This window comes from Pelodiscus sinensis, chromosome 28 (genome assembly GCF_049634645.1).
Source record: "Pelodiscus sinensis isolate JC-2024 chromosome 28, ASM4963464v1, whole genome shotgun sequence".
Classification (NCBI taxonomy): Eukaryota; Metazoa; Chordata; order Testudines; family Trionychidae; genus Pelodiscus; species Pelodiscus sinensis.
Window position 1 is genome coordinate 5469980 of NC_134738.1, and position 60948 is coordinate 5530927.

General features: G+C 66.0%; 5 protein-coding genes across 17 annotated transcripts in view; 2 read left to right on the forward strand and 3 right to left on the reverse strand.

The window, feature by feature from the left end:
- MAT2A (methionine adenosyltransferase 2A) overlaps positions 1-3232 on the reverse strand; it is an 8592-nt gene extending 5360 nt beyond the window's left edge. The window contains exon 1 of the mRNA XM_075910981.1: positions 3075-3232. Coding sequence (XP_075767096.1) covers positions 3075-3165 — 91 coding nt within the window. The 5' untranslated portion in view covers positions 3166-3232. The remainder of the gene's footprint in view (positions 1-3074) is intronic.
- A 17163-nt stretch (positions 3233-20395) lies between these two features.
- SH2D6 (SH2 domain containing 6) lies at positions 20396-36346 on the reverse strand. 8 transcript variants are annotated; one of them, XM_075910620.1, is made up of 17 exons: positions 36226-36243; positions 35067-35092; positions 33214-33248; positions 27870-27886; positions 27213-27333; positions 27030-27082; positions 26259-26340; positions 25826-25939; positions 25400-25425; positions 24620-24671; positions 24436-24511; positions 23663-23693; positions 23552-23576; positions 22289-22338; positions 21992-22066; positions 21288-21446; positions 20402-21039 (listed from the first exon to the last, which is right to left on the reverse strand). In XM_075910620.1, the coding sequence occupies exons 1-17, from the start codon at positions 36226-36228 to the stop codon at positions 20923-20925; spliced, it is 1062 nt and encodes a 353-aa protein (XP_075766735.1). In that variant the 5' UTR covers positions 36229-36243; the 3' UTR covers positions 20402-20922. The 8 variants fall into 8 exon arrangements, with proteins under 8 accessions (XP_075766734.1, XP_075766730.1, XP_075766731.1 ...); XM_075910618.1 differs by lacking the exon at positions 25400-25425 and having other exon boundaries at positions 20399-21039; positions 27213-27373; positions 36226-36346; XM_075910613.1 differs by lacking the exons at positions 35067-35092; positions 36226-36243 and adding an exon at positions 33874-34256 and having other exon boundaries at positions 20400-21039.
- Positions 28687-30008, forward strand: LOC142820920 (uncharacterized). The gene is made up of 2 exons (XM_075910621.1): positions 28687-29269; positions 29465-30008. Exons 1-2 carry the CDS (start codon positions 28720-28722, stop codon positions 29953-29955), a joined length of 1041 nt encoding a protein of 346 aa, XP_075766736.1. The 5' UTR covers positions 28687-28719; the 3' UTR covers positions 29956-30008.
- Positions 36347-36497: 151 nt separating the features above from the next.
- On the reverse strand, positions 36498-53142 carry LOC142820918 (N-acetylglucosamine-6-sulfatase-like). 4 transcript variants are annotated; one of them, XM_075910606.1, is made up of 13 exons: positions 52861-53140; positions 47574-47633; positions 47092-47295; positions 46285-46350; positions 44219-44317; positions 41351-41515; positions 40985-41067; positions 39276-39394; positions 38869-38972; positions 38456-38557; positions 37741-37851; positions 37239-37346; positions 36498-37032 (listed from the first exon to the last, which is right to left on the reverse strand). In XM_075910606.1, the coding sequence occupies exons 1-13, from the start codon at positions 53008-53010 to the stop codon at positions 36889-36891; spliced, it is 1515 nt and encodes a 504-aa protein (XP_075766721.1). In that variant the 5' UTR covers positions 53011-53140; the 3' UTR covers positions 36498-36888. The 4 variants fall into 4 exon arrangements, with proteins under 4 accessions (XP_075766721.1, XP_075766723.1, XP_075766722.1 ...); XM_075910608.1 differs by lacking the exon at positions 52861-53140 and adding an exon at positions 50931-52780; XM_075910607.1 differs by lacking the exon at positions 52861-53140 and adding an exon at positions 49262-49395.
- On the forward strand, positions 49537-60496 carry POLM (DNA polymerase mu). 3 transcript variants are annotated; one of them, XM_075910610.1, is made up of 12 exons: positions 49537-49644; positions 54156-54345; positions 55129-55309; positions 55496-55588; positions 55869-56039; positions 56422-56493; positions 57366-57486; positions 57767-57899; positions 58097-58199; positions 58424-58666; positions 59099-59182; positions 60258-60496. In XM_075910610.1, exons 2-12 carry the CDS (start codon positions 54161-54163, stop codon positions 60342-60344), a joined length of 1473 nt encoding a protein of 490 aa, XP_075766725.1. In that variant the 5' UTR covers positions 49537-49644; positions 54156-54160; the 3' UTR covers positions 60345-60496. The 3 variants fall into 3 exon arrangements, with proteins under 3 accessions (XP_075766725.1, XP_075766727.1, XP_075766726.1); XM_075910612.1 differs by lacking the exon at positions 49537-49644 and having other exon boundaries at positions 54030-54345; positions 58447-58666; positions 60258-60392; XM_075910611.1 differs by lacking the exons at positions 49537-49644; positions 56422-56493 and having other exon boundaries at positions 54033-54345.
- Positions 60497-60948: the final 452 nt, after the last annotated feature.

The following is a 60948-nucleotide window of genomic DNA, read 5'->3' on the forward strand; positions in this document are numbered from 1 at the left end:
CCATCTTACACTGTAATTTACTTCCCTCAGATGCAGCATGTGCAAGTGGCACTCCTAGGATCAAGTTACATTTATGTCAGGACTTAAATGGAGTCACTTATTCCACCTTTGTGATGCACACAGCTTCTCCCACAGCCCTGAGCACAACAACCTGCTGCCAAGCGATTTACTCTGGCACCCAAATCACAGCAGCACCCGATCTGCAAGTGGCTCTGCCCTCTAGCACATACTGAAGGTAGCAGCCTCAATTTGGTTTGTAGATATTTTAGAAAAATCAGCCTGCCAAAATGGCCACTTGCAGCAAAATCACTCTAGATTCGCATCCACACAAGCAAGAGTCTGCATGCACCCATCATAACCCCACTGATGGCATTTTAAGATGGATGTTGGATAGCATTTATTTTAGTAATTGTGTAGCCACAACAATTTTTCGTGGTTACAGTTACTAAAATGCTTCCATGGGGGCAGGGCCAACAGCCAGCGTGCTCCTGGATCCACTCCCAGATTGTCCCCTGCCAACCCACGATGCTGCCTCTATCAGGGATAAGCAAGTAAGAGTGGAATACTCCCCCACTTGAGGCAGCAAGGAGGGGACAGGAGCAGGTGCTGGCAGAAGTCAGCTTAAAAGCCAGTCCCCCTCCTCCCTCCCAGCACTGCCTTTATCAGAGGCAGCAGGGGATAGGGGAGGCTGCAGCAAACGGGCTGCTGAACAGCAGCACAAGCTGATACCATGCCATCTGGCACCTCTGTGTTTTAAAAGCAGTAAGAGCCCATGGGAGCTACCCACCACTGCAGCTCTGCAGAACAGCCCCTCTTATCGACTAACCTGTAAGTGATACAATTTGTATCAACTACACGATTAGCCAAACTGCTCTAACATCCCTTACTCTGTATCCAACATGCTGCTAACACCCCAGCTGCTACCAGGAACGGAGGCTGCTCCAGCATCCCCATAGAGTGGCTTGTCCATAGCACTGCCATCAGAGGCTGCTCGAGAATCCCATTTGCCCCCCCCCCCCCCACACACACTGCTGCCTCTGAAAGAGGCAGCTGTGTGGCAGTAGGGGCAGTGCACCCCAAGGCACTGGCTCCCACCTGCCCCCCCCCAGTAGCTCCACAGGAGGGGCATGTAGCTCCATGGGAACTAGCATGCATGAGGCACCGGCTTAAAATTCAGCACTGATAGAGGCAGCAAGGGGTGTGTGCGTGCGTGCAACTCATCTGGATTAATCAATAAACCCAGGTTTATCAGTTAATTGTTTAAATGACTACACACTAACATGCAATACTGTAGGCTACATTCACACTGCCATTGGGCATGGCTGCCAAGAAGCAACTAAGTTACCAGCAGCACTGCCCACCTGACTGCAGAACTGGTTTCAGCTGGTCAGCGTCACTCCAGCATGACTGCTGCAGACAATTCTAGAGCAATCTGAAACCCCTAACGCACTATGGGCTTTGCAAGAACTGTTCACATTCTGTGATGAATAAGCTACTCAGGGCTAGATGTCCTTGACAATGACCTTTCAGATCAGACATGTAGCAAGTGACCTAATTCTGTGCGCTGCAGGGGGATGAAATGGAATAAAGGGAAGCCTGACACTGAGCTACCCCCTTCCTGTCATCTCTAATCCATTCATTCCTCAGAACTTCAGGGTGACTGGTGAAAGAGCAGTGCTGGAAAGGATGCAACAAGAAGCATCATTTTGTAGAGTACCCAGGGAGATAAAAAATTCCCCTGGATGTAGTTTACAGGCGAACTATTAATCTCTTACACGGTGAAGAAAAAACAACAAAATAGACTAAAGAGAATTTAAAATCCCATACCCAGGATACCAGAGGACTGCTGGTTAGAATTACGCAGCAACAATCAATGTGAGCACTGCTGCAGCCTGGCTTCACCTGCAAGACTATTAGCAGCAGGTTTTGAAGCCTGGTCACCTGTTTAGCCAGTCTATGCTTGACCATCACTGGCCATTGGCTTGACCCATCTGAGGCAGCCTCTGCAGCAGGGGCAGAGGATTGAGTCTGTCATGCAGTGTGAGCTGAGAATGGGAATCTGAACAGAACAAGGCCCCAAAATGGAGGCTGCAGACAAAACCACGTTAGTAGCCAACACAAAGCCAGGGTCCAGGGCTATGACGCAGGTCAATCCCGCCTTGCCACGGATGTGGGGAAATCACAGGAAGCCCCCATGAGCACCAGTCACCAGGCCCACAGCCCCTGGCTGGAGCAAGGGTGAATCACGAGGAGAGACCGGATGTAAGTGTGCTCAGCCCTCAGGTGCTGCGTTAAGGGGGGGGCGCTAAGGGGGGGGCGCGCGCGGGAAAGCCAGGAATTGGGGGGGAGGGAGGCCGGAACCCCCCCCACGACTCGCCCCCGCCCACAATTGGGGAGGCCGGGACACCCCCCCCCCCACGACGACTCGCCCCCGCCCACAATTGGGGAGGCCGGGACCCCCCCCCCCCACGACGACTCGCCCCCGCCCACAATTGGGGGGGCCGGGACCCCCCCCCCCACGACGACTCGCCCCCGCCCACAATTGGGGGGGCCGGGCCCCCCCCCCCCCACGACGACTCGCCCCCGCCCACAATTGGGGGGGCCGGGCCCCCCCCCCACGACTCGCCCCCGCCCACAATTGGGGGGGAGGGAGGCCGGGACCCCCCCCACGACTCGCCCCCGCCCACAATTGGGGGGGGAGGGAGGCCGGGACCCCCCCCACGACTCGCCCCCGCCCACAATTGGGGGGGAGGGAGGCCGGGACCCCCCCGTGGACGCGCTCGCTCACGGGGCCGGCGCGCGGCTCGTGCCCTGCCCTTTGCGCGGGACTAGCGCAGGAAGCGGCCACGCGCGGGGACGGAAGAGGCGGGAGGGGGGCAACCGCCCCACCCCCCACGCGGGCGCTGCAGGGGCGCGCGGCGCCGCTCACGTGCCGCCCGGCCGAGCCCGCAATGCGGCGCGCGCGTGCGGCTGAGGGCGCAGGGCGCGCGCTCGGAGGGGCCCATCCCCCGCCCCCGCGCGGCGCGCGCATCCTGCGGAGCCCGCCGCTTTCCCGCCTTCGCCCCCGGCCTCACCTGGGTGCCCCTCCCCCACGGACTCGGAGGTGAAGAGGAAGCTGCCCTCGTCGATGAAGGCCTCGCGGAAGCCGTTGATCTGCCCGTTCATGGCGGCGGCAAAACAGGAACAAAGCTCGATGGGCAGCGGGCTCGGCAGAACGAGAAGGGCGCTTCAGCAGCGCCCCTATTTATACCCTCCTCGGCCCCGCCCCCTCCGGCAGGCCCCGCCCCGCCGCAACGCGCCAATCTCGGGGAGGGCGGAGAGAGCGGGCCTGGACTCAACCACTCCCCGGGGGAGGGGGCCTCGTTATATAATAAATCCCCTTCCCTGCCACATGGCCTAGCTCGCTCGGAGACGGAGGAAGGGAAATGTCTCTTCACAACTCGCCACAGGGCAAGGCAATAAATCCCGTCCTTAAGTCGGCCCCGCAAGGCGTACAGGGAAGAACTGTGCCCCCCCCCGGGTTTGCCACTTGGATTGACCCAGACGCTTGGTTCCAGCCCGAGGAACAGGCGTGATGGGATGTCGCGCAGGCGCAATGAGAGCCGCTCCCGACGGGAAGGGGGGTGGGGAGAAATGTGGCTGGCGCGCAGGCGCAGTGTGACGCACGCGCTTAGGAAGGAGGCGGGCGAGTAAAGTGCCTCATGGGCTGACCCGCTCTGGCGGCCATTTTGGTTTCTTTTAGTTCCCCCTCCCCTGGCCAGTGTGACCCCCCCCTCCCGATCCTCCCTTAGGGCCACCTCGCCATGCGCCACATAGCCCTGTGCCCATGGGCCTCATGCCTCTGGCAGCGCCAGCCCTCAGGGCAGCCCCCCCCCCCGGCACCTCCCGCCCCCATCTCCCGCCCACCCCACCCCCATCTCCCGCCCCATCTCCCGCCCACCCCACCCCCATCTCCCGCCCACCCCGCCTCACTATCTCCCACCCCATCTCCCGCTCACCCCACCCCCATCTCCTGCCCCCATCTCCCGCCCACCCCACCCCCATCTCCCTCCCTCCATCTCCCGCCCACCCCGCCTCACCATCTCCCTCCCCCTATCTCCCGCCCACCCTGCCCCCCATCTCCCTCCCCCCATCTCCCACCCACCCCGCCTCACCATCGCCCGCCCCATCTCCCGCCCACCCCGCCTCACCATCGCCCACCCCATCTCCCGCCCACCCCACCTCATCTCCCGCCCCCATCTCCCGCCCACCCCGCCTCATCATCTCCCTCCCCCCATCTCCCGCCCACCCCGCCTCATCTCCCGCCCCATCTCCCGCCCACCCTGTCTCATCTCCCGCCCCCCATCTCCCGCCCACCCCGCCTCATCATCTCCCTCCCCCCATCTCCCGCCCACCCCGCCTCACCATCTCCCACCCACCCTGCCTCACCATCTCCCACCCACCTCATTTCCCGCCCACCCTGCCCCCCATCTCCCACCCCTCTGTCCCCCATCTCACCATTTCCCGCCCCTGCTGCCCACCCCGCCTCACCAGCTCCTGCTGCCTACCCTGCCTCATCATCTCCCACCCTCCACTGCCCCCCTGCCTCACAATCTCCCGCCCCCTGCTACCTCCCCACCTCATCATCTCCCACCCACCCTGCCTCACCATCTCCTGCCCCCATCTCCCATTCACCTGTCCCCATCTCCTGCCCACCCTGCCCCATCTCCCGCCCCTGTCCCCCACCTCACCATCTCCTGCCCCTGCTGCCCCCCTGCCTCACCATCTCCTGGCCTCCGCCACCCACACTGCCTCATCTCCCACTCTTCCCACCTCATTGTCTCCCACCCTCTTGCCATTCACCCTGCTTCATCATTTCCCACCCTCCACCACTCACCCTGCCTCCTCATCTCCTGCCCACCTCACCTCATCGTCTCTCATCCTACTCTGCCCACCCCTGCCTCATCATCCCTTCACCCAAGCCACCTTCTGTGAGTGATGGGATCCAGGGGATTAGCAGGGGGCCTGGCACTGGTAGCAGGAGTTGGGCCCTCCCACACTCACCAGCGGCAGTGGGGAGCAGACCAGTCCTGCCACAGCCTACTCCACTCTCCCAGCTATGTTGTTTCACTTCCTGCCACCTATGAGTACAGTGGTAGACCTGATCTCTGCTGTCTCCCTACCCTTCTGCCCCCACAGCCACGGAGTGCAGCCCTGTGCAGAGGGACCGGACTCCCCTTCAGACGGCCGGGCAGGTGCTCAGGTTACTTAGGGCACCAGAACTGCTAGGGATGGCCCTGGCTCCAGGGGTGCTCAGTGGGGGCAAGGCCCCAATTAGGGATGTTCAAATTAGATTAATCATCTGCTCGAATAGTTGATGGAATTTCCATAAACTATTTGATTTGTGGATAACAGCGCGTCCGCTTTGTAATGCAGCAAGAGCCCACGGGCGGCATTCTACCTCTGAAATGTACCAGGGCTTTCGTGCATTTCAAAGACTGAAATGCCTCATGGAGCCTGGGGCCAGTCGGGGACTTTCTGAGCCCCCCACTGGCGCCAGGCCCCATGCAGCACTTCTGCTTTGAAATGTACAGGAGCCCCAGCGGGGACTCTTGTACATTTCAACGGTGGAATGCCACCGCTGCGCCCCTGGCTCCTCCCCATGGAGCTGGAGCTGAGGGGAACCAGCTTTTAAGCTGGCTCCCGCCCAGCATCCCTTCCTCTCCCCCCGCCTGCTGCCTCTTTCTGATCCAGGCAGCAAGGAGCGGGAAGCTGCCTCTTTCTGATCCAGGCAGCAAGGAGTGGGAGCACCACCTGGGCAGGGGCAGTACGTGGCCGAAAGCCGCCTGTGGGGCTCCCTCCACTTAGGAGAGGGTCCTTGGGACAGACCCCAGTGCAGGAGCAATGTGGGATTCCATCCCCACACCTGGTGATAGAAGAAGGAGAGGGCCCAGGGCTTCAGCAGCTGTGGAAGATCTGGCCCTGTGGTCTGTATTTAGAATTAAGCGCTGCAGGAATCTGGGCTGCCTGGGTAGGACTCAGTGGCGTGCGTGGTCTGAGGACTGTGTTTTGGTTTCATCATGTGACAGACGAGGCCAGCCAAGGGACTCCGGGTGAAATGCACATGGCAGGGCTGTGATCTGCATTTGTCCCCCGCTGACTTTGCCCCCGTGCTTACACACGCGCAACCCCATGGGCCTGTCCTTGTTTATAAACTGCCAGGCCAGCTGAGCAAATCATGAGCCTGAGCAAAGATAAGGCTGGTTTCCCGCGACACCCTGAGGCTTCCACCCCAACAGACACACACACAGTCATTTCCAGTGCCACACGAGTGAGTACACAGAAAACAACTGGAATCCGAATGCTTATATGTACACCCCCGGCAAAAGCCCATGTTGTGATGTCCTGGTGGTTCTCAAAATCCATCCAGAGATGAGGGTGAGGGCCGAGAGAGCACGAGGCTCCTTGTCCTGGCCTATCCTTTCTGTATTTTACCTGCATCCCTTGCTCCCAGGGACATGGTCAATGGGGCTGCAATGGCGCATCCCCCCTGCCCTGGTGTAAACACGTTCAGCCTGGTCCGGCTGCTGACGGGGGAGGATTCCCGCGGGCCTGTGTGGTCAGTGCTTCCCCTTTGTCTGAGCTGCAGCTCCGGGTTCCGCCACTGGCTCCGTTTCTGCTTCCTTGTTCAGTGTCAGTGACAGCTGTGCCACCGGAACACAGAGCATGCTGAGGCCTTCCCAGGCCGCCCGAAGGGCTCATGGACAGGGAAGGTCTGGGGGGATCTACCATAATAGTAATAAAAGGGGGCAGACTGCATCCTGCTCTCTCTATCTCCACATCAGGCCAGCTCCACCAGCAGCTGCTGAACTTCCCAGCTGTCATGCTGCCAATATCATGCAGCCAGGGCCTGGCAGAAGGAACTGCAGCGATTCAGCCTCCTGGCTGAGACTGCCAGGCCGCAGTCCTGCTGTGATGGTCGAGACTGAGATGGGGGCAGAGAGCCACCAATTCAAGGGCTACCAGAGACCTGCCGGCCATTCGCACGGGGGCTGGGTTGGAACTGGTGCCCTGCGGGTGAATTTCTCCCGAGGCTCAGGGCTGATCTGCACAGAGTGTTGGTAGCTCAGTTCTGCGAGTGACACCTTCACTTTCCAGAGGAACCGGCATCCCTCCTGGATAAGTGTAAATTCCATCCAGCTGGTGTTGCTGAGCCCTGGGCCTGGCGGGTGATTCCCACTTTTCCCCTAACCACTCCCTGCACCCTGAGCAAATGGGACCTGTCTAGCTGCAGCAGCTGCCGGCTTTGTCCGGAGAGTGCCATGGGGAGAGGGAAGTTCTGGGTCCCCAGCCCTCCTGGGAGTGACTCAGCATTGTGGATGCAGGCACTTTCCAAGGCTCAGAGTGGGCTGGACAGCCTATGAGGACAGACAGGAGCAGCTTGCAGGATGCAGAGAGGGAAAGCATCCGGCATCGCTCCTCAGCCTTAAAGGGATGAATTAAAAGGGCATTTGCAAAACACGTCTAATTGCTCAGAGGCTGAGTGACTGCCCACGACTCTGTCACATGAGGGGATAATCTCAGTGAAATGGCCACCGGTGTGTCCCCGTCTGGATGGACTCAGACCTGCCTGGCTGTGTGTCACCCTCCTCCTGCCGGCAGCTTCTGGCGAGGCCCAGGAGCACAGCCTGGGCTGTTGGAGCAAGAGTGAGTCCTCTGCCGGCTGTCGCTGTGACACTCGGGGCAGCTAGGCTGTGCATCCAGCAGTGAGTGGGCCAGGAGGCACAGGGCCAGCATGGGGTCTCAGTAACAGCAGGCACAGAGCAAGCGCCCCCGTCGGTTGATGGCCCTGGGTGAGGGCTCGCTGTCTCCCTGCTCCAGCTGGGTGTAATGGAAATGTCCAAAACAGGAGCTGAGTGTGAACACTGCAGAAATGGCTCCAGGAATCCTTTACTGGGGGCATCTCACATCCTCTGCTGTATTTCTCCTTGCACACCCCTGCTGGGCAGCTAGCCCCAGTGTACCAAGGGGGTCCAAGGCACAGCAAGGAGTCCAGGGTCACACAGGAAGCCTAAAGTAGAGACAGGGACTGACCCTAAGTCTGCCAGCTGCTAGGCTACCACTGTAACCACTAGGCCATCCTTCCTGCTGCAGAAGGCTGGTGCAGTCAACATTTTCCAGGCAATGGATTCTCCATGTAGGATTACCAGATTTGGCTGGACATATTCCTGGACAGGAAATCAATTTTAACTAAAGATTCATCTTTCACTGCTGGAAACCCCAGACAGTTCTGGAGGTCTGGCCTCCCTCTCCCCGTCTCACCAGTGCCTCCCAAAGTCACCCCTGGGCTGAAGGGGGTTGAAGGGAGGCAGGGTTAAGGAGATGAGCCAAACTATTCCTTGGCAACGTTCACGGGCCAGGCTCATCTGCTGTTCTGGAGCGGGCAGGCGTCCCCCCCGAGCAGGAGCTGCAGGCCTGGCTGGGCAGCACGGAAGGGCTGGTCTCAGGCCAAGCGCCCTTTTGTGCACGTTACAGTGACCTGCATGATGCAAGGAAGCCGAAGTCTTAGCAGTGCTGGAACTAGCCCAACCCAGCCCAGCAGGTCGCAGCGTCCTTCCCCCACACCCAGGAACACGCACGCCCTTTGCCTGCCCCAGGCACTGCCAGGCCTGCCCCTGGAAAGCAGTAGACCCTCCTCTCGCCAGAGGTCAGCACAGCCAGGTGAGGCACTCGGCCGCTCCTCTGCCAGGCTGATGTAAGAGTCGGCAGGGGTGAACCAGAGCCTCCTTACCACGGAGTCCAGGAACAACTCAGGGCTTTGCAGATCGAGGGGCGACCCTGCAGTCCTGTGGGGCAGCCCCTCCCTAGGTCCCGTTGCTGGTCTGTGCAGTGCTGCCTCCTTGTGAGGACCCTCCCCCAATGCCCTCTTCTCCTCCAGACCCTGCTGAGCCCCATTCCCAACGGGCTAGGGCAGTGCCGAGGGTTTGGGGTGGCTCTCAGCACCAGGGTACCGGCCCCCTCTGTGCTCCATATGCCCAGCACTCTCCCTGTGCGCCTCTGCACTTGCCTTCCTCCCTGGTGCTCAAGGCGGACTGAGCAGCCATGGCATAAGCAGCTGCCAGGGAGCACAGACAATGCAGCAGGGTCTCTGGCTCCGGCAGCTGGGGAGAGCCAGGGCTGTCCCCGGAAGAAGGGCACCAGTCTGCGCTAATCGGGTAGCGATTCCTGGGGGCTTCTGTGCACAGCATGGAGAGCAAGCCCTGTGCGGGGCCTAGAGCCGAGCTCCCGAGCTCTGACAGGAGCCGGCAGTTTCTGAGGCTCAGCCAGGGGCTTGGCCCAGGAGGCGGTGGACCCGCAGTCGCTTGGAGACAGGTGTCTTTCCAGAAGCGCTGCGTGAGCGCAGGCAGAAGCCGGGCTGGGCCAAACAGGCTCTTCAGGCCTTACTGGTTAGGAGCCAGGAAGGAGCGCGTTGTGATACCGTCTCTTGTGAGAGGCATGGCGTGGCCTGTCCAGGCCTCAGTTTCCCCATTTTAAAGCCAGCTGAAGGGTCAGTCTCTGAGCATAGCTCCCACACTTTGAATGGTGGCAGACAGCTGATGAGCCCTTGGCACGATCCCTGGAGCGTTGTACCCTGGGGGAGCAGGCCCGGAGGTGACGTGCGCAGCGGGCGCGGTACTTAGCACTCTGCACGCTGGCTACTACTGCTCTGGGCTAGCAGCTTTGCCGCTCTGCATCCTTGGGTTGGCTGGGGGCTCCCAGCCCCTTGCAATTCACAGCTGCCCCGGCCTCCCCTTCGCCCATGGCCAGAGCCCCCCAGCCCCTCCCCCGGCGCCCGCCTTGGGCCTCAGAGCATCACGCTCCTCTGGCTGGGCCCGCGTGTTGCCAAGGCAACCAGTGACTGCAAATGCCACCTGGGCAGCCTGTGGAGCAGCGCGGGGGGTGAGCGGGGGCCGGCCCTGCCCCTCGTGTGCGCCCCCCGGTGCGTGAGTCCGGGGCTGCAGCCTATCCCCACGGCACTGCCTTCCCTCTCGGCCTGCACCTTGCGTCTCCGGCCAGGCCGGGGAGCCGCCCCCAGGAGCCGCGGAGCACTGGGGGGAACAGGCCCGGGGGGGACGGCTGGCACAGAGACAGGGTCCAGCTGCAAACTGAACCTCCCGCAGGGCAGCCGGGACTCCCCTGGCCCCGAGACCTCCACCAAGGCTAAAGCGCAGGCCCAAGAGGCAGCATCCCCGCCCCCAGGCAGCTGGCTTTGTTCCCAGGCCCAGGCTGGGCTGGCCAGCAGCAGCCTCCAGGCCCTCACACACAGGCACACACAGACACACTCACTCATAGGCACACACACAGAGACACACACAGACACACTCATACACACACAGACACACACACACACAGACACACTCACTCATAGGCACACACACACAGGCACACACAGACACACTCACACACAGGCACACTCACTCATATACACACACAGGCACGCGCACACACACACTCATACACACACACTCACACACAGGCACACACACAGACATACACACACAGACACACTCATTCACACACAGACACACTCACTCATACACACACTCACACACAGGCACACTCACGCACACACACCAACACAAAGACACACACTCATATACACTCACCCACACACACAGGCACACAGAGACACATACAGACACTCACTCATATACACTTGCACACACAGAGACACACAAACACACACACAGACACACTCATGCACACACACAAACACAGAGACACACAGAGACACACACACACACACAAACATTCACAAATAGACATTCCCAGTCACACTCTCTCTCTCTCTCTCTCTCATACACACACACAGATACACACTCACACGACACCCAACCCGTAGCCACAAGGCTGAACCCCGCCACCACAGTTGTGCTAGAAGCAGGCCCCGTCGGTAGACACTGTTGTCGGGCCAACCCTTCCATGGGGCAGGAAGGACGGATCCATCAATGCCGTTAGCCCCCTGCTCTGAGAGGCGGGACCTGGGCCGCAGATTTCCACAGCCCAGAGGGACATAGTTGGTCTAAATGTCAGTGTAGACGAGACTCTGGGGGTACCTAAATCTAGTCCCCCAGGCCAGGCTAGGCAGCGCCCCTGCAGGTCTCCCTGTGCACCAGGCCCCAGGACAGGGAACTGGCCCCTTTGCAGAGCGTTGCTAACCCCACTGGGTTCCCGCTGGGGCTTTGCCCGCGGGGCGCTTGTGCGAGGGCTCTGCTGCTCTCTGGTTAAAGTCCACGGCCGCCCAGGTGCAGGGAGCAGCTCACGGCCCAGCGATCAAGGTGTGTTTGTTGTTCAACATTCCCTGCTCTCTGCCAGCTGCGTCTCACCAGCCTGCGCGGCCCTGCTGGGCCTTGTCCCGTGCGGCCTGCGTGGCCTGCTGTTCCGGCCAGGCCGGGGAGCGGGAAGGGGTGTGGAAGAACGGCTGCAGTTTGCATCAGCCTGCCTCCCAGCCAGGTGGGCGGGTGGAGACGCACAGGAAGCTCAGTGGAGCCTTAAGCCTCATATCGCAAACCTAGGCCGGTAAGCACAAGTGCCAGAAGAGGCTTTTCTGTCCCTACGTGGCCACTCCTGGCCTCCATCCCGACTAGAACACGCACCCCAGTGAAGTCACTTTCCTGTTCTATGCCTCAGTTTCCCCCACAAGGGGAACAATGACCCTGACCCACCTTGTGGTGGGAGATTGTAAGACTCGATGCACCAGTGTGTGCAAAGTGCCTTGAGCTCTCCAGGCCACAGCCTGGGCAGAGGGAGACAACGGTGTGATCTGCACCCCAGAACAGCCTGGCTCCTGGCGCCCCTGAGGTGGGGGGGCCGCCCGCCCTCTGGGCCGCAGTGTGGGGAACCCAGCCACACAGTGGAGCTCAAGGCCAGCTCCCCAGATGGAAAGCCTGAGCGACACACAACCTTTCAAGCAACCCAGCTCTGGGCTCCGGGGTGTGGATTCTGCAGCGCTGCAGAGCTGTAATGTAGACACAGCCTAAGTCCCCAACTGGTCCCAGACCTGATTCAGTTTAATCCCCAAACTTGGGGGGCTGCAGGGGTGGGTGTGGGGCTGGGAACATCACAGATCCTGGCCCCCTTGCCCCAAACTCCCACAGCTATGGCAAAGGGGCCTCGTTCTGATCTCGCTCAATCTGGAGTCAATCCAGAGCGACTCTCTTGAAGCCAGCAGGGAAGTGAAGCAGGATCGGGCCGGAGCAGCTCAGGGACACCCCAGATGCATTTCAGCACCCTGCCCCGCTAAGGCCTCGGGGAACAGGTGCAGCCGGCGCTGCCCTTGGGAAGCTGCCGGCAGAATGTGATAGCTCAGCCGTGCAGAGCAGACGCCTGCCATGCAGAGGGGGACACACCCCCTCACATGCCGTGCCTGGCGGGGAGGCCAGCGGCTGGCTGCACCCTGGCTGGGTTTGGGAGTGAATGTGCCTCTGGGGCTTTGTGGGGCAGGGGATCCCTCTGATAGCTGAGACCCTTCCAGGGAAGGTTCTGCTGGGCGGATGCCTGCCCAGTCTGACCCGTGCCTGGGAGCGAGACGAGGGGTCAAGGCTGTAGCTGGAGAGTGGAGCAGCCTCTCGCTATAGGACTCTGGCACTGTGTGTTTCCTGCCTTTGCGCATCAAAGAGAAGGATGTGAGTGAGGCCCGGGCACCAGGACGCACCAGGCACCGGCCGAGACCCGGGCACCAGGACGCACCAGGCACCGGCCGAGGCCCGGGTACCAGGACGCACCAGGCACCGGCCGAGACCCGGGCACCAGGACGCACCAGGCACCGGCCGAGGCCCGGGTACCAGGACGCACCAGGCACCGGCCGAGGCCCGGGCACCAGGACGCAACAGGCACCGGCCGAGACCCGGGCACCAGGACGCACCAGGCACCGGCCGAGGCCCGGGTACCAGGACGCACCAGGCACCGGCCGAGGCCTGGGCACCAGGACGCAACAGGCACCGGCCGAGACCCGGGCACCAGGACGCACCAGGCACCGGCCGAGGCCTGGGCACCAGGACGCAACAGGCACCGGCCGAGACCCGGGCACCAGGACGCACCAGGCACCGGCCGAGACCCGGGCACCAGGACGCACCAGGCACCGGCCGAGACCCGGGCACCAGGACGCACCAGGCACCGGCCGAGGCCCGGGCACCAGGACGCACCAGGCACCGGCCGAGGCCCGGGCACCAGGACGCACCAGGCACCGGCCGAGACCCGGGCACCAGGACGCACCAGGCACCGGCCGAGACCCGGGCACCAGGACGCACCAGGCACCGGCCGAGACCCGGGCACCAGGACGCACCAGGCACCGGCCGAGGCCCGGGCACCAGGACGCACCAGGCACCGGCCGAGGCCCGGGCACGAGGACGCACCAGGCACCGGCCGAGGCCCGGGCACCAGGACGCACCAGGCACCGGCCGAGGCCCGGGCACGAGGACGCACCAGGCACCGGCCGAGACCCGGGCACCAGGACGCACAAGGCACCGGCCGAGACCCGGGCACCAGGACGCACCAGGCACCGGCCGAGACCCGGGCACCAGGACGCACCAGGCACCGGCCGAGGCCTGGGCACCAGGACGCACCAGGCACCGGCCGAGGCCCGGGCACCAGGACGCACCAGGCACCGGCCGAGGCCCGGGCACCAGGACGCACCAGGCACCAGCTGAGGCCTGGGCACGACATAAGACACACCCAGGCCAAGCCTCTAGGACTCAAGTAGGACACAGGCCTTGTGATTTCCACACCGCCTGCTTAGCATGGCCATAACAGATGATCTGTCCAGGGTTATTGACCAGTTCATGGGCATCTTTGGTGGGATCCCACATCCTTCCTCCACCCACGGCCCCTTCCAGCAGCAGGAATAGAACCCAGAACGCCCTTCCTTCCAGGAGAGGGAAGGAGAATCACCACCAGCTGTCTGCAGTACAGGGCCTTGGACGCATGTTGCTGTGCCTGCTGCCATTTGTGGTATCAGAGCAAAGCCCTGGCTCTTTGCGGGTGGGGGGTGGGTTGCTGGCTGCTGACTGACCAGAGGGAGAAGGTCACTTGTTAAGTGGAGGAGTGGGAAGCAGGTGGGAGGGTCAGCCCAGCCCATAGCCACCCCTCCCCTTTCCAGGCGGGTCAGCGGAAGAGGAGCCGGGAGGCCTTGCCTTTCAAGGCTGCTGAACCGGGGCTATTTCGGGCTGGCAGCCCTGCCCGGCACCTGACCCCAGCAGCTCAGCTGGTGGGAAAGAGCTTCCTAGTCAGTCCTGCACGAAGGGGCTAAAAATAGGCAACCGTGGGGCACGGGGCCCGGGGGCTGCAGCCAGAGCCAATCACCTCCTCGATGGTCCTGTGGGGGCACCCGGGGGCTGTCGGGATGTCCGCTCAGTGCCCATCGCTCTCATACGCCGGCAGGCGCAGCCTGGCCCAGGGGCCCCCTCTCCTCCAAGGGCCGGGGCTGCCCCCTCAGAGCCGACGCCCCCAGGCGCGGGGCTCGGCGGCCCAGCAGGCTCTGCGCAGGAGGCATGCGGCGGGCGGGGGAAGAATCCGGCCTGGCCCCGAGCCCGGCATAACAATGGGGCTCAGCGGTGCCTGTGCCAGAGGCCTCGAAATAGCCCCGGCAGGCAGCTGGGGAGCTCGCCAAGCAGCTGCTGGGGCCTCCCACCTGCGGGATCCCGCCGGAGTGGGGCCAGCGGGGGACGGTGCCAGACGGTAGCTTGTCCCGCCCTCGCGCCGTGGCAGGGCCCCAGCTGCAGGGATCTGTTATCGGGGCTCTGAGCGACCCGGGGTCGCAGCCGGCCCTGCCTGGTGTTGCCACAGGGGGGCCAGGCCACAGGACGGAGCTGGCCGTGGGGCGTGGGCAGGGCTGTGACGGGGCCATGCACAGACTCGTAACCGCCAGGGGAGGGCACCTGGGAACTTGCTGCCTTTGCCCCCCATCCGGCCTGGGCACAGCTGGGTTTGTGATGCCGAGGGTGGTTGGGGGACGGCCGGAGTGGGGGCTGCCGGCTGAGCATGGGCCCTGGCACGCCCCGAGCCTCTCAGGGCCAAGGGGCGCCGCACTCGTCCACTCAGAGCCACCAGGGGGGCACTTCTGGCTGGGAGCCGGCGTTGGAAAAGGGGGCGTTCAGGCTGTGGCCTCATTCACCTGTGACCCAGCCAGCATGGGGTTAACATCCCTGTCGGTGTTGCCAGCATCACCCCTGCCCAGCCAGGGCCAAGCCCATGGCCAGAATCCCCCCCTTGGGCATAACCTGGGTGAGAGAGAGAAAACAGGCGGTGTGTGGGGTGTGTGAACAGTCACAGGGTGTGCGTATGAGGGAGAGAACAGTTGGAGTGTCAAGGATGCCAACAGTCGCAGGAGTGTATGTGGGTGTGTGTATTAGAGAGAGAACAGGCAGCGTGTGAACAGTCGCAGGGTGGGAGTGTGTTAGAACAGGCGGCGTGTGGGGTGTGTGCACAGTCGCGGGGTGGGTGTGTGAAAGAGAGAACAGCCGGACTGTCGGGGGTGTGAACAGTCGCAGGGGATGTGTGAGAGAGGGGGTGCTGCTGGGGGCGGGCAGGGAGCATTCAGAGAACCTGAGGTGAGGTTGCTGCAAGGGCATTACAGGGGCCCTGGCCCTACCCAAGCCCAGATGAAGCCCCTGGTCCCTGGGATCCCCCAGAGCTGACTGGGGCTGCCCACATGGTGCTGGGCTCCTGGTCCCTCTGACCCCTCATCAGCCAATTCATTACTAAGGGTATGTCTACAGTACAGCGCTAATTCCAACGAACTTAGTTCGAATTAGTTAATTCGAACTAAGCTAATTCGAACTAACGGATCGAACTAGTTTTTTAGTCTGGAATTAGCGTTTTGCTAATTCGAACTAGCAAGTCCACATTAAGTGGACCCTGAACCGGGCTTAAGGATGGCCGGAAGCAGTGCCGGCAGGGCATCAGAGGAGGACTTAGAGCGTGGAGACGCTCTGTCAGGCTAGCCGAGGGCTGTGCTTAAAGGGTCCCGACCCCCACCCCGGACAGACAGTTCTCAGGGGTGCCCCGCTTGCAAAGCAGTCCTGGCTTGGATTGCCCGGACTACCTACACTGGGCACATCACACCACTTGGCCATCAGACTGGCTGCACTTGCCGCAGGCTGCCATCTGGGGAGAGGGGGCAATTGGGGGGCTGCAGGAGAGCTTCCACCCCCAGAAGCCTACAGAGCCAGCCCAGTCCTCCCCATCGGGGGCTCGTACCCCATTCCTCCCTCACCTCCTTCCACTTACCCTTCCCTAGCCCCTCTTCTTGATGTACAAAAGAAAGATAACATGTCTTCCAAAATGGAATCTGTCTTTATTGAACAAAACTGGGGGAGACTGGGAAAAGGAGGTGGGAGAGGGGAAGAGAAAGGGTGGGAGAGGGGAGGGCAACTAAAATGATCAGGGGTCGGGAACAGGTCCCGTATGAAGAGAGGCTAAAGAGACTGGGACTTCTCAGCTTAGAAAAGAGGAGACGGAGGGGGGACAGGATAGAGGTCTCTAAAAGCAGGAGTTGGGTGGAGAGGGTGCATACAGAAAAGTTCTTCATTAGTTCCCATAAAGAAGGACTAGAGGACACCAAAGGAAAGGAATGGGTAGCAGGCTTCAAACTAGTAACAGAAAGTTGTTCTTCACAAAGCAAAGAGTCAACCTGTGGAACCCCTTGCTGCAGGAGGCTGTGAAGGCTAGAACTAGAACAGAGTTGAAAGGGAAGTGAGATCAAGTCATGGAGGTTGGGTCCATGGAGTGGTATTAGCCAGGGGGTAGGAGTGGTGTCCCTGCCCAAGGTTTGTGGAAGGCTGGAGAGGGATGGCACGAGACAAATCGCTTGGTCACTGTCTTCGGTCCATCCCCTCCAGGGTCCCTAGGGTTGGCCGCTGTTGGCAGACAGGCTACTGGGCTAGATGGACCTTTGGTCTGACCCAGGACGGCCATTGTAAGCTCAGGGCTCAGGGTCGGGGGTCTCAGTGGACCCCCTTGATTCTCTTGCACACCTGCTCCTGGGTGGCCAGGCTGGCAGCTATCCTGCCCTAGCCGGCCGCTTTCCTGTGCCTAGTGCGGAGATCGTGGACGAGGTCCACGATGTCCGCACTAGCCCAGGCGGGTGCCCGCCTCTTGCGGTCCCGGGCAAGCTCCCGGGAGCCGCCAGCCTGGTCCCAGGAAGAGGGGGAGGGCTGGGGGACATCGGGTGGGTGGCTCGAGCCGTGCCAGGTGCAGGGTCTGCTGGCTGGGTGCTGGCAGGCTTGCACCTGGCACGGGCACCATAGACAGCCCGTGCCCCTTTAAGGGGTCCGGGGCTGGGAGGGGGGCAGAAGAGTTTCCCTGGTGTTGGCCAGAGTGGCCACCAGGGAAAGCTGGGGAGGGCTAGCCTCCCACTAGTTAGAATTAAGGGGCTACACACCCCTTAATTCAAACTAGCTAGTTCGAACTAGGCTTAATCCTCGTAAAATGAGGTTTACCTAGTTCGAACTAAGCGCTCCGCTAGTTCGATTTAAATTCGAACTAGCGGAGCGCTAGTGTAGTGCCTAGGAAAGTTAATTCGAACTAACGTCCGTTAGTTCGAATTAACTTTGTAGTGTAGACAGACCCGAACGTACTTCCTCCTTCCCATCCCCCAGCCACTCACTCTCCCCTTAGCTCCCCTTTGGGACGGGAGCGCCGCAGTTCCCTTTTGGGACGGGAGCGCCCCTCCCCGCCCATCAGCTGAGCTCCCTGCCCGAGGGGGCTTGGCACTGCCGCGGAGCCCGCGGGCGCATGTTACCGGGAACCTGGCTGTGGGGCTGAGCGGCTCTCTCTCCCCGGCCAGGAACCCAGCGGGACTCGTGGCCTCTGGGCGCTCCCCGCCATCCCCTCCCACGCCCCTCCTGCCTGCTGGGCCAGCTGGGCCCAGGTTACAGTGGGGCATCCGCTGCCAGGGCCCACCCTGGCTCCCCCACGCTCAGCCCTGCCCCATCGCCGAGTCGTTAGCACAAGGCCTGCGCCCCTCGTTTCCTGGCCGGGTGCGGAGTGAGGGTCGTGCCCCAGTCTGGGGAGACCTGTCACGGGGGGGGGGGGGGGGGGGGCAGAGGGCTTTCAGCTGCTGGAGGGGCTTCCCAGGCTGCCCTGGAGAGACGACCCCCAGCCCTCTCCCCGCAGCAGCTTGGGGGCAAGTTGAGGTGCATCCAGTGCCCAGGCAGCTCCAGTGGATGGGGGGGGCTGTGAGGAAGTGGGGAGCTTTGGGGTTCAAAGGGGGTTACATGCAGGGGGCTCAGTGCCGGATGTTACTGGTTTAATGTGACGGGGGGGGGGGGGGGGAGTTTGTCGTTTCAGGGAACGGCCCAGAACTGGAGCCGGCGTCTGGTGCCCCCGGCCCTGCTCAGAGGACACGGCCGGTCCGGCCAGAGGCCAGACAAGGGGCTGCAGAGGGGACCCCGGCACCCGGCCCAGTGGGTCCCAGCGAGGGGGGAACATGGGACAGGGAGGGGGGCAGCGAGGAGGGGCCCAGGTGCCCCTGTTACCTGGGGAGAAGACACTGGCGGGGGAGGGGCTGTGGCTGGGGTGTTGGGGGCTCTGCTGGGAGACGGGGGCTGTGTTGGGGGCTGAGAGCGGAGCAGGCAGGACTCAGCCGGCTGCAGGGGAGACTGACGTGGGGGCCGGGGCCCAGGCCGACTGGCCTGAGGGATCCGTGGCTGGGTTCAAAGCTCCATAGCCCCTCCTGCTGGGCGCTGGCTGGGGGTCGCCCTGGGCTGGGAACAGGCTGCGCTGTCCCCTCGGGGAGGGGAGGCCCCGGGGGCCAGAGGGGGGGACCCCCGAGGGGCTCACGCCGGAGGCAGGCGGCTGGAGGCCCTGAGAGGGGCTGTCCCAGAGGAGCAGCCCCCCCGGGTGAGAGGGGCCCCCAAGAGAGGGTCGCCGCAGTAGAGTGGGCCCTGGGAAAGGGCTGTCCCACTGCGCTGGAGGGGAGGGGCCCCCCGAGAAGGGGCTGCCGCGCTGGAGGGGGGGGTCCTGCCGTGGGGGGACGGGCTGAGTGTGGGGCGTGACAGGGGCTCCTGTTGCCCCAGCCAGGGGAGGTCTGGGCCAGGCAGGGTGGGGGGGCTCTGGGAGGGCTCCCCAGGAGGGCAGCTCTGGTTTGGGGAGCGGCGTGGGAGGCGTCTCACCCCACCGCGGCCCTGAGCCTGGGAACGTAGGACAGGGCCCTCGCCTCACCAGGCAGGGGGCAGCAGAAGGGGCTGGGGGCTCAGGCCGGCAGGTACTGACAGGCACCGGGGTGCCCTTCAATCCTGGGGATAAGGCCTGAAGGTCCAAAGGCAGCCCAGGCCCCACACGCCGAGCTCAAGAGTCCTGCCGTGCGGGGCGGAGGGGGCGCTGTGGTGCGGGGAAACGGGGGGGGTCTCTGTGGTGCGGGGGTACGGGGGGTCTCTGTGGTGCGGGGCCAGGGGGGGCTATGGTGCGGAGGTACGGGGGGGTCACTGTGGTGCGGGGGTGTCTCTGTGGTGCGGAGGGCGCTGTGGTGCGGGGCCATGGGGGGCTATGGTGCGGGGGCATGGGGGGGTCTCTGTGGTGCGGGGGCACGGGGGGGTCTCTGTGGTGCGGAGGTACGGGGGGGTCACTGTGGTGCGGGGGTGTCTCTGTGGTGCGGGGGGCGCTGTGGTGCGGGGCCAGGGGGGGCTATGGTGCAGGAGTATGGGTGGGTGTCTGTGGTGCGGGGGTACGGGGGGGGTCTCTGTGGTGCGGGGGGCGCTGTGGTGCGGGGCCAGGGGGGGCTATGGTGCGGGCGTATGGGGGGGTCACTGTGGTGCAGGGGGCGCTGTGGTGCGGGGATACGGGGGGGGTCTCTGTGGTGCGGGGGGCGCTGTGGTGCGGGGATACGGGGGGGTCTCTGTGGTGCGGGGGGCGCTGTGGTGCAGGGATACGGGGGGGGTCTCTGTGGTGCGGGGGGCGCTGTGGTGCGGGGCGGGGGGGGGCTATGGTGCAGAGGTACTGGGGGGTCACTGTGGTGCGGGGCCAGGGGGGGCTATGGTGCGGGGGTACGGGGGGGTCACTGTGGTGCGGGGCCGGCGGGGGATATGGTGCAGAAGTATGGGGGGTCACTGTGGTGCGGGGGTGTGTCTGTGGTGCGGGGGGCGCTGTGGTGCGGGGGTACGGGGGGGTCTCTGTGGTGCGGGGCCAGGGGGGCTATGGTGCAGGAGTATGGGGGGGTCACTGTGGTGCGGGGGTACGGGGGGTCTCTGTGGTGCGGGGCCAGGGGGGGCTATGGTGCGGGGGTACGGGGGGGTCACTGTGGTGCGGGGCCGGTAGGGGCTATGGTGCGGAGGTACGGGGGGGTCACTGTGGTGCGGGGCCAGGGGGGGCTATGGTGCGGGGGTACGGGGGGGCGCTGTGGTGCAGGGCCGGGGGGGGCTATGGTGCGGAGGTACGGGGGGGTCACTGTGGTGCGGGGCCAGGGGGGGCTATGGTGCGGGGGTACGGGGGAGTCACTGTGGTGCGGGGCTGGCGGGGGATATGGTGCAGGAGTATGGGGGGGTCACTGTGGTGCGGGGGTACGGGGGGTCTCTGTGGTGTGGGGGGCGCTGTGGTACAGAGGTATGGGGGGGTCTCTGGTGCGGGGGCACCGGGAGGGGGTGATACCATCTCACATCTCACCCAGGAGTGCTAAGGGCTCAGGCCTAGGTGCTAGCTGGGGGGGGGGGGGGTACCCTGCTGACCTGGCCAGTCTCCATCCCCCCATTCCCATCGGTCCCCGGCCCGGCCGCCCTAGGCCCAGGCCGCGAGGGGCCCCCGTGGGGCAAAGCGGCTTCCAAGGCGCCTCCCCGGTGCATGCAGCTGGCGGTGGGGGGCAGCTGGTTGGGGGGAGCCCCCAGCCCCTGCAGGGGGTGCTGGCGCCCCCTGCTGTCCGGCCCACGCAGAGCAGCCTCAGCGCCCAGGGGAGGCAGCTGAGGGGTGGCAGGCTCAGGGCTTCGCAGGGAAGAGCAGGCGGGCGGGCGCCCTGGAGGCGGAGCTGCCGTCGATCAGCACCAGCGGGTGCTCCTGGTAGTGCTGCACCATGGCGGCCACGCTGGCGAACCGCTGGCGAGAAAGGGGCAGATGGAGTCGGAGAGCAGCCGGCCCCGCCTGCTCCTGGGGGAGGGCAGCAGGACCAGCCCCACCCCGCCCGGGGCCCCGGTCCCAGCGCTGGACCTGCCCACGCGCTCCGTTAGCCAGGGGGTGCCCCACGCCGGGTCCCCCCCAGGGATGAGCGAGCAGCAGGATGACCAGGAGCCTCCCAGGGCCCCCCCGCCCTGCCCTGCGCTGCCAGGCCACCCCCCAGCACCCACCTGCTCGTGGCCCTTGCGGTCCTTGCCCAGCGTGTACTGGCAGCTGCTCGCCAGGTAGCGGATGGGGATGTTGTAGACGTGGCCTCTGTGCAGCACGGCCAAGGTGAACGGCTGGCTCCAGCCCTGGCCCGAGCTCTGACGCACCATGAACGCGCCATCCTGGGGGGGGGGTACTCAGCACTGGGCCCAGCGAGCTGCTGCCAGCCCCCCCCCCCCACAACCCCTCCGCCACAGCCCTCGTGCTGTCCTGGGGGGGGGCGCTCAGCACTGGGCCCTGCGAGCTGCTGCCAACCCCCCCCCCCCCACACAGCCCTGGTGCTGTCCTGGGGGGGGTACTCAGCACTGGGCCCTGCGAGCTGCTGCCAACCCCCCCCCCCCACAGCCCCCCCGCCACAGCCCTGGTGCTGTCCTGGGGGGGGTACTCAGCATCGAGCCCTGCGAGCTGCTGCCAGCCCCACCCCCCCCACAGCCCTGGCTCCATTTGGGGGGCAGCAGGAACTGGGAGTGGGTTTGTGAGCCTTGGGCACAGCCCTGCCCCTCCTCTCCCCACCCCCACCCCAGACAGCTGGGACATTCACAGCGCAGAGGGCCATTGGCTCCCTGCTGTCCCCCCCCCCCCGCAGTAACCACTAGCCCCCACTCCCGTCCTGAGCTGGGATCCAAGTGCCAGGCCCTGCTCTCGCTCTCCCGGGCATGGCCGGTACCTTGTTGACCCCCTGCAGGACGCTCTCTGCCGTCTGCCGGTCACAGCTCCCCGCATACCAGGCCTGGTCCGGATCCTGGGGGGCACGGGGAAGGGGTCAGCGCAGCCGGGGGATCCTCCCATCCACGGACCCTGGCCTGCCCCCATCCTCCTCCAATGCCAACACGGACGTGAATCTTGCCTGGACGCACCTGACTGCCCGCGGGCTGGGGGTGATGCAGGGACCACCCTGGTGAGGGGCTGTGCCACCCCCTCCCCTGCCCCACACCCAGGGAGACGGGGCAAGGCTGGTGCTCACCTCCTGGGGGGCTCCACCGCCCCCTGGGCAGGCCAGGCCTTTGCTCCAGGCTGAAAGAGGCAGGACACCGAGGAGTTAAGAGGAGACCCAGCAGATTCTTGGGGCGCCCTTGCCCAGCCAGGCCCTGCTGTGGGCCAGAGGGGAGCTCCCTGGGCTGGCAGCAGTAGCGGGGCCTTTACCCCCAGGGGCCCAACCAACACTCAGGATGAGGGGGGTCCCCAGACCTGGCCCCACCCCAGCCAACTCCTGGCCTGAGCCCCCTTCCCTGACCCCTACCAGTTCCCAAGCTGGGTCCTTCCTGCACCCCAAACTATTTAGCCCCAGCCCGGCCCTGCACCCCAACCCCTGCCCCAGCCCTGAGCCCCCTCCCACACCCAAATGACCTCCCAGAGCCTGCCCCCTCCACACTCCAAACCCCCTGGCCACAGCCCACACCCCAAACTCCTCATTCCTGGCCCCCCCCGAGCCTCCCCCCCAGCCGGAGCCCTCAACCCAACCCCCTGCCCCAGCCAGCTGAAAGTGAGGGCGGGGTGGGGCCTCACAATAGGGGCAGGGCAGGAAAAGTTGTTCAGTTTTGGCCCATTAGATAGTTGGTAGCTCCAGAGAGCAGGGGCTGCGGGTCGGGAGCGAGGGGCACCAGCGGGGGGGGGGGGGCCGAGGCTGCAGGGCGGGAGCAAGGGACACCGGCGGGGGAGGGGACGGGGGGGCGGGAGTGAGAGGCACCGGCAGGGTGTGGGAGGCAGTGGGGCGGGAGCGAGGGGCACTGGCGGCGGGGGGGGGCGGAGGCTGCGGGGCGGGAGCGAGGGGCACCGGCAGGGTTTGGGGGGCTGCAGGGTGCGAGCAAGGAGCACCGGCGGGGGGGGCTGCGGGGTGGGAGCGAGGGGCACCGGCGGGTGGGGTGGAGGCTGTGGGGCGGGAGTGAGGGGCACCGGCGGGGGGGGCTGCGGGGTGGGAGCGAGGGGCACCGGCGGGGGGGGGGGAGGCTGTGGGGCGGGAGTGAGGGGCACCGGCGGGGGGGGCTGCGGGGTGGGAGCGAGGGGCACCGGCAGGGGGGGCTGCGGGGTGGGAGCGAGGGGCACCGGCGGGGGGGGGTGGAGGCTGTGGGGCGGGAGCGAGGGGCACCGGCGGGGGGGGGCTGCGGGGTGGGAGCGAGGGGCACCGGCGGGGGGCGGGTGGAGGCTGCAGGGCGGGAGCGAGGGGCACCGGCGGGGGGGGCTGCGGGGTGGGAGCGAGGGGCACCGGCAGGATTTGGGGGGCACTTACCCCTAGGGGAGGCATCAGCCAGCTTCTGCCAAGAGAGAGCAGAAGGCGCCTTCAGTGGGGATGTGGGGAGCCATCCTGCCCCGCCCCCCCCTTCCCCGGCCCTGCACTCACCTGCTCCGGCCCAGGCAGGATGATCTTCGGCCTGCGGAAGAGGGCAGGAGTCAGGGTCCCAGTTTGCCATTCGCACCCAGGGCGGGGCCTGTGACTGGGCCTGAGTGGGGGAACTTGCTTCCCCTGCACCAGCTGGGTCAGGGGCAGGGCTGGGAGCCGGATCCCGGGGTCGGAGGCAGGGCTGGGAGCCGGATCCCGGGGTCGGGGGCAGGGCCGGGAGCCGGATCCCGGGGTCAGGGGCAGGGCCGGGAGCCGGATCCCGGGGTCGGGGGCAGGGCCGGGAGCCGGGTCCCGGGGTCGGGGGCAGGGCCGGGAGCCGGGTCCCGGGGTCGGGGGCAGGGCCGGGAGCCGGATCCCGAGGTCGGGGGCAGGGCTGGGAGCCGGATCCCGGGGTCGGGGGCAGGGCTGGGAGCCGGATCCTGGGGTCGGAGGCAGGGCTGGGAGCCGGATCCCGGGGTCGGGGGCAGGGCCGGGAGCCGGATCCCGGGGTCGGGGGCAGGGCCGGGAGCCGGGTCCCGGGGTCGGGGGCAGGGCCGGGAGCCGGGTCCCGGGGTCGGGGGCAGGGCTGGGAGCCGGATCCCGGGGTCGGGGGCAGGGCCGGGAGCCGGATCCCGGGGTCGGGGGCAGGGCTGGGAGCCAGATCCTGGGGTCGCGGGCAGGGCCGGGAGCCGGGTCCCGGGGTCGGGGGCAGGGCCGGGAGCCGGATCCCGAGGTCGGGGGCAGGGCCGGGAGTCGGATCCCCGGTCGGGGGCAGGGCCACGACTGATACTCACTTGGGTATCTTCGGGGGCCGCAGCGGGGGCACCTGGCTGAGCAGGCGCCTCGGGGCCAGGGCCGCCCTGCAGGGAGCTGGAAGGGAGCAGACACGCGTCAGGGAGGGAGCAGGCCCCCAGGGGGACCGAGCTGCAGCCCCGGCTCAGTGCCTGGCTGGCGGGGGGAGCAGGAGCAGGAACTCACGTGGGCTGGGCAGCTCACACGCCAGGTAAACCTCCTCCCCTAGGGATCTGTCCTGGGAGGGGAGAGATGCCCGTATCACTTGGGGGGGGCCCTACCACGTATCACTTGGGGGGGGTCCTGCCCCGTATCACTTGGGGAGGGGGTCCCTGCCCCCTGCCCAGCCGGACGCCCCATACCTCTGCCGCACAGTGGGTCCAGCCACAGGCACTGCAATTGGGGGAGAGCCCAGAGCCACAGGAATGTCCCCCCCCAACAGATGGTAGGGCCTTGTGGCTGAAACAAGGGCCTGAGAGTGCAATGGGGCTAGTGGTTAGAGCAGAGGCCTGGGAGCCAGGACTCCTGGGTGCTATTGCCAGCTCTGCCACTGACTCCTTGGGTGGCATCCCCTCACCTTCCCGTGCCTCAGTTTCTCCACCAATGGACTGGGGATGCAGAACTGACCTACTGGAATGCCAGGAGGGTGTCGCCCGGAGCAGGCTGGGGATCTGGGTGGCGGGTGCAGACACGTGACCCAGTCCCTGGCCAACCCAGCACCTCACAGCCTTGCCGGACCCTGCTGCCGCGCAGGGAATCCCTGTGAGCTGTTAGCAATGCAGGGGCTTGGGCACACAAGGAGCAGCTCCGTGTCCACCCAGCAGAGGGCAGTGGAGTGCTCAGGGGCAGGCTAGGTGCAGCCCCCCCATGGCTGCACGGTCTCCCACAGGTGGGCGAAGGCCAAGAGCCCACTGGGGCCCCCACCCAGCAGCCACCAGGGCAGGAGGGAGGGGGGGCGTCTGGTACCTTGTTCCAGGAGGCCAGGCCAGGATCTGCGGGTGCAGGAACAAGGCCAAGTGAGCAGCAGCCGGAGACTAATCCCGCTCAGCCCCCTCCCTCCCACCACTGGGGCCCCGAGACACTAACCATGTGACTGGAGCTGTGTCCCTCCCCTGCGGGAGGGGTGGGTCCATGGGGGCAGAGATGGGGGGACGGGACAGGTGGGGGGCAATGGTGGGGGGATGGGATGGCGGGGGGCAATGGTGTGGGGACAGGACAGGCTGGGGGGCAGAGACTGGGGGATGGGGCAGGTGGGGGGCAGAGACTGGGGGGAAGTGGCAGGGGCCCCAGGGTCCTCCCCCTGAAAACTGTGGGCCAAACCCTCCCCCGCCAGTGAGCCCCCTCAGTGTGCAGCCCCCCAAGGGGCGACCCGGGGGCCTGGTGCCCACATACTCTGGGGTGCAGCGGGGCCAGCTGGCTGCGGCGGGGGCGTCCGGCCGGCGCTGGGCAGGGAGCCCCTGCGACTGCAGGGCGCCTGGGGGAGCTGTGCCCGGCTTCTGTCCAGAGCTGCAAGGGAAGGAGGCGGGTCAGCGCCGGGCCCCAGGGGCCCCCAGGGGCCTCTGCCCGGTGCCCACAGAAGCCGCAGCAGGGCCCAGCCCCAAGGGCCCCACATGGCCACCCCACCCAGTCACCATGGCAACCACATCCATTACCATGGCGATCACTGCCCGCGGAGCCAGGCCACCCCCAGACCCATGGCCGGAGCCAGCCCAGGGGAGGTGCCCAATGGCTTTGCCAGGCCTGGCTGGAGGGGAGCTCAGTGTGTGTGGGGAAGGGGGTCACTCCACAAAGCAGCCCCCCCCCGTGTCTGCCCCCAGCTCTTCACCTTTCCTCCAGGCCTGGCCCCAGGGCATCTCCTCCCCATTGCCAGCATCTGTGCCTGGCCCCAGGCTGACCTTTGACAGGAACTGTGGGGCACAAGAGAAGCTAGTCACCAGCCAGCCCCCCGTGACCTTTATCCGCTCCCCCACCCCCCAGTACTTCGTGAGCCCCATGCTTGAGCCCCCAGGCTTGGAGTGGCTGGGTCAGGGTGGCTGAATGGGGCAACTGGTGGCAGCGGTGGGATATGGGGCTCTCCTGGAAGGAGCTGGCCACAGGCTGCATGTGGGGTGGTCAGATAGGGGGCTGAGAGTTTCCTTGGAGCCCACTGCTGTTAGGGAAAGGGGAGCTCCTGTCTATCCACCCTACTTTTCTCCCTACGTGGGCATCAGGGGGGCTGGTGGGTCTCAGCACTGGGGGAGGGGGAAGGAAAGCGAGGAAAAGGGGTTCAGACTACGGGGGAAGATCAGCTCTGGGGAGATGGTGCATTGGGAAGGGAGTTGAGCGTGGGAGAAGGGTGGGGTGGGGTGCAGAGGACTCAGTGTTGGGGGAAGGGCATTGGGGGGCAGGGGGGCCTGGTGTGGGGGGGAAGGACATTGGGGTGCAGGGGGCCCGGTGTGGGGGGAGAGGCATTGGGAGCATAGAGAGCTTGGTGTGGGGGGGGGGGTGCAGGAGCACAGGGGTCCCGGTTTGGGGGCAGGGGCATTGGGGGTATAGGGAGCTCACTGTGGAGGGAGGGGTGCAGGGGGCATGCTGTGGGCTGTGGGTGCTTGCTCACCTGAGCGGGCAGCTGGGTGTAGGACTCTGAGCAGCGGCGGGCAGCAGCGTGATCTGGAGGCAAGGATGGGATGAGATGGGCCCAGGGACCTTGCTGACCCCCAACCTTCCAGCCCCCAACTCTGCCCCCTCCCCTCCCAGCCCCTCCCCCATTCTCTGCCCCCCCCCCCCCCAGCCCTGTTACCAAGGTAGGTGCTGTCCGCGTCCTCCTGTCTCTTGGCCGGTGCCACTTTCCGGGCCTGGCTCTCACAGGGCGGCACCTCGTACGTGTCCCCCTCGTCTGACTCCTCCCCTGTGCTGGGGCCCTGTGGGGGGGGGATGGGAGCAGGTGGGTGCTGCCATGGGCTGGGGGGGACAGAGCAACAGTGGGGTGCAGCCGGGCCGGTCGGGATGACTGCTTGCATGCTAGGTGCAGTGGGTGGAGCTATGGCTGTGGGGCGGGGTGGGCAGGTGCAGGGAGGTGCAGCAGGTGGGGTGGGAAGCAGTGGGCTCGGCTCTGCTGGGTACAGGGGTTGTGGTGCAGGGATTGGGGGTGCAGAGATCGGGGGTGCAGGGGCTGGCGGTGCAGCGGGCGGGGTGGGGAGGAGGGGTTGGGGATGCAGGAGCAGGTGCAGCCATTGGGGTGCAGGGGTTGGGGATGCAGGGGGCAGGTGCAGCGATTGGGGTGCAGGGGATGGGGATGCAGGGGCAGGTGCAGCGATTGGGGTGCAGGGGGCAGGTGCAGGGGTTGGGGTGCAGGGGGGCGGGTGCAGGGGTTAGGGGGGCAGGTGCAGGAGTTGAGGTTGCAGGGGGCAGGTGCAGGGGTTGGGGTGCAGGGGGTGCAGCAGGCCGGAGCACTTACCGCACACTCCCAGGTCTCTGCAACACAGACCAGGCTGTCAGTGACTCTACTGGGCCATGCTGGACCCGCCCCACCCCCCAGGACACTGCGCCCCGTCGCCCCTGAAGCCCCCAGTGCTCATGGGGAGGGAGGCCGAGGGGTTTGTCCCAGGTGGGCGGTGGGAGGGGTCACTGTGCAGGGCCCGTACTCACATGGCCGGGGGTGCTGGAGCCTCGCTCTGCACCGGCAAAGGAGCTGCCCACGGGTGCTGAAGGCAGCACTAAGCCTGCTCCTCCCCCACCTTGCTCCTGCCCCCCCGCCTCCCCCCACATCTCACTCCCCCCATGCCCCCCCCCAAGGCCATAGCAGGGGTCCAGGAACCACAAGCCCTTTGCTGTGTTTTTAATTCAAAGCCTCTGGTTGCTGGGATCCCTCGTGGGAGCGCAGGGGGCGGGGCGGGGCGGGATCCGCAGGGGAAAGGGGGTATGTCTACACTAGAAAGTTAGTTCGAACTAACGGACGTTAGTTCGAACTAACTTTCCTATGCGCTACACTAGCGCTCCGCTAGTTCGAATTTGAATCGAACTAGCGGAGCGCTTAGTTCGAACTAGGTAAACCTCATTTTACGAGGACTAACGCCTAGTTCGAACTAGCTAGTTCGAACTAAGGGCTGTGTAGCCCTTTAGTTCGAACTAGTGGGAGGCTAAGGCTTCCCAGGTTTCCCTGGTGGCCACTCTGGCCAACACCAGGGAAACTCTATTGCCCCCCTCCCGGCCCCGGAGCCCTTAAAGGGCCACGGGCTGGCTACTCACTTTGTGCCAGTTGCAAGGCTGCCAGCACCCGTGCCTGCACAGCCTGCACCTGCCACAGGATGAGCCAGCCATCCGAGGGCTCCCAGCCCTCCACTGCTCCCCACGACCAGCCTGGCGGCTCCCGGGAGCCTGCCCGGGGGCGCAAAAGGCGGGCGCCCGCCTGGTCAAGTGCGGAGATCGTGGACCTCATCGAGGTTTGGGGGGAAGCCTCAAATGTCCACGATCTCCGCACTAGCCACCGGAACGCGGCCGTCTATGGACGCATGGCTGCCAGCCTGGCCGCCAGGGGCCACCAGCGCAGCCGGGAGCAGGTGCGCTGCAAGATTAAAGACTTGCGGCAGTCCTACTCCCGGGCCTGCCTGCCAGGGGCTGACCCGGAGGCCTGCCCCCACTTCCATGCCCTGGACCGCATTCTGGGGCCTCATGCCGTCCCTGCCCCCCGGGACGTGATTGACCCCGGGGCAGAGGGACCGCTCCTGGACACCGAGGAGGAGGAAGAGGGCTCTGAGAGCCAGGAGCCTGCTGCCAGCCTTCCCAGGACCCGGGACCCCCGAGGCACCCCACAGAGCCGCTCGCCTGCATCATCAGAGGCCGGGGAGGCATCCACCTGTGAGTACCCTCGTGTTCCCCTTATGTGTACGGGGGGCTGGGGCGAGAGGGAGCCCCGGGACCGTGCGCCTGGGCCTTGCCCACTACGGAGCAGCAGCTGGGGATCCTGCAGGGGCCCTGGCCTTGCAGAGGGGAGCTGGGTTTCACACACCTGGGCCCCTGGGGTAATTGACCGCTGGTCTTCTTGCACCACAGCTGCAGCACCGGGGACTGCAGGGCGCACCACACCGCCTGCAGCAGCCGCCCGCGCCCGGGCAAGCAGGACAGCCAGGAACCAGGAGGACTACCAGAGGCGGCATCTCCGGTTCCTGGACCGACAGCTCCGTCTCCAGGACCACTGGGTCCAGGAGGACCTCAGGCTGCGCCAGAGGAGTCTGGAGGCCCTGGAGGAGCAGGGCCGTGCCCTGCGAGGCCACCTCCAGAGCCTGCTGGACCGCTTTCCATTTCCTCCTCCCCCTGCTCCCCCTCTTGCTCCCCCTCTTGCTCCCCCTGCTCCCCCTCTTGCTCCCCCTCTTGCTCCCCCTGCTCCCCCTGCTCCCCCTGCTCCTCCTGCTCCTCCTGCTTCCGCTCCTGCTTCCTCCACACCCCCTGTCCTCTCTGCCCCCCCCTCCACAACCATTCCCCACCGACGCCCCCGGACCCGCAGTGTGGCGAGACGGGAGAGGCACCCAGACTCCCACCCCTGAGCTTTCCTTTCCCTTCCTCCCTTCCCTCCCCTCCCCTTCCAGCTCCCTCGTCCCAGGTTTCCCCCTCCCTTCTCCCACCTTCATTCCTCCCTCCCCCACCCCAGTTCTGTGAAATAAACAGACGTTTTTGTTGGAAAAACAGGTGTCTTTATTTGACAGTAGGTAGGGAGGGGAAAGGGGAAGGGGGGGGTAGGGTGGAAGAAGGCCCCGGTGGGGCATGCAGGGAGAGGTCAGTCCTCCTCCTCCTCCACCTGGAAGCTCTCCCGCAGGGCTTCCCGGATCCGGATGGCCCCCCGCTGGGCTTCCCGGACGGCGGCGGTGCGGGGCTGACCGTAGTGTCCAGCCATGCGGTCAGCCTCAGCCATCCAGGCTGGCAAGAAAGCCTCCCCCTTCCGCTCACACAAATTGTGGAGCACACAACATGCCGCCACCACGGGAGGGATGTTGTGCTCGGCCAGGTCCAGACGGGTGAGGAGGCATCGAAAGCGGGCTTTCAGTCGCCCGAAGGCCCCCTCCACCACGATGCGGGCCCTGCTCAGCCTGTTATTGAAGGCCTGGCGGGAGGGATTGAGGTGTCCCGTGTAGGGCTTCATGAGCCAGGGCTGCAGTGGGTAGGCGGCATCCCCCACCAGGCAGACGGGCATGTCCACGTCCCCGACCCTGATGTGGCGGTCGGGGAAGAAGGTCCCGTCCTGCAGCCGCTGGCACACGGAGGAGTTCCGGTACACCCGGGCGTCGTGTGCTTTGCCGGACCAGCCCACATTTATGTCCGTCAACTGTCCCCGGTGGTCACATACGGCCTGCAGGATGACGGAGAAGTACCCCTTGCGGTTCACGTACCGGGACGCCTGGTGTTCCGGGGCACGGATGGGGATGTGCGTCCCGTCGATGGCCCCCCCGCAGTTGGGGAAGCCGAGGGCGCCGAATCCCCGGATGACGGCATCCGGGTCGGCGAGGCGGACCACCCTGCGGAGCAGCACCCGGTTGATGGCCTTGACCACCTGCGGAGAGAGACACAGCAAAGCGTCAATCAGTGGGGCGCCCGGGTGGCTGGGAGCGTGCGTGCCCTGGCAGTGCCCCGCGCCCCACTCCCGGAAGCAACCCCCCTGGCGGCGTGTAGTACGGCCGGGACAGCCCGACCCCTCCGGTGCGGGGCGCTTTCGCCTCCTCCCGCCCCCCCCTTTGTCCCTGGGGCGGCCCATCCCCTCCTCGCAGCCCCCCTCCCCCCCGGCTCGGTGGCCGACGAGCGCCGTACCTGCATGAGCACTGCTCCGACAGTGGATCTCCCCACGCCGAACTGGTTCCCGACGGATCGGTAGCTGTCCGGCGTGGAGAGCTTCCAGAGGGCGATGGCCACCCGCTTCTGGAGGGGGATGGCGGGCCTCATGCGAGTGTCCCTTCTTTGCAGGGCAGGGGCGAGCCACTCGCAGAGCTCCAGGAAGGTGTCCCTCCTCATCCTAAAGTTCTGGGTCCACTGTCGGTCGTCCCAGTGCTCCAGGACGATGCGGTCCCACCAGTCGCTGCTGGTGTCCAGACGCCAGATGCGGCGGGGCACGCCGGTGCCGGGGCGCCGCCGCGGCTCCTCCACGGCCCCCAGGGCGGCCAGGCGGAGAGGCAGGGGGCTGACGTTCCCCAGGTGGTGCCAGGCAGCCTCGAGCCATTGCTGGCAGGCTTGCAGCAGCAAGTCCAGAACGTGCACCAGAAGGTGCAGGGCGAGCCGTGGCTCCATGTTGCCACCTGCGGCGGCCCCCCCGAAGGGAAGCACCGACACAGACGGGCACAGAGACCGACGCTTTGCTGTCCCTCGGCGAGGTTGGCAAGCAAGCAGGAAAAGCTGAGAACCGGCTGTCCAGGGGGGGTCCCTTTAAGCACGAGCCTCAGATAGCCTCAGACAGCAGCCACACAAAGCAACTGCTGACCTGATGCCCTGCCAGAACCGGTTTCAGCTGCCCTTAAATGCCCCCCTGCGTCCAATCAGTGTGGACGCGCTAGTTCGAACTAGCAAAACGCTAGTTCGAACTAGTTTTTAGTTCTAGATGCGCTAGTTCGAACTAGCTTAGTTCGAATTAACTAATTCGAACTAAGTTAGTTCGAACTAGCGCTGTAGTGTAGACGTACCCAGGGGCAGTGGGTCGGGGGGGGAGTAGACAGGCTGCGAGTGTCGGTAAGAACAGGCCCCGTGCTCACAAGCCCTGGGGGGGGGGGGGGATGCTGCGTCTCAGCTGGTGCCTGTCACCAGGGAAACCGCCATGAGCCTGGTCTGCTGAGTGCGAGGGGAAACTGAGGCAGGCGCCGCGGCTGTGATGGCTCCTTGCCGCACTGCCTGCACTCAGGCTCACGTGGCCCTCTGTGCTGAGGGCGGCCGCTGGCAAAGGGCCCCAAGACAAGCGTCCGCGCGGCCCGGGAGGGTGGCCTGGTGGCGTCAGGCGGAGGCTCGCTGGGAACACGGCGCCGCGCAGCAGCACTGGGGCGTTACGTGGGCACAGCCCGAAAGAGGCCCCCGGCCCCCGCCTCCCCCGCGTCAGGGTCGGACGCTCCGGCAGCCAGTCCGGGGGGCCCGTGCCCTGTCCAAGGGCCCCGGAGCCCCGTGTCCCCCGGGGGGAGATGCCGAGGTGCCGTGCGCCAGGCAGGTCTAACCAGCCCTGCTGCGGCCCACGCCAGCCCTGCTGCGGCCCACGCCGGCCCTGCTGCACTGGACGGAGCTCCTGGCACAACGGGATCTCTCTGGCAACCGGGCCGAAGGCTGAAAGAGGGGCAGCAACACCCCCACTTGCCCCTCCCCCATCTCAGCCCCTGGCTGGCCGCCGGAGGACGGAGACTTTGCACTGGGGAGCCTGGTCCCAGGCCGCGGGGGAGCCCAGCTGCTGACGGTCGCGTCCCACTGGGCCTGCAGGAGCCGGACGTGTGGGGAGGCCGGTGCTGCTCTGCCTGCGGCCGACCTGTCTTCGAGGGGGCTTGGCTCAGGCTGAGGGGCTGGGCGCCCCGGGGGAGCCCGGGCAGCTCTGGGCGCCAGGCCGGGGGACGCATTTGTGCATCTGGCTGGCACACGCGCCACCGGCTGCTGATCCGGCACCGGGAGGGGCAGCCCCGGCTGGAGAGGTTAGGGGGCCCAGTCGTCTCTCAGCTCCGGCAAGTCCGGGGGGATCCCGTCACACCCACCCCCTGTGCAGGGCAGGGGGGCAGTGACGCAGCCACCCAGGCTCAGCTCAGCCAGCAGCTGCCCGACCCCCAGCCCCTGGGCCTGAGACCATCACTTACCCGGCCGCTTGGGGGGCGGGGGCGGGGTCTGAGGCCTGTGGGGAGGAGATACAAGAGCATCCCCATGAGACTCCCTGCTCCACCCCAACCATCACTTCCTGCCCGCATAGCCCCCGTCCCCCCACAGACCCATCCCCCCAGCCCTGCCCCATCCCCCCACAGATCCATCCCCCCCATTTCCCTGCCCCCATCCCCCCCTGCCCTGCCCCCGTCCCCTCACAGACCCATCCCCCCCAGCCCTGCCCCCGTCCCCCCCCGTCCCATCCCCCCATTTCCCTGCCCCCGTCCCCTCACAGATCCATCCCCCCAGCCCTGCCCCCACCCCCTCACAGACCCATCCCCCACAGCCCTGCTCCCATCCCCCACCCCCACATAGCCCCACATTCCCTCTGCCCTGCTCCTGTCCCCACATCCCCCATCCTGTACTGCCCTGCCCCCCACAGCTCTGTGACATAGCAGGGATGCCGTCTACTTCTGCAGTCCTGTGTTCACACTGTGTGTCCTGCGGGGTTGTGTGTGATCCTACGGTCCTATGCTATGCTCTGTCTGTGTGCATGTGTGCGCATGCGTGCCTCAGTTTCCCCAGGTCCTGCAGCACTAGCTGCATGAGGAGGGGGAGGCTGGGTGTGACTCACTGGGGAAGTCCGTTCAGTCTCTCAACTCCTGAGGCGCAGGTGACAGCTTGGGCCTGGAAGCAGGACAATGTGGGAGGTGGGGCTGCCCGGGTGCCCCTTCCCCCCAAAAGATATCACATAAGGCTCAGCTGTCGGCTCCTGGGTTCCTGAGCTACCGCCCCCGCACTGCGCTGTGTCCTGGCCGGCCGGGAGTCCCGTCTGGCTGCGGATGGGGGTGCAGGGTCGGGGACCCCACAACATGCTGTCACAAGCCTCCATAACCCCATCGCCCCACACCCCAACACACCCCTCCACTGCCCTGCCCCCCCACATCCCACTACCCTGCTCCCACACCCCAACACAGTCCCCACTGCCCTGCCCCCCACATCCCCCACCCCCCACTACCCTGCTCCCACACCCCAACACACCCCTCCACTGCCCTGCCCCCCCCACATCCCACTACCCTGCTCCCACACCCCAACACAGCCCCCACTGCCCTGCCCCCCACATCCCACTACCCTGCTCCCACACCCCAACACAGCCCCCACTGCCCTGCCCACCACATCCCCCACCCCCCACTACCCTGCTCCCACACCCCAACACACCCCTCCACTGCCCTGCCCCCCCACATCCCACTACCCTGCTCCCACACCCCAACACAGCCCCCACTGCCCTGCCCCCCCACATCTCCCACCACCCTGCTCCCACACCCCAACACACCCCTCCACTGCCCTGCCCCCCCACTACCCTGCTCCCATCCCCACATCCCAACACAGCCCCCACTGCCCTGCCCCCCACGGCCCCCACCCCCCACTACCCTGCTCCCATCCCCCACACCCCAACACACCCCTCCGCTGCCCTGCCCCCCACATCCCCCATCCCCTCAACTACCCTGCTCCCATCCACCACCACAGCCCCCCACTGCCTTGCTCCTAACCCTAACCCTCACCCCAACTCTCTCCTGCCCTGCTCCATCCCCCCACCCCCACCTGGGCTCCCTGCCAAGGGTGAGCAGGAAGAGGAAACCTCAGGACATTTCTCTTTGGGCTGGGGGGCAGCTGCATGTGTAAGGGGAAGCCTCAAATATCACACGCCTGGTGCCCCGGCCCCTCTGGTTCCCGTGCAGGGACTGATCCTCCGGCCAGGCTGGGGGCAGCGGTGAGCCTGGGGGGGCAAAGGCCAGGGGGGTCCCTGCCCCCCGGGGCCCTGCTCTTGGCCTGGGTGAGATCAGTTACTCACGGGCTGCGGCTCCTCCCAAAGATGTTCTGCAAGGAAGCAGGGGGGTCAGGGCAGGAGGGGCAGTGGGGAGCCTCCCCAGATCCTCCCGCCCACGCCCCAACACCCACTTCTCCCCCACCCCCCAGGCGCCCCACCCTCTACTGCTTCCCCTGCTGGATCAAGCAGCCCTCGGCCTCCCCCCCGCACTGTGGGACCCTCTGGCCTGGGGGAGGCCGGGCCTGCAGGTGGCTCTAGCCCATGGAAAAACAAAATGTCACAATGGTGGGGAAACTTCCCAGGAGAGCCCTAGGCCTGGGGGGCAGGGCTGCAGGGTGGGAGCGAGGGGCAGCAGCAGGGTTGGGGGGCAGGGGCTGCGGGGCGGGAGTGAGGGGCACCGGTAGGGCTGGAGGGCAGGGCTGTGGGGCGGGAGTGGGGGCAGCGGCAGGGCTGGGGGGCAGAGGCTGTGGGGTGGGAGTGGGGGCAGCGGCAGGGCTGGGGGGCAGGAGCTGTGGGGTGGGAGTGAGGGGCAGCGGCAGGGCTGGGGGCAGGGGCTGTGGGGCGGGAGTGGGGGCAGCGGCAGGGCTGGGGGGCAGGGCTGGGCCAGCAGGGCTGGAGTGGGGACACTGCAGAGCAGTGGGGGGCCCAGGGCTGGGGGGCAGGGCTGTGGGGCGGGAGTGGGGGCAGCGGCAGGGCTGGGGGGCAGGGGCTGTGGGGCAGGAGTGAGGGGCACCGGCAGAGCAGTGGGGAGCCCATGGCTGGGCCGGCAGGGCTGTGGGGCGGGAGTGGGGGCACTGCAGAGCGGTGGGGGGCCCAGGGCTGGGGGGCAGGGCTGGGCCAGCAGGGCTGCAGGGCGGGAGTGGGGGCAGCGGCAGGGCTGGGGGGCAGGGGCTGTGGGGCGGGAGTGAGGGGCACCGGCAGAGCGGTGGGGGGCCCAGGGCTGGGAGGCAGGGCTGGGGGGCAGGGGCTGTGGGGCGGGAGTGGGGGCAGCGGCAGAGCGGTGGGGGGCCCAGGGCTGGGAGGCAGGGCTGGGCCAGCAGGGCTGCAGGGCGGGAGTGGGGGCACTGCAGAGCGGTGGGGGGCCCAGGGCTGGGGCTGTAGGGCAGGGGTCCCAAAGGTGCTCACCCCCTAGGCCCGCAGGCCCTGCCCCCTGCCCCCCAAAGCCCAGCATTCCCGGACTCACCATGCTGGTCCCTGCAGCTCAGCAGCTGCTTGGATGCAAATGGGCCAGGGGCACAGACCCGCATTGTGTGGGGATTTGCATGAGCCAAAGGAAGGCGGGAGGAGACAGGAAGGAGCAGAATCTGCCCCCCCCTCGTGTCCTTCCCTCCTCCCCCCTCTGGTCCCAGGGCTGTGGGAATGGAGGGGGGAAGGTGCCAGAGGGGGGCTGCAGTGGGAGCCAGGCAGGCTGGGTCCAGCGCCGGGGCAGGAACCCGCAGACAAACAGCCGAGCCCTTCGACTAACCAGACTTTATTCCACCTCCGTGTATTGGGCTGGGGGTAGATCAGGGACCCCAGCAGCTCCCAGAGCCGGGGGAGGGGCAGAAATGGGGGGCGCAGAGCTTGGGGGTGCAGGGGGCTGGGCCCAGCAGCCACCGCTACAAACTGGGGGAGCTGCCAGGACCCAGCTTGGGAGGCAAATACACCTGCCCCATGGGGGGCAGCACACGGGGGGAGCTGCTGAGGGCCCCATCCAGGCTCAGGCTGGGGAAGCCCCTTTATTCCTGGGCAGTGGCTGAGGTCGGGGGGGGGGGTCCTGGGGCCCCCCCAGAGCCAGGTGTTTGAGGGGTACTGAGTTCCTGGTGTCTGCGGGCAGGTTCCTGGGCACAGCCGAGGGCGGGTGCCCCTAGTCCCGGCAGCTGGGCCCCGCACAGGCCTGGAGCTTCATGAGCCGCTGGTTCAAGGCCTCCAGCAGGGTGGGGTCGACGCTCTTGGCCACGTTGTGGAGCTGCTGGGGGTCGCTGGTCAGGTTGTACAGCTCCACGAAGGCCTGCGGGTGCCAGGCTGGTCAGTGGAGAGCAGGGTGGGGTCCAGGGACCGCCCCACCTAGGGTACCTGGGCTAACCAGGGGGCTCAACAGGCCCCGGACTAGGGTGCCCTGAGCGACCGCCAGGCCCGGTGCAGGCCCAGCCCTGCCTGGCTCCCCCCCAGCCGCCGAGGGCAGGCCCCTGCAGCCGATAGCAGTGCCCGGCTCACCTGGCTGTCCGCGAACTCGCAGTACTGCAGGCTGCGCGGGTGCAGGGCGCGCAGGCAGGCGTAGGTGTTGTTGAAGGCGTCTTCGCACACGCAGTCGGGGAAGCATTGCTGGGGGCAGGGGTCACCGTCAGGACGTTCCAGCCTCGCCCCCCCCAGCTCCAGTCCGCCCCGTCCCCGACACCCCCGGCCCTCCGACCACCACTGCGACAGGCCCCCGCCCCCCGCCAGTGCATTGGAGCACAAGAGACGGGGGCGCCCTAGGGAAGGAGGAACGGGCACTGGGGGGCGGGAGGGGGAGGGGACGTGCGGAGGGGCACCCTGGGTGCTGTGCGGTGCCAGGCACGGTGCCCACGGCCAGGCAGGAGGGGTGTTTGCAGATCACTCTGGTGCAAACCAGCTGCTTTGCATAGTGCTGCTAGTCGGGGGAGGGGAGGCCTGGCTCTGACTGGCACAGACACCAGCTCTCCCTGGCAGCAATGGGGCTCAGCCTCCACGGACTCACCGATACCCCTGGGCCCAGGGCCGGGCAGGATGGATCTTTGTCCGGGTACCCCTCCCCTGTGTACTGCACCAGGAAATCCGACCGCCACGTGCTGGGCGGGGCAGGGCTCACCTGGGGCCAAACACATGGTGGTTAAACCGGGCCCCCCCCGGACCCCTCCCCGTAGCCCTCCAGCCAGCAGCTGCCCCCTCCCCACAGTGCCCCCTGCTGAGCAAGGCTGGGGCTGGAGTTGCCAGGAGCTCCCCACAGCCAATCCCTTGCCCCCTCCCCACAGTGCCCCCTGCTGGGCAAGGCTGGGACTGGAAATGCCATGCGCTATCCACAGCCAACACCCTGCCCCCTCCCCACAGCGCCCCCTGCTGGGCAAGGCTGGGACTGGAAATGCCAGGCGCTCCCCACAGCCAACACCCTGCCCCCTCCCCACAGCGCCCCCTGCTGGGTGAGGCTGGGGTTGGAGTTGCCAGGAGCTCCCCACAGCCAACACCCTGCCCCCTCCCCACAGCGCCCCCTGCTGGGCAAGGCTGGGGCTGGAGTTGCCAGGAGCTCCCCACAGCCAACACCTCTGCCCCCCTCCCCACAGTGCCCCCCGCTGGGCGAGGCTGGGACTGGAATAGCCGGGAGCTCCTTCCTCCCACAACCAGTGATCCTCCTGCTTCGCCCATAGGGTCGCCCCTGCCCTGCCCCCCAGAGCCCCTCCACGCCCTGGGTGCGTCACCAGCAGCGGCAGGAAGGACTGCCCATCCATGGCTGTCTCAGACACGTTGAGGCCGGCGATGTCCAGGAAGGTGGGGCCCAGGTCAATATTGAGGATCGGCTCCTAGGCGGGGGAGAGGACCCAAATAACCACCGGTCCTGGGGCTAGGGGCAGGGCGGGCTGGGCATGGGGCCCTCCCTGGCTGCTCTCGGCCCTGGCTACAGCCCGGCCGCACCCAGCCCCCCAGTGCCCGGCTGGCCGTGAGCAGCCAGGGCTCAGGCAGAGCGGGGGGCCTGGCTCTGGGAAGGGCGGGATGGGGGTGGGGAGGGCATCAGGCTCCACACTCCTTGGGCCCAGACAGGACCCCCCAGGGGCACAGGAACCCGGTTTCCCATGAGCCGCGGCGGCGGCGCAGCCCAGCCTGGGGCACCTACCAGTCGGGTCTGGTTCGCAGTGATGCCCGGCCCCCGCACCAGCAGCGGCACCCGGATATCGAACTCATAGAGCTGGCGCTTATCAATGGGCAGCGAGAACTGGCCTGCGGGGAGGGCAGGGGTCAGCGCCAGCACCCCCCTGGGCAGCCCCTCCCCCACGGCCTGTGGGGACCGGCACCCCCCTGGGCAGGACCTGCCCCACTGCCTGTGGGGGCCGGCACTCCCCTGGGCAGGCCCTGCCCCACTGCCTGCAGGGACCAGCACCCCCCTGGGCAGCCCCTCCCCCACTGCCTGCAGGGACCGGCAGCCTCGGGGACCTGCACCCCAAAGGGAGGGCTCCCCGTCTGGTGTGACACTGGACCAAACCAGTGACCCGTGGCCTGGAGGGAGAGCTGGCCCCAGCTCACCCGCGTGGTAGCCATTGTCCGAGGTGTAGAAGACATAGGTGCTGGCTAGCAGGTCGAGGGCCTTCAGCCGGCCCATCACCTGTTCCACCAGGTCATCCACCGAAAGCAGCGTCTGCCACCTGCGGGCACAGGGGGGTTACTGCCCAGCCCCCCGCCAGGACCCTGTTCCCACACAGGCGGCCGCACCCTCAGCCAGGGCCCCTTCTCCTGCTCCCCTGAGACAGCCATGACTGGCCCCTCTGCCCTGACAACCACCAGTGTAAAGTGATGCACATCGGGAAAAAAAACCCCAACTATACGTACAGTATGATGGGGGCTAATTTGGCTACGACAAATCAGGAAAGAGATCTTGGAGTTATCGTGGATAGTTCTCTGAAAACTTCCACGCAGTGTGCAGCGGCGGTCAAAAAGGCAAATAGGATGCTAGGAATTATTAAGAAAGGGATAGAAAATAAGACCCAGAATATCTTACTGCCCCTGTATAAAACTATGGTACGCCCACATCTTGAATACTGTGTACAGATGTGGTCTCCTCACCTCAAAAAAGATATTTTGGCCTTGGAAAAGGGCAACTAAAATGATTAGGGGTTTGGAACGGGTCCCATATGAAGAGAGGTTAAAGCGACTGGGACTTTTCAGTTTAGAAAAGATGAGACTGAGGGGGGATATGATAGAGGTCTATAAAATCATGAGTGGTGTGGAGAGGGTGAATAAAGAAAAGTTATGTATTAATTCCCATAATAGAAGGACTAGAGGACACCAAATTAAATTAATGGGTAGCAGGTTTAAAACTAATAAAAGAAAGTTCTTCTTCACACAGCGTGTAGTCAACCTGTGGAACTCCTTGCCAGAGGAGGCTGTGAAGGCTAGGACTAGAACAGAGTTTAAAGAGAAGCTAGATAATTTCATGGAGGTTAGGTCCATAAAAGGCTATTAGCCAGGGGATAAAATGGTGTCCCTGGCCTCTGTTTGTCAGAGGCTGGAGAGGGATGGCAGGAGACAAATCGCTTGATCATTGTCTTCGGTCCACCCCCTCTGGGGCACCTGGTGCTGGCCACGGTCGGCAGACAGGCTACTGGGCTAGATGGACCCTTGGTCAGACCCAGTACGGCCGTTCTTATGTTCTTAATCTCTGGCCAGCCCAGACCCCCAGGCCCCCGGCTGGTATCCCCCCCCATCCCAAACCAGACCCCCAGCTGGTATCCGCCCCCCCATCCCAAACCAGACCCCCAGACCCCGGCTGGTATCCCCCCCCATCCCAAACCAGACCCCCAGGCCCCCAGCAGGTATCCCCCCCCATCCCAAACCAGACCCCCAGACCCCAGCTGGTATCCCCCCCATCCCAAACCAGACCCCCCAGGCCCCCAGCAGGTATCCCCCCCATCCCAAACCAGACCCCCAGGCTCCCAGCTGGTATCCCCTCCCATCTGTCCCAGACCAGACCCCCAGCCCTCCCCGCTTGTACCACCACCCTGCCTTTCCCAGATCAGTCTAATGGCCCTTTCCCTCCTTCCTCACCCCTCTAAACCAGTCAGGGCCACCTAACCCTCCCCCACTCTGGGCAGAAACCCAGCCACCTCCCAGCCCCCCAATATCCATCCCTGCTCCCCCCCCCGCGTCTCTCCACCCTGCCCATTGCCCGCCAGCTCGGCGGCCTGGGCTCTGACCTGCGCTGACTGAGCTCCCATTGACCCCGGCCCGGCTCTCACCTCGCCCTGTAGACCTTGTCCAGGAACTCGATGGAGGTGTTGGCCATGGGGCTCCTGGCCTGTCTCACCAGCCAGTGCTTGTCCTGCAACCGGAAGGGAGGGCGTGGGGGGAGCATTCCCGACTCCCAGCCCGGGTGCAACCTGGGACCTGGGCTCAATCCCAGCAGGGGCAGCTCAGCCCCCCCGATCTGCCCCAGGGGCGTCACGGCGCAGGGGGCAAGGCTGGAGAACAGGGCTGCTGCAGCCCTGCCGATGATCCCACCACTAGCCCGTGGGCCCTGGCTCCCTGTGGCCTGATGGGGCCAGGACGCCGGCACGATGCGTAGCTCCCCCCTGGACTGCCACAGGCGCCCCGTCCCCGCTCACCTTGCCGTGCACGTTGAAGCTGCCGCCGCGGGGCGCCTTGGTGGAGCCGAAGGCCGTGGCGTAGCGCGGGGCCGCGGTCCACGGGGAGTGAGCCGCGGGTGGGGCCAGCACCATCAGGAAGGGCGGGTGTGAAAACCTCTCCAGGTACTCTAGGCTCCGGTTGGCCTGGGCAGGAAGGCACAGGTCTCGCTGCGGGGTGGGTGGAGCCCTGAGGGCCGAGAGATGGCCCCTCCCAGAGAGGGGATGGGGTGGATAGCTGTGCGCCCATGGGGGCAGGGCGGGGTTAGGGGGAGCCCCACAGTGCCCAGTCCAGCTGGAATCCATGGGGCTCTGTGGAGGCCTCTCTGATCCCTACTGGGCAGCCATGAGAATTGGGTAGAGGAGGGCGGTTGAGAGGGATGTGGGGTGGGAAAAAGGGCTCAAGGCTGGAAGGGGGGTGGGGATTGTAGGGATGTGGGGTGGGGAAAAGGGCTCAAGGCTGGAAGGGGGGTGGGGATTGTAGGGATGTGGGGTGCGGAAGGGGGCTCAGGGCTGGAAAGGGGGTGGGGATTGTAGGGATGTGTGGGGATTGTAGGGATGTGGGGTGCGGAAGGGGGCTCAGGGCTGGAAGGGGGGTGGGGATTGTAGGGATGTGTGGGGATTGTAGGGATGTGGGGTGCGGAAGGGGGCTCAGGGCTGGAAGGGGGTGGGGATTGTAGGGATGTGGGGTGCGGAAGGGGGCTCAGGGCTGGAAGGGGGGTGGGGATTGTAGGGATGTGGGGTGCGGAAGGGGGCTCAGGGCTGGAAGGGGGTGGGGATTGTAGGGATGTGGGGTGCGGAAGGGGGCTCAGGGCTGGAAAGGGGGTGGGGATTGTAGGGATGTGGGATGTGGAAGGGGGCTCAGGGCTGGAAGGGGGTGGGGATTGTAGGGATGTGGAAGGGGGCTCAGGGCTGGAAAGGGGGTGGGGATTGTAGGGATGTGGGGTGCGGAAGGGGGCTCAGGGCTGGAAGGGGGTGGGGATTGTAGGGATGTGGGGATGCGGAAGGGGGCTCAGGGCTGGAAGGGGGGTGGGGATTGTAGGGATGTGGGGTGTGGAAGGGGGCTCAGGGCTGGAAGAGGGGTGGGGATTGTAGGGATGTGGGGTGCGGAAGGGGGCTCAGGGCTGGAAGGGGGTGGGGATTGTAGGGATGTGGGGTGCGGAAGGGGGCTCAGGGCTGGAAGGGGGTGGGGATTGTAGGGATGTGGGGTGCGGAAGGGGGCTCAGGGCTGGAAGGGGGGTGGGGATTGTAGGGATGTGGGGTGCGGAAGGGGGCTCAGGGCTGGAAGGGGGGTGGGGATTGTAGGGATGTGGGGTGCGGAAGGGGGCTCAGGGCTGGAAGGGGGGTGGGGATTGTAGGGATGTGGGGTGCGGAAGGGGGCTCAGGGCTGGAAGGGGGTGGGGATTGTAGGGATGTGGGGTGCGGAAGGGGGCTCAGGGCTGGAAGGGGGGTGGGGATTGTAGGGATGTGGGGTGCGGAAGGGGGCTCAGGGCTGGAAGGGGGTGGGGATTGTAGGGATGTGGGGTGCGGAAGGGGGCTCAGGGCTGGAAGGGGGGTGGGGATTGTAGGGATGTGGGGTGCGGAAGGGGGCTCAGGGCTGGAAAGGGGGTGGGGATTGTAGGGATGTGGGGTGCGGAAGGGGGCTCAGGGCTGGAAGGGGGGTGGGGATTGTAGGGATGTGGGGTGCGGAAGGGGGATCAGGGCTGGAAGGGGGTGGGGATTGTAGGGATGTGGGATGCGGAAGGGGGCTCAGGGCTGGAAGGGGGTGGGGATTGTAGGGATGTGGGGTGCGGAAGGGGGCTCAGGGCTGGAAGGGGGTGGGGATTGTAGGGATGTGGGGTGCGGAAGGGGGCTCAGGGCTGGAAAGGGGGTGGGGATTGTAGGGATGTGGGGTGTGGAAGGGGGCTCAGGGCTGGAAGGGGGGTGGGGATTGTAGGGATGTGGGGTGCGGAAGGGGGCTCAGGGTTGGAAGGGGGTGGGGATTGTAGGGATGTGGGGTGCGGAAGGGGGCTCAGGGCTGGAAGGGGGTGGGGATGGTAGGGATGTGGGGTGCGGAAGGGGGCTCAGGGCTGGAAGGGGGGTGGGGATTGTAGGGATGTGGGGTGCGGAAGGGGGATCAGGGTTGGAAGGGGGTGGGGATTGTAGGGATGTGGGGTGCGGAAGGGGGCTCAGGGCTGGAAGGGGGTGGGGATTGTAGGGATGTGGGGTGCGGAAGGGGGCTCAGGGCTGGAAGGGGGGTGGGGATTGTAGGGATGTGGGGTGCGGAAGGGGGCTCAGGGTTGGAAGGGGGTGGGGATTGTAGGGATGTGGGGTGCGGAAGGGGGCTCAGGGCTGGAAGGGGGCAGAGGGATGTCGGGGAGAGGGTGTTCCTAGGAGATGTCCAAAAACCACATGGAGAATATTGCCCATGGGCGATGCTACTGCAATGCCTCCTGGGAGCTGCAGTTTGAGTTTCCATCCATCCCGTCAGACTACATCTCCCATGATGCACCATGGCATCCTCTCTTGGCAAGGGGAGGAGCAGCATGAGGGGTGCATTGGCACAGTGCATCATGGGAGCTGTAGTCCAAGGATGAGCTTGCCCTGACTCCTGGAATCCAGCTCTGAGTAGCATGGGCAGCTCCGTGGTCCAGTCCCTCCCTTGGGCAGCTGGGCCTATCTCACCTCCAGCCTGGCTGGTCCCTGGCCCATTGACCCCTGTGCCCTTTTCATGCCTCCGTAGCTCCGCGACTCGGTTTCCCCTGATCGGCCCCACACCCAGCACAAATCCTGGGTGGTAATTCCAGCCCCTGGGCAAGCCCCAGCTTGAAAGCTGCTGGTGAGGTCAGCGGGCACCCCACAGGGACTCACAATGAGATCCGTGAGATAGTCCTCCTGGTAGCTCTGCCTGTGCTGCTCCTCCCGACCGTTCGCCGACAGGGTGTAGTTATAATAGCGGGAGTTCCCTACCTGCGGGATAGCTCAAGGGGTCAGCCCCACCTGCCTGCCTGCAGTGCCCCCACAGTGACCCCCAGCCCCCTCCCCGCCGCCCAGCGCCCCACCTTCACCCCCAGCCCCCTCCCCGCCGCCCAGCGCCCCACCTTCACCCCCAGCCCCCTCCCCGCCGCCCAGCGCCCCACCTTCACCCCCTGCCTCCTCCCCGCCGCCCAGTGCCCCACCTTCACCCCCAGCCCCCTCCCCGCCGCCCAGTGCCCCATCTTCACCCCCCGCATCCTCCCCGCCACCCAGCGCCCCACCTTCACCCCCTGCCCCCTCCCCGCCGCCCAGGGCCCCACCTTCATCCCCAGCCCCCTCCCCGCCGCCCAGCGCCCCACCTTCACCCCCAGCCCCCTCCCCGCCGCCCAGCGCCCCACCTTCACCCCCCACACCCTCCCCGCCGCCCAGCGCCCCACCTTCACCCCCCGCATCCTCCCCGCCGCCCAGCGCCCCACCTTCACCCCCCGCATCCTCCCCGCCGCCCAGTGCCCCCACAGTGACCCCCAGCCCCCTCCCCGCCGCCCAGCGCCCCACCTTCACCCCCAGTCCCCTCCCCGCCGCCCAGCGCCCCACCTTCACCCCCAGCCCCCTCCCCGCTGCCCAGCGCCCCATCTTCACCCCCCAGCCCCCTCCCCGCCGCCCAGTGCCCCATCTTCACCCCCCGCATCCTCCCCGCCACCCAGCGCCCCACCTTCACCCCCTGCCCCCTCCCCGCCGCCCAGCGCCCCACCTTCACCCCCAGCCCCCTCCCCGCCGCCCAGCGCCCCACCTTCACCCCCCGCATCCTCCCCGCCGCCCAGCGCCCCACCTTCACCCCCCGCATCCTCCCCGCCGCCCAGTGCCCCCACAGTGACCCCCAGCCCCCTCCCCGCCGCCCAGCGCCCCACCTTCACCCCAGCCCCCTCCCCGCTGCCCAGCGCCCCACCTTCACCCCCCACACCCTCCCCGCCGCCCAGCGCCCCACCTTCACCCCCCGCATCCTCCCCGCCGCCCAGCGCCCCACTTTCACCCCCCGCATCCTCCCCGCCGCCCAGTGCCCCACCTTCACCCCCAGCCCCCTCCCCGCCACCCAGCGCCCCATCTTCACCCCCCGCATCCTCCCCACCGCCCAGTGCCCCATCTTCACCCCCAGTCCCCTCCCCGCCGCCCAGCACCCCACCTTCACCCCCAGCCCCCTCCCCGCTGCCCAGCGCCCCACTTTCACCCCCAGCACCCTCCCCGCCGCCCAGCGCCCTACCTTCACCCCCCACACCCTCCCCGCCGCCCAGCGCCCCACCTTCACCCCCAGCCCCCTCCCCGCCGCCCAGCGCCCCACCTTCACCCCAGCCCCCTCCCCGCCGCCCAGCGCCCCACCTTCACCCCCAGCCCCCTCCCCGCTGCCCAGCGCCCCACCTTCACCCCTCGCATCCTCCCCGCCGCCCAGTGCCCCATCTTCACCCCCAGCCCCCTCCCCGCCGCCCAGCCCCCCACCCACCTGCCCCAGAGACGTTCGCACCCTCCCCACACAACTACACTGTGGCCACTTGTGGGGGAAGCAGGGCAGCTAATCTGACACTGGCCAGGGCGGCAGGTGAAGCCCCACGGGGCATGGGCACCGAGAGGCAAAGTGCGGCTCTTTGGTTCGATTTAGCCCGGACACTGGAGTTCAACTGGCAACTGTTCCTCCCCAACCTCCCTGCACCCACCTGTGCCCCCCACGCAGGCTGGGAGAACAGATCCGGGCCAGTCCCCACCGCCCATCACCTTGGCTCCTGGGTGCCCCTCCCACCCTGAGGCTACAGACAGGGCCACACAGGGGCTACAGCACAGAGGGCCCGACCCAGCCCCCAGGAGGTTGTGAGACTTGGGGGGGCTGCAGCTCGACACCTGATCGCCCCGACTGGAGCAGGAGCCCGCCTGGGCCCGGCCTGAAGGCGCCAGGAGCCGGGGCTGGCACTCACCAGGCCGTTCCAGTAGCTCCAGCCCAGAGGCACGTGCTGAGCTCCCCCGGCCGCGGGGTGTCCGTACTGCAAGGGGAGAGACTCTGTTACACACGCCCACTGCCCCCAGCCCAGTCACTCCACGGCCCCATCCACACAGCGACCCGCAGCCTCCCAGACATCGCCCCAACCCCACACAGGCTGGGGCATTAGCTTCATGTTCCATGGGGGAAACTGAGGCAGAGAGGGCCATGCTGTGTGCAGGCTTGCACGTGTGGTCAGCAGCAGGGCAGATCCCCCCCCTGCTCTGACCATTAGTCCACACTCCCCTTCCAGAGGGGGCATAGAACCCAGGAGTCCTGGCTCCAAAACCACCGGGCAAAGTCCTAGGCACTGAAGAGCCCTTGGAAGCCCCATGGTCCATTGCTGGGCACTGGGGTCCCTGCCAGCCGCTCGGGCTGCAGCGGGGAGGCGATTGGCCAAGGCGTGCCCAGCAGCACCACCCCTTCGGGCCCGCAGACAGAGGGGGCAGGCGGCAAACCCCCACCCCAAAGACTCTCCATCGCAGGGAAACCTGGCGACGGTCTAGGCCAGCCCCCAGATCTAACCACTAGACCCCTCCTTTCTAACCAAACCCCTCTAGAGCTGGGAGAGAACCCAGGAGTCCTGGCTCCCAGCCCGCCTGGCTCTAACCACTAGGCCCCTCTACACTCCCAGAGCTCGGCACAGACCCAGGCACCCTGGCTCTCCCCCACCCCTCAGTGCCCGCCGGGGTGGTGCTCCAGGCAAGGCTGCCCTGTGTGGCGGGGCACGGCCCCGGGGCGTTACCTGGTTGAGGTACTTGCCAGCGTAGAAGGTCTGGTAGCCCTGCCGCTGCAGGTGGACGGGGAAGGCCAGCGGCTCCTGGCTCTTTTGCCAGGCCAGGCTGCTGCAGTTGCCCTCCAGGGAGTTGTTCCTCACTAGGTGGTTGTGGGGGTAGCGCCCGCTCAGGATGCTGCTGCGGCTGGGGCAGCACAGGGGCGTGACCGTGAACTGGGCCGAGAGAGGGACATTCAGGCCAGCGGCTCCCTCCGCTCTGGGTCAGCAGGCGTGTCCCCCCCCCGCAGAGCTCCCTACCCCCAGCCCCTTCCTGGGCAAAGGCTGCTGCCCCCAGGGCTGTCTGGGCAGCCCCTTTCCCAACTCAGGGCGCCTCATGGCTCTGCCTTGAGCTCTCACTCTCCGGCTCTGTCCCTGGCCCACAAGTGCGGCGAGTTCGCCCGGTCTCTGGTGGGGACGTCCCAGGCCAGTACCGCAAGCGCCGTGCCACTCACCGCATTGGCAAAGGAGACACCCGCCTGGCCAATCAGGGCTTGCATCTTCTTCATGGGAGTCTGTAAGGAGCCACAGAACCAGTCACCAGCTGCAAACCCAAGGGGCAGGGACAGAATACGGCCTGCCCCTTCCAGGAGGCATACGGGAACATACGGACCGGTCCATACAGAGACATGGCGGGGACAGAACACATCTGGGAGGCAGGGAACGTATGGACCAGTCCATACGGAGACATGGCAGGGACAGAACATGGGCTGCCCCTTCCGGGAGGCAGGAAGCTTATGGACCGGTCCATACAGAGACGAGGCAGGGACAGAACACAGCCTCCCTCTTCTGGGAGGCAGGGAACATACAGACCGGTCCGTACAGTAACTTGGCAGGGGCAGAGCATGGCATTCAAAATAGTGGAAAGGCTAAAGAAGGGGATTATGATGCGTCCACCCCCGTCTTTCATAACAGCAGCTCAGTTCCTGAATGTGGGAGATAACGTAGGGGACTCACTGCCCCTGGATATCATACAGGATAGCATATCAAACTGTCGCCAGATTAAAAGCGAATTAGCCATTCCCTGTGTATGAACCACTTTGATAGTCATGTCAGAGGACACACCCCTTGGGAAACCTCCATGCCTCAGGGCACGTGCCAGCCGCTAACTGCCAGGGGTCAGGAAGGAATTGCCCCCAGCAGGGGCTCCTTGGAGCTAAGGCAGACTGAGCCGGGGCGAGCAGGAGGCGATTCCTATGGAGCTGCGCTTTACTTTGACTGTCAGCTGTGGAGGGACGTGGCGTCCTGTCTCTCCCCGGCCCTGGGCATGGTGCTGTACAAAGAACAACCCCCAACAGGTCAGACCACGCAGGCTCAGCGACACGTGGACTCGCTAAAGGGGAACAACTTAGAGAACTCGGGATTCCCCTTGGTGTCCCTGCTCCACCCCAGCACTGGCTGCACCTCAGAGACACTTAGGAACCCTCTGCTCTCAGAAGGGTCCATCAGCTCGCCCTGGCTGGGCCCCTGGGTCACAGGCCAGGCAACCTGTGACTGACTCAAGCACATGAGGCTGCAGCAGCTGCTCCCAGCCCCACACGCCAGGTCAGTGTGACCACCCAGGGCTGTTCTGCATCGGGGACAACAGCCCTGGGAGCTGAGCAGCAGAAGTGGAAGTGGAAGTGGAAGGAGGAAGTGGCTGGGTTCTGCCAGCCGAGGGCAGTGCCCGAACATGCCCAGCTTGTGCTGCGCGGGGGAGGGCCTGGGACACAGAGCAGGCTCTGGGAGAAAGGACGCCTGGGTGCAAGCCCCTCGTTGTGCCTCAGTTTCCCCTCTGCACATGGGGCGAAGGATCCTGACCCAGCTTTCGAGCAGAGCAACAGGGCAAGGGGGCAGATGGCACCCAGGGGGAATCCAGGCGCATTGGACCCAGAGGGGCAATCTTCCGCCCACCAGCGCAGCGGAGCACGAATTCCAGGGCCCTCTCTCCATGCTCCAGTGAAGCAGGGCCCGGCGGTCACCCTGCAGGCCCCGAAAAGCTCCCAGGATTTAGTTCCTGACCCTGCCCTGGGCAAACCAGGGCACATGGCAGGGAAGTGACTTGCCCAGGATCCCGTCTGCAGGGGGCTGCTGGGTTAACCACGAGACCTGCCCTTCCCCTAGGCCGGTCGGACATCACCCCCTCCCCACACCGCTTGCTCACCAGCTCCTGGGAACACCAGGGACAGCTCCAGGCTTCTGTGCACTCCTGGGGCGGGCAGACCCGCCACACGCCCATGCTCACGCCGAGCACATCACTTTGGAGAGTGGGCCAGACCCGCGGTGCTTCCACGCAAGGGCGATCGCAGCCCCTTTACCTCCCCGAGAGAGCAGCGCTGAGTTTGTACTGGCAGCTGCCTCGGGGTTAGCCAGGCATGAAGTAACCCTCCGCAGCTGCTTGGCACGGACGCGCCAAACACCCCAGCTCCTTTCACGCACTAGCGACTCAAAACAACCGCCAGGCTGGGCCGACCAGCGCCCTGTGATCAGCACGGACACAGCCCAGCTCTGGGAGACCGCCCTGCCCGGAAGAGCACACAGGCAAGGGTGAGAGGGGAAACTGAGGCAGGGGGCCGTGGCATAACTTGCCCATCCAGCAGCCGCTGGCAGAGGTGGGAATAGAGGCCAGCTCCTCCTGGATCCAGGACAGCGCCACACCTGGGGGAGTCCCACTGCGGGAGTGGGCGGGAGGCTGCGGCTGGGCAGCAGCGGGGGTGGGGCCAGGCCATGCATTGTGTCTCCAGTTGCGGCTACGAAGGCCCATGCCAGGGACACGGCGTGGCCTGGCTGGAGCTGTGCCGTGCCCGCTCTGTGCCACCTGGCGTGGAGCCGTGGCCGTGGTGCCCTGTCTTCGTTCACACAGGGGGTCACAGCCCCAGCAGGACCGCGACCCCAGGGGCCTGGCAGTGCAGATGGGACCGTGGCACGTGTGAGAGCATGTGACAGGGGTGACACACAGGCCCAGCCTTAGGGCCAGGGGAGCCAGGCGGATGCCTGGGGCCCCGTGCCACATCGGGCTGGCACTGGACAAGTAGGGGAAGTAGAGGTGGGGGACAATCTGGGCAGCAGTGATCATGAGACGGTAGATTTCAGGATCCTGGCCAAAGGAAGAAAGGAGAGGAGCAAAATACACACCTTGGACTTCAGAAGAGCAGACTGACTCCCTCAGAGAACTGATGGGCAGGATTCCCTGGGATGTAACATGAAGGGGAAAGGAGTCCAGGAGAACTGGCAGTATTTTAAAGAAGCCTTATTGAAGGCACAGAAAGAAACCATCCCGATGCGCAGCAAGAAAAGCAAACATGGTAGGCGACCAGACTGGCTTACCGGGGAAATCCTTGGTGAACTTAAACACAAAAAGGAAGCTGACAAGAAGTGGAAACCTGGACAGATGACTAGGGAGGAGTATCAATATATTGCTCGAGAATGCAGGGGAGTTATCAGGAAGGCAAAAGCACAACTGAATTGCAGCTGGCAAGGGATGTGAAGGGTCGCAAGAAAGGTTTCTACTGGCACATTAGCAATAAGAGGGTGATCAGAGAGGGCATGGGGCCCTTACTGGCTGAGGGAGGTAACCTAGTGACAGATGATGTGGGGAAAGCTGACGTGCCCAATGCTTTCTTTGCCTCTGTCTTCACGGACAAGGTCAGCTCCCAGACAAATGCACTAGGCAACGCAGTATGGGAAGGAGGTGAGTGGCCCTTGGTGAGGAAAGAACAGGTTAGGAACTATTTAGAAAAGCTAAACATACACAAATCCATGGGTCCGGATTTAATGCATCCGAGGGTACTGAGGGAGTTGGCAAATGTCACTGAGGAGTCTTTGGCCATTACCTTTGAAAACTCGTGGAGATCGGGAGAGATCCCAGATGATTGGAAAAAGGCAAATGTAGTGCCCATCTGCAAAAAAGGGAAGAAGGACGATCCAGGGAACTACAGACCAGTCAGCCTTACCTCAGTCCCCAGAAAAATCATGGAGAGGATCCTTAAGGAATCCATTTTGAAGCACTTGGAAGAGGGGAAAATGATCAGGAATAGTCAACATGGATTCACCAAGGGAAAGTGGTCCCTGAGCAATCTGATTAGCTTCTATGATGAGGTAACTGGCTCTGTGGACATGGGAAAGTCAGTGGATGTGATGTACCTTGACTTTAGCAAGGCTTTTGATACAGTCTCCCACGATATTCTTGCCAGCAAGTTAAGGGAGTATGGATTGGATAAATGGACGGTAAGATGGATAGACAGCTGGCTAGAAGGCCGGGCCCAGCGGGTAGCGATCAACGGTTTGTGGCAGTCGGTTTCTAGCAGAGTGCCCCAAGGTTTGGTTCTAGGATCGGTTTTGTTCAATATCTTTATTAATGACCTGGATGAGGGGATGGATTGCACCCTCAGCAAGTTTGCAGATGACACTAAGCTGGGGGGAGAGGTAGATACGCTGGAGGGCTGGGATAGGGTCCAGAGTCACCTGGACAGATTAGAGGATTGGACCAAAAGAAATCTGATGAGGTTCAAGAAGGACAAGTGTAGAGTCCTGCACTTGAGAAGGAAGAATCCCAAACATTGGTACAGGCTGGGGACCGACTGGCTAAGTAGCAGTTCTGCAGAAAAGGACCTGGGGGTTACAGTGGATGAGAAGCTGGATATGAGTCAACAGGGTGCCCTTGTAGCCAAGGGGGCTAATGGCATATTAGGGGCATTAGGAGGAGCATTGCCAGCAGGTCCAGAGATGTGATTATTCCCCTTTATTTGGCTCTGGGAGAGGTCTAGGTCTTTCCTAGAAAACTCTTTCCCTAGGCGGGTGGTGAAGCGCTGGGCTGGGTTCCCTAGGGAGACGGTGGAATTTCCATCCCTAGAGGTGTTTAAGTCTCGGCTTGACAGGGCCCTGGCCGGGTTGATTGAGTTGGGGTTGGTCCTGCTTTGGGCAGGGGGCTGGACTTGATGGCTCCTGAGGTCTCTTCCAGCTCTATGGTTCTATGATGCTAAGCTGGTCCCCTGTGTCGCCGTGGGGCTGCCACTGCTGCTCCTCTCGCTGCCTTTGGTACCTGCCCAGCCAAACCCGCAGCCTGGCACCTGCCACTGTGCCCGGGTGCCCCTGCCTCTCCCAGTGGGCGTCTGGCTCCAGCCCCACTGCACTGGCCAGGCTGCGGCGCTGCTCGGCTCACGTGCGTGTTGGCAGCTCTAGGCTGCATTTGGTGCTAGGGGCCGAGGTGCGGCCAGAGCTGCTCGCCTTCTCCCCGTCTGCCACAGGCCGGGTCTGACCCGCGTGGAGGGGACGGATTAAGACCTTTAGAGGCCCTAAGCACTGAAAAGATTACAGTGCCCCCCTCCCCGTAATTCAAAATAAAAACAATACCGTCCCGTCAAATCTCTTTTTTCTTGGTGCTCCTGCTTTGCGGGTGCCCTAAGCACGTGCTTAGTCTGCCTGCTGGGTAACCCAGCCCTGCGCAGGGCAGCGGAGACTCCGCCCTGGCCAGTGCGCTGGGGAATGAATCCAGCGAGCGACCTGTGCTGCTCGGGCTGGACTCTGTCACCCTTCAACTGGCTTAGACTTGAACTAGAGCAGCCCCGGCCGGCCCTGCTGGCAGCCACTTGGAGCCCCATGCTCTGGCCGGGCCTGGGACACGGGCAGCGCACGGACAGTCCGGCAGCGCGGATGGGACCGTGGCACATGTGGGACCGTGTTGCGGGGTGTCACGGGCAGCGCACGGAGGGTCTGGCAGTGTCCGCTATGGCTGGGGAGGGGCTGGCAGCCCCGGGGACTTACCATGCCCCCGATCTCTGTGTCCTGGTCATCCGTCAGGATCAGCACGATGTTGTGGGGGCTCCGCCGCCCCCCTCTTGCCGTACCCCACAGTACCAGCTGCCAGGTGGCGCCCAGCACCAGCAGAGCAGCCCACCGTGCAGGGTGCCCCATGGCCAGGCTGCGACCCCCACCCCCTGCGCCCCCCTCCCGATCCTGAGCCCCCGCCTCCTGCGCCCCTCGCCCAGCTCTGTGCCCCCTGTGCTGCGCCCCCTCCTGACCCTGAGCCCCCTGCGCTGTGCCCCCTCCCGACCCTGAGCCCCCACCCCCTGCGCCCCTCGCCCGGCTCTGCGCCCCCTGCGCTGCGCCCCCTCCCGACCCTGAGCCCCCTGCGCTGCACCCCTCGCCCAACTCTGCGCCCCCTGCGCTGCGCCCCCTCCCGACCCTGAGCCCCCTGCGCTGCGCCCCTCGCCCGGCTCTGCGCCCCCTGCGCTGCGCCCCCTCCCGACCCTGAGCCCCCTGCGCTGCAACCCTCGCCCGGCTCTGCGCCCCCTGCGCTGCGCCCCTCGCCCGGCTCTGCGCCCCCTGCGCTGCGCCCCCTCCCGACCCTGAGCCCCCTGCGCTGCGCCCCTCGCCCGGCTCTGCGCCCCGCGCACTTTCAGGAAGCGCAACTTGCCGATCATATGATAAGTTGCAATTGCACAAGTCCGACACGCTTCTGCCCCGCCCCCAGTAAGCCCCGCCTCTGGCCACGCCCCTAACGGATGGGGCGCAGGGAAGCAGCGTCCTGGCCCTGGCCCCACAAGGGAGGGGGCGTGGCTATTTTTGCATAAGGGGCGTGGCTGCGCGCGAGTTTGACTCACGTTTCCGCCTCAGGCTCACGCGGCACCTCCAAAGTGAAGAAGTTTGCCAGGCAGGGCCCTTGCCCATAGCCCCCCCCATAGCGCCCCCCGTGGCCCCTTCGCCCCCATTGCTCCTCCAGCCCCATAGCCCCACCCCCCGTGGCCCCTTCGCTCCCATTGCTCCTCCAGCCCCATAGCCCCCCCCCCGTGGCCCTCCCCGTGGCCCCTTCGCCCCCATTGCTCCTCCAGCCCCATAGCCCCCCCATAGCCCCCGCCTGTGTCCCTCCCAGTGGCCCCTTTGCCCCCATTGCTCCTCCAGCCCCATAGCCCCCCATGCAACCCCTTCCCTGACCCACCTTAGCCCTCCCCCAGCCCCAGTACCTGCCAGCCCCCCCTCCCCACAGCCCCCGAGCTGAAGGGGGCAGCAGCAGCCGTGGGAGACCCCAGCCAGTGTCCCTGACCCCCGTTTCCCCCCAGGGGCCATGGCCCTGGTGCCCCTGAAGAGGAGGAGGAGGGTCGCCCGGTCCCCACCAGCAGAGCCCCCAGGCCCTGGGCGCTTCCCCAGCGTGGTGCTGTGCCTGGTGGAGAGGCGGATGGGCGCCAGTCGCCGGGCCTTCCTCACCCAGCTGGCCCGGGCCAAGGGCTTCCGCGTGGACGTGGCCTACAGGTGAGCAGGGGCATGGGCACCTGGTGCTGGGATCGGGGATGGAGAAGCTCTTGGCCAGGCCCCACTGACCCCTGCGGAGCCCAGGGCAGCTGGGCAGGATGCGGGAGCCGTGAACCCCAGGGCACAGGCACCCCCAAAGCAGAGACAGCCTTGGCCGTGCCCCACTCCCCACTCGCACCTGGTGGCACTGGGTCCCCTCCCCCAGCCTGAGGTGCCCTGGGGCCCAGAGCAGAGGCTGCCCAGTGGCTAAGCGGGGGTCAGGGGAGGGGATCTGGCCCTGTGGGGTCACCAGGTCTGGTGCCGAAAGTGAGGGATCCTGCTGAGCCTGGGCAAGGTGCTGAGGGGTCCGAGGGTGGGAGGCTGGATTTCCCTTTCCAGGTACTGAGCGGTGTTTGGAAACCTCTTGGGTCTTCTTGACTGCTCCATGAGATCCCAGGGCCAGGCAGGCGGGGGCTGCGGGGAGACAGTGAGGGGCGTCGGCAAGGCTGGGGGGCAGGGCTGGGCTGGGCTGGTGGGGGCTGCGGGTTGGAATGAGGGGCACGGGGGGGGCTGCTGGTCAGAGTGAGGGGCACTGGCAGTGCTGGCAGGGGCTGTGGGTTGGAGTGAGGGGCTCTGGCAGGGGCTGTGGGTCGGAGTGAGGGGCACTGGCAGGGTTGGGGGGGGCAGTGCTGGGATAAGGGGAGAGCAGAGCCATGCTCAGTGCTAGTCTGAGCCCCCCAGACTAGCTCCCCGATTCTCTCCTGGGGTCCCGGGCTCAGGCCCCTCTTGTGCTTTTCTGCCCAGCGCCGCGGTGACTCACGTGGTGTCGGAGCAGAACTCGGGGGCCGAGGTGGCCCAGTGGCTGGCGCAGCAGCGGGGGGCGTGCGGCGCAGGGGGGGACCCCGCCCTGCTGGACATCGGCTGGTTCACGGAGAGCATGAGAGCCGGGCGGCCCGTGGAGATCGAACCCCGGCACCGCCTCCGAGTGAGCTGGGCAGGGATGGCGGGTGGGGGAGCTGGGTGCAGGGTTCCCTTGGGGAGGGCGCAGGCAAGGGGTGCCCAGCAGGGGGTGCTTTGGGGTGCTCCTGGCCTGTGAGCAGGGAGGGGAGATGGTGGGTGGGGTCTCTTGGGGTCTTGGCACTGACCCCTACCCCGGTGCTCTGCTCCCCAGGTGACCGTGCCGGCGGCTCCGCATGGGGGGCTGATGGCGTCGTATGCCTGCCAGCGCCGCACCCCGCTCCTCCACAGCAACCAGGCACTGACGGTAACGGCTGCCCCATGGCCAGGAGGGCTGGGAGCCAGGTGGATCCCCAGTGCTGCGAAGGGAGTGTCGTCTAGTGGTTAGAGCAGCCTGGTTGGGAGCTAGGACTCTTGGGTTCTCTCTTTGGGCATGGGAGGATCCGGCACTTGGGGGTCAGAGCTGGGCAGTGGAGCCAGAACAGGGACAGGGGAGTCGAAGCTGAGGGAGGCCTGGGTGTGCTCAGAAGCACTGAGCTTTGAGACCAGCTCTGCCCCCTCCCCCCGGTGACTCTGCTCTGTCCCAGGAGGCCCTGGAGATCCTGGCAGAGGAGGCGAGGTTCAGCGGCAGCGAGGGGCGCAGCCTGGCATTCACCAGGGCAGCCTCCGTGCTGAAGGCCCTGCCCGGCCCGCTTGGCACCTTGGGGGAGCTGGGGCCTCTGCCCGGCATCGGGGAGCACTCCCGGCGGGTCATCCAGGTAAGTCCCGCCCCAGGCCTGAGCTGGGGGTACTGGGCATGAGGCAGGGGGAGACCCTGCAGCCCTGGCATGCTCTGCTAGTGCCCCTCAATCCCAACCCCCTGCCACAGCCCAGCCCTGCCCCCCAACCCTCTGCCCTGCCCCCAACCCTCTGCCCTGCCCCCAACCCTCTGCCCTGCTCCCCAACCCTCTGCCAGCCCAGCTCTGCCCCCAACCTTCTGCCCTGAGCTGCTTCCAATTCCCTGCCCTGCCAGCCCAGCCCTGTCTCCTCCCCTGCTCTGCCAGTCCCCCCATCCTAGGCATCGTCCTGCAGTGATGGGTGGGGGTTGCTGCTCAGGCCCCGGGGAGGGGCGGACTCGGCTCAGCCCTGTCTCTGGGGCAGGACGTGCTGGAGGACGGCGTCTCGGCCGAGGTGGAGCGCGTGAAGCTGTCGGAGCGATACCAGACTATGAAGGTACCAGATCTGGTTGGGGGATGTGGGGCCGGGTGCTGCCCCACACGTAGTCCGAGACCCTACACTGCTCCCAGCTGCTGGAGAGTCTCCTTGGGGTTGGTGGTGGGGTCTGGCGCTTGGGGGACGTGGGGGAGGGTCTGTCCCGGAGGGACGTGGTGCCGGCCTGCGCTGGGGCCTGGAGCTAGGAAGCAGCCGGGACTCAGCAGCCCTCAGAGATGCTGGAGTTGTCTCCGGGCTCAGCTGTGCTGCTTGCCCCGGGAACCCTGCTCCAGTGTCTCTGGCTGCTCTGCAGGCTCCATCGCCCTCCCCACCCTGAGCCTCCCCTCGTCCTCCTGTAGAGCTTCATGCTACCCCACCCCCGCCAGCCCTGCCCCTCGCTCTGCCCCTGGCCACTGCTGGCTGGGCAGGCTCTGGAGATCCTGGCCCGGACCCGGAGCTCACTGGGGGCTGAGGAGTCAGCAGCTGCTCCCAGCTGCCCTCTGGTGGCTCTTCTGGCAGCCTGCAGGCTCCGGCCAGGCAGCGTGTCTTAACACAGGGTCACGCCTGATGGGGCCCAGCATTGGCCATAACAGACCTCTGTGGCATGTCTATTTCAGCCTCTCCATAAGGGCCCTGGATACAGGCTGAAGTAGGCTGGCGTATGGTAAACGTGCCAGCTGAGCTGAAGGGGGATCTTCGTTTGCAGTACAGGGCCTAGGACACACAGCTGAGCAATTACGAGATGCATTAAACACTCTGGGGAGCTGGCACTAGCTCCCGGCTCTGTCCGTGCTACAGGCGCGTCCTGCGGCTGCTACTGGGGGTAGCTGCTTTCTCCTGCCACCGATGCCACCTGTCCGGCCCCCCCGGCACTGCCTGTCCTGTCTCCGCAGCTCTTCACCAGGATCTTCGGGGTGGGGGTGAAGACGGCCAGCCGGTGGTACCAGGAGGGGCTGCGGACGCTCGCGGACTTGCAGGTGCAGAGCACTAGGCTGACCCGGCAGCAGCAGGCAGGTGAGTTGCAGGGCCCGGACGGGGGCTCCGCTGGGGGGCTGCTGGACACAGAGGCCCCCGGGGTTGCCTCGGGCTCGCTGCTGGCCGGCACTGCCTGGCGGTGACGTGCTCTGGCCTGGCCTCCGCAGGCTGGGAGGGGCTAGTCCCCAGCGAGGCGTGGGCTGGGGGAGCCGGGCTGGACCCGAGATGCTGCTGGTCTGGGCAGCCCTGCGCCTGGCTCAGGCAGGCGCAAGGGAAGGGAACCTCACGCCCACGTCCCCGGCCCGGGGGTTCCCTGCAGGGCTGCGGCACTACGAGGACCTCAGCGTGCCGGTGGGGCGCGGCGAGGCGGAGGCCGTCAGCCGGGCGGTGCAGGCGGCTTTGCAGCGGGTCCTGCCCGGAGCCTCGGTGACGCTGGCCGGCGGGTTCAGACGGTAACGTGCTGGGGGAGGGGATCGTGTGTGGCCGCTTGGCCGTGGGGAGCCCCGGCCCTGGGCACAGGCCATCTCTCCACCCCGACGCACAGCGCCCCCTGCTGGAGCTGCACTGGCTGCAGCTGGGCTGGGCACTACATGCTGCCCCCTCCTGGCGGCTGAGGGACCTTCTGCTTCTCCCCCCCTCCCACCCACAGGGGCAAGCAGCACGGCCACGACGTGGATCTTCTCCTCACCCACCCCGAGGCTGGCCGAGAGGCGGGGCTGCTGAGCCAGGCCATGAGCTGGCTGGAGAGCCAGGTGGGGGAGGGGTTGGATGGGGGGGGTTCACCTTTAAAGGCCTCAGATGGGGGGGATCTGGGTGGGGAGCAGGGTCTCAGGTGAGAGCTGGGGCCTGGGGGAGGGGCTGGACTCCTGGGTTCTATCCAGGCTCTGGGAGGCGAGCGGGGGCTGGTGGGTTTGGGACCGGCACAGTGGGTGGGGCTGGAGTTCCCCACGTGGCTGAGATTTCCTGCCCCGCCCAGGGTTTGATCCTCTACCAGCACAGCCAGGAGAGCAGCTTCGTGCTCTGCGAGGGCCCCGGGGCGCCGGGCGCCAGGGACTGCATGGACCGCTTCGAGAGGTGCTTCTCCATACTCCGCCTGGAGGCGCAGAGAGGCCAGCGGGGCCCGGGCGCGGCCCGAGGCTGGAAGGCCGTCAGGGTGGACCTGGTCGTGGCTCCGATCAGTCAGTTCCCGTTCGCTCTGCTAGGCTGGACTGGCTCTCAGGTAGGTGCCTGCCCAGGTGGGGGAGCCGATGGAGCTGCAGGGTCTGACCCTGGGTTCTAGAGCCAAGCCCCCTTCTCAGCCGTGGATTGGCCCAGCTCCCTTACCGCGATACTGGGGTTCTAGATCTGAGGGCCGAGCTGGATTCTGGAGCCAGCTGTGGCCGCGCTGCAGGATCCTAGAACTTGGCCCAGGTGCTGCTGGATTCCAGATGTGAGCCCGTCCCCCGCTCCAGCAGTGTTTGGATTTGGGCTCGCTCTGCCGGGCGCTGTGAAGGTTTAGGGCCCTGTCTCGATCCAGCCAGACCTTCCCCATGGCTCAGCGCCCTGAGTCAGACGCCCCCATGCAGGGAGTCAGGGCGGCGAGTCCCTGGGCCTGCCTGGTCTCTGCCGGAGCAGCGGGTGGTGACTCTGGGGTCTGCTCCCTTCTCCCCAGCACTTCGAGCGCGAGCTCCGCCGCTTTGCCAGGCACGAGAGGAAGATGGTGCTGAACAGCCACGCGCTGTATGACACCCAGCAGGTAGGCGGTGCTGGGCAGGGCTGGGCGTGGGAGTGAAGGGCCAGGGCTCCAGGCACCCACAGGACCCACCCCAGGGCCCCTGTCCTCTGCGGGTGGGGTCCCCAAGTCTTTGCCCAGGGCCTCGGCTCTGGCTGCCAAGCCGGGGCCCTGCACTGGGTGCCTGCTCTCCCCAGACGTCCTCTGGGCAGCTCCGGGGCCGGGATGGAGGGTCCCTCTCGCTGGCCCAAGGGGCAGACTCAGCACGGGGAGCACCCCAGGAATTGTGGGGTGCAGGAGTTGGTGGAGCTCAGTGTTGAAAAGCCCCTGGCGCCCAGGGGTGACAGTGTGGTCATAGCTGGGGGGGCGTGCAGGGGGGCGTGGTCAGTGCTGTGGGGTGTTCAGGGTGGCTGGGGGGCGTGGTCATAGCCGGGGGGGCGTGCAGGGTTGCAGGGGGGCGTGGTCAGTGCCGTGGGGTGTGCAGGGTGGCGGGGGGCGTGGTCAGTGCAGTGGGGCATGCAGGGTGGCAGGGGGCATGGTCATAGCTGGGGGGGAGTATGCGGGGGGGCGTGGTCATAACCGGGGGCGTGCAGGGTGGCAGGGGTGTGTGGTCATAGCCGTGGGGGGGCGTGGTCGGTGCCGTGGGGCGTGCAGGGTGGCGGGGGGGGGGCAGTTGCTCTCTGGGACACCAATTCTGGCCCCCACGGGACTCTCACTGGTGCTGGCCATTCCCATTGGTTAATGCCCTGCCCCCTCCCTCTGCAGCGCCCTGGGCAGGGCACAGGCTGACCTATGGGTCATGCGGGGGGGGAGGGGGCTGTTGAGCTGCTGGTCTTTGTGCTGCTCCCAAGGGCTGTGGGGCAGTGCCCCGCCAGTCTCCTGGGACCGTGCTGATGGGCTGCCCTGGCCCAGGAGGCGGGACAGCGGGGAAGGCGCCAGTCAGAGGGGTGGGAGGCGGGTTCCCTGGCACGGGGGTGGGGGGGGCAGGGTCTGCTGGCCTGGCAGCTGCTGCAGCAGGACCCTGTGCTGCCCTGCCCTGCCCTGTGGGATGGGCCCAGGGAGCCGCGCTCAGCTCGGGTGCCGGGTTCCTCCCTTCCAGGACCTCTCGCTCCCGGCTGCCTCTGAAGAAGAAATCTTCCAGCACCTGGGCCTGGAGTACGTGCCCCCCCTGGAGAGAAACGCCTGAGCGCCCCCCCCCCCGGAAGAGAAACGGGCCTGGAGTACATCTCCCCCCCCCACGCTGTCCCTCACTGCACAGATCCCCCTCCCCCCACTCACGGTGGCTGCCCCCGCTGTGCCCAGCACCCAAGGGCAGATCAATAAACCCCCAAACTCCGAGTTTCCGGCACTCCTGGCTGGATGCCTGGTTCGGGGGGGAGGGAGCTCGCAGCGCGGGGCCCATCTCCTGTAGCAGGGGCGCTGGGGGCTCAATCGTACTGCAGGGGAGGGGCGATGGCTCCAGGGCTGTGTACAGCGGGGCATGGCAGAACCTGGCTCCCACACAAGGGGGAAGGGCCCGCAGCGAGGCCCGGGGTCTGTGCTGCCCAGCCCCCCTTGCCCAGAGCTGCCGGGCCGAGCCACGGTGCGTGCAGGGCCCAGCGGGCTGGGCCCCGTGCCAGACGTGCAGCAGGGCCGTGAATATTTCATGATGGCTCCTGCCATGACCCCGCCGCAAACTGGCGGCCTCCCCCTTGCACAAGGCCTTTTGGCTGTGCCTGGGGGCTGTCTGCCCTGCAGCCATCAGTTCAGGCACAGGGCCTCTGCCCTGCTGTAGCTGGGCTGGGGGGGAC

Bases quoted from the DNA above. Each gene is read 5' to 3' on its own strand.
- SH2D6 (XM_075910613.1), bottom strand. From the start codon at position 34,160: ATGTGGGGGGGCAGGGCAGTGGAGGGGTGTGTTGGGGTGTGGGGCGAT. The intron at 24,512-24,619 runs GTGAGTTCCTGC...GCTCCCTTCCAG, and splicing joins GTGTGAGCTGCCCAGCCCAC to CTCCCTGCAGGGCGGCCCTG. The intron at 23,694-24,435 runs GTGAGTATCAGT...CCTCTTCCGCAG, and splicing joins CGGCCCCCGAAGATACCCAA to GCCGAAGATCATCCTGCCTG.
- LOC142820918 (XM_075910606.1), bottom strand. From the start codon at position 53,010: ATGGGGCACCCTGCACGGTGGGCTGCTCTGCTGGTGCTGGGCGCCACC. The intron at 46,351-47,091 runs GTAACGCCCCGG...CTCCCCTTGCAG, and splicing joins CTGGCAAGTACCTCAACCAG to TACGGACACCCCGCGGCCGG. The intron at 41,516-44,218 runs GTGAGTCCCTGT...CTTCCTGCCCAG, and splicing joins ACTATCTCACGGATCTCATT to GCCAACCGGAGCCTAGAGTA.
- LOC142820920 (XM_075910621.1), top strand. From the start codon at position 28,720: ATGAGCCAGCCATCCGAGGGCTCCCAGCCCTCCACTGCTCCCCACGAC. The intron at 29,270-29,464 runs GTGAGTACCCTC...CTTGCACCACAG, and splicing joins GGCCGGGGAGGCATCCACCT to CTGCAGCACCGGGGACTGCA.
- POLM (XM_075910610.1), top strand. From the start codon at position 54,161: ATGGCCCTGGTGCCCCTGAAGAGGAGGAGGAGGGTCGCCCGGTCCCCA. The intron at 56,494-57,365 runs GTACCAGATCTG...CTGTCTCCGCAG, and splicing joins AGCGATACCAGACTATGAAG to CTCTTCACCAGGATCTTCGG. The intron at 58,667-59,098 runs GTAGGTGCCTGC...CCTTCTCCCCAG, and splicing joins TAGGCTGGACTGGCTCTCAG to CACTTCGAGCGCGAGCTCCG.